Source organism: Erithacus rubecula (genome assembly GCF_903797595.1).
Source record: "Erithacus rubecula genome assembly, chromosome: 5".
NCBI lineage: Eukaryota > Metazoa > Chordata > Aves > Passeriformes > Muscicapidae > Erithacus > Erithacus rubecula.
This window is the reverse complement of record NC_136687.1, coordinates 22,035,783-22,098,300: the sequence shown is the minus strand read 5'-3', so window position 1 is coordinate 22,098,300 and position 62,518 is coordinate 22,035,783. Positions and strand designations below refer to the sequence as shown.

Sequence of the window (62,518 nt, the reverse complement as noted above, 5' to 3'; positions counted from 1 at the left end):
TAAAAGGCTGCATGGAAAAATGGATTTTGACTTTGAGATTGCCCTTTGAAAGTTCTACCACGAGTGAAGAATCATCACTGTCGACTTTCAAATTTAATACCATCTTGGCAATAGCCACAATGCTTTCCAAATGCTTTAGGCATTTTTCAAACACTTCTCACACAGCTCTTCAGCATATTTATTTTGAAGAGAAACTTACAAAATCCCTTTTATATTACATCATTTACACATCATTGCTTTTGTTTTTCTTCTGACTTCAGATTTGAAGCAGCTGATCACAACCTCTAAAGTTTTAAACAGAGTCTAAATTCAGATTACAAAAAACAAATTTATGCTAGATTATGGACCTATATTCCACTATTTTAACAGGTACCTCCTCTCCAGAACAGAACTATGAATACTGGCCATACAAAAGCTTGACTGGGCTTGCTGCTAGTGTAGCACTTATAAAAAGTAATCATGACCTGTTCTTTTAATTGGAGACTTTGATTTACACAGGAAAAAAATGTCCACAAGTGTCCTATGTAACACTGAATATTTTCTGCCTATCTAGTATAATAGGCTATAGTGTCTGTGATATTTAAAAAACATACATCCTTTTCACAGTACATTTTGAATGTTTTACCTCCTTTTCAGAATGTGATTTAATTAGAAATCTTGCTTATCCACAGACATCTCAGCAAATTGAAAAATACAGACTGATGTATTAATCAATGACTACAGTCCACTGCAAGAATTCTGGAAACCTTGGAACAGAGCACTTCTTTTTCCAGAGCACATTCAGTATGGTTCTTCAGTCATCTCCAGTCTTAAAGAATCAATTAATTTTCTCTTTAATTCACTCCAGCTCCCACTTTCACAAATAACATTACTCACCCTCCACTTACCAACACATACCTCACCAACAAAACTGAGATTTCAACATCACCCTTAGCAGTTTTCAGTGGACAAATGCAAGGCTGAACACCATATCAGGACATAGTTAGACAGAGACTCTGATTTTCAGAAAAGGAAAAAAAAAAAAAGATTTTGCTGGGCGAATTACCCAACTGTCAAAATATTGCTAAAAGAAAGAAATCATCATCCTATCTAGCTCTGTGCATTCTAATAAAATATAATTTCTTACTGTTTGTCACTTCTCCTATCATTATTTCTTATTTCTGGACAACTTTTTAGATTATTTTAATCCTTTCCTATTTCCAAACTATTTCAATGTCTTGGGTGTTTTCCTTCCTTGTATTCCTTTCTCTTTATCATATACTTTTAGTTTAATGTCTTCTGTTTCAGCAAAGCCTGACTGACTCCAGTTTCTATAGACCATACATCCAACTAAGGACATACATTTCAAAAATTGAACTACTGTGCTTTAGAGCCTGGATTCCTATTTCTTTTTTTTTTCTAATACAGTGTACTTTTGATCTTAATTATTTGCATCTCACCAACAAGAAAGGAAAAACTACTTAAGCTACACAAACCCTCTATTAAAAAATAATCTTTTTGGTACATCTCAACTTCTCATTTACATTTTGCAGATAAACTGCAAGAGAGATGTTAGTGGCACTCTCTATTCAGAGCCAACAATAAGAATAGAAGCAGCACAATACTTCAGCTAGATGGAAAAAAGCACACTTTTTTTTATGTTCACTGCTGTAAGCCTTTAGGTATGTGCAGAAGGGAAGGTTTTGTACAGGAGTCAATATTCTTCAGTTGTTCCACCATGCCAAAATGCCTCAAGAACATACGACCATAAAAAAAACACTTTGTTTTTAAATCTTAAACAATATGGTGCTCTGGTTTCCTCTACAAGTAAAATATTTATGTCAAATTTAGAAAAAAGATTACTTCATTGACAATTTTCAAAAATTGCCACACTTGGAATAATAACTGTTTGCATGAAGACTGTATTTAATGTACTCATCACTATTAGAGGTACTTCTTTAATTTATTTTTTTCTTTGTTACAGAAAAAAACAGTTAAAATTATTACAAATAAAAAGGACACAGGACTGCAATCAATGTATAATCTAGACAAAACATACCCAGAAACATTTCTGTACTCTCCTTTATCAAAGAGGGGGCAGTAGAAATCCCTCAAAAGCTTAGTCTCCAGATACAGCTGAAAAAGCTGCACCTGACAATCAGAAAACTTGGTTCTGGCAACCATGGTTTGTAGCTTTCAAAACAGTAATCACTATCCTCAGCTATTAATGAACAAGAAGTACAGTACAAAATTTCACAGACCAAGAGTAGAATTTAGCCCTGGTTTTAAAAATATAAGATGGTCATAATAGCTTCTTCCTCTAAAACTAAGAGTCACTTTAAAAAAGCAATAAAATCTGTGTGGGAATTCAAGGAAGGAAAAATACAGTCCAAAAAAGCCTTCATTTCAAGGATGAGTCACAAGGAATAAAGGATGCAAACTGTCCTTAAAAAATGTGCTGTCCCCCACTTCTGGACCAGAACCCAAACAAGCAAACAGTCCCTGTAATACAATAATCCACTGAGGGATTTACTACCACCACTGTATCCTTAATAAATGCTTTAAAAGTGGAGGGGGAAAGGGACACCACATCAAATGCTGAATTCCAGTGTATAATGGAGACAATTTAGACTTGAAGTTCATTGCTGGGGGAAAGAATCACTTCAAAATTTCATCTTTTACAGAAAAAAAAATTCTACAGAAATTTGTGCTTAAAATACATTAAGATCATTCAGTATATTGAAACATTAAGACAAGTTTTCAAACATTGCAAGTTGTACAGAATTATGAGTCACTGCACAGCATGTAAGAAATCTTCCACAAAGCAGAGAGGGCAGCCATACTTTGAACACAATTTGAAAGAAATAGAACCTGCAAGGCCAGTCTACAGAAATAAATTATTGTAAAACACCACACCTTAATTGAAAAAACTCCTAGAATATAACTTTATTGTTAGGCAAATCCTCACTTCTTTTCCTTAAAATCAGTTTAAAAAACTCCATTTTGTAATTGCATTTGTGATAAAGAAAAATTCACTCCTCCACATATGTACAGTTCTTTAAGCTGAGGATTCTATCCTGTAAAAGTAAATGTATTGGTTAATTATTTTCCCCAAAAACAATAAAACAGAAGTAAACTAAGTAGTGGACCCACATTACCTCAAGGTTTTGACTACAAAAACAGTTAAAGACAAAAAAAGCAGTAAAAATGTCATATCTGTTAAAATCAATTTGCAAATTATACAAATTAAAATGTAACAGCTTGGAATTACTGTTCTTTTCCAACCTGGCAGGCTCAAAGAATCAGTAATTCCATCCAACTCCATGACATGTAAACTTACAAGGTTCTGCCAAAACCAGCCTGCCTGCCCTTTTGTAGTACATCACCTTCCAATTCACTTTCAAAAACAGGACTGGGTCCTCAGGCTGGTCAATAGTAATGTACCAAAAACATTCAAATCCTGGCATCTTGAATTTACCATATTGTGATGCTATAATCAGTAAAGTAACTGGGAGACAAGGAACTCAGTTCTGTCTTAGAACATAAAAGGTGTGGATGGGTATTTTTCTGACTCAAATAAGGAAAACTAAGATCAGAATTCAGATAAATTACATCTCCAATGAATAAAAGACCATTTTTATAGGCTTTTGGAGCAGATGTCCTGTAAGAATACAAGCTCATACCTCCTCTTGAAAATTATATAGGAATACTGCTATTGAGATAATTTACACTGAGTAAATTTATATTTACTAATCTTGCAGGGAAAGTTTAGCCCTGCAAAGAGCACACTAACACTACTCATTCACCAATAACTCCAGCATGCAAACCACTTGGATCACACTGGCTGTCTTCACTAACCTCTGCAGGAAGAACATTTTCCCCAGTTTTACTTCTCTTCAGGTTTTTGATTTCTGAAATAACTGGTTTATTAATGTGTTTATTCAAATTCATAATTCATATAAATATTCTAAGGAGAAGAAAACATGTTATGTGTTACCACATTTCAGTAGTCTTCATGAATAAGACTAATACCAGGAGAGTGCATACTGAGATGAGATGAATTTTACATGAAAGGGCAAGGAGAAAGGTAAATTATTTATAATGTGCTAAAATATATCTTATTTATCTGATAATATGGGAGACTTCCAAATTACCTCTAAACTACATTTTAAACTACAGGCTTAAATATACTAACTATTTTTTACAACAGGAGAAAACCAGATAAATTAAGTCTTTTTTAGAATAAACCATATAATAAGGTAATATGCTATAGAGAAGTCACCAATGAATAGGGATTATGGAATCCTTTCACCCACAATTATTGTCCGTGAAACCCCATCTGTAACTTAACTCTGGAATGTTTTTCTGCCTAAAATGACCAGCATGCAAAGTGCCTTGCAGTTGTCAAAAAGGCATGTTATTTTAAATTCTCATTGCTCACTGGTGACACCTAATATGGAAAAAAGAAAAAAAAAAACCTCTAAAATGCTTTTAGTCAAATCCGGACATATTGGTCTCCACAATTACTTGCTGCAATGCTTTTAAAATAATCTTAAACTGATTTTTGAAGACTCATGTTTCACATCAACATTTCTTCTTTCAGCAATTCTGCCATTATTCAGCAACTGAGTTACTAGGATGGTCTTATTACCACCTGTCATCCATGAGCAAATCTTATTTTACATTAAAGTGCATAAACAATTTTCCTCAGTGCTATTTAAATATGGTTATTTAACTTATTTCAACTTGCATATTCAGTACTCATGGCCTTATTAATAAAGGCTGGGTCTCAAAGGATCTGGTACAACTTGAGTACCTACTGCAGAACACCTTGAGACAATTGTACACAGCTGTAGAATTTCACATTTCAAAGCTATAAACTAATCTAACTTAATCTCTGGATTGTTGAGGATCACTGATAGAATTACTCTACTTTCCCTAACAAGCAAGGTGAAGTTATAAAAAAATTCAGAGTAAGTGGCTTTGAATTCAGGTAATATCTAAAGGCAAATAAATTAAAAATACAATGTATTCATTGTTTAATTATAAATAGATCATTTTTTACTATTATATATTCCAGCTACATCTCTCACATCTTCCAGACCATATCTGGCAATAGAGTCTATTAAAATATAAAAAGCCAAAAATGCCAGGTAACTTTTAATAAGCACTACCATAAATATCTCCCAGATTACATCTGAAGATACTTACAAATAAGGAAACAAATGTCAAAGTAGGGGAAAAAGCAAACAAAATTTAAAGAGAGGAAGCGCACCGAAAGTTGTATGCAATAATTTTTCACAGTAATTTAATGTACTCTGGCTAAACCCATACAGCTGGCTCCTCTAAAGTGAAAAGCTTTGTTTACCTGAAGTGCAGTTGTAATTGTAATGGTGACAAAAAGCACATTTCCAGGTCATGGTACTTGAGATAAGGCCAGCGCCCATTTGAAACAATTTATCTCACAAAAAAGAAAAACTGTGAAACAATCACATGAAATATTACAATTTAAGGTTGGCAGGTTCCACTGGAACAAACTCTTCCTATCTAATCTTAATATCTCCCAAGAACCTTTAATGATATCTTGAAAGAAACTAAAGAAGTGCAAACAGACTGCAAAGGGACACAAATGGAAAAACTACATGTGTTGTATCATTTCAGGCAGCTGTATTTGCCTAACTAAACCTCAAGTTTTAAGTTCTGAATCAAAGTAAATATACTTGGACAGACTCTCCTGTGGAATTTAACTCAGGTAGCTCTTTGAAACTGATTTTGCCATGGGTGTTTTTGTCTGCAAGTCTAGCCCTCTTCCAGAAACAGAAGCAGTGCTAACAGTCCAGGAAGCCTACAGCAAAGGAAGCGAGGTATGGTGCTGAGTCACTGCCAGCTCAGGAGCTTTCAGCCCTTTATGTCACTTCTGTCCACAAGGGTAGCAACCTGAAGATTTCTCCTGTTCAAGTCTACAGTATCTCCAAATCCACATGACGAACATCAGGATTTCGTTGCTGAAACAAAATTTAAAAACAATGTATTGAAAATACTCAAATACATTCTGCACATGGTTACAAGTAATGCGTTTATGCTGTGATGCTGTCAACTGGACAGCAAATCCCCTTTCTGGATAACATAAGGAGTATTTTAAAGAAGAGTTTCAATAAACATTGTCCATATTATAAAGTATTTTTGGAAGGCTAAGTCATCTTTTTATTTGAAAAACACTTTTCAATATCATGGACAAATTAGTTCTTATGCTTTACAATTTATGGAGGAACTCCCAATTTTAAAAAGGCTGTAGAGTTTTATATAACAGATACACATATATATACTTATTTCACTTTCTTAAAGTTATAACAGATACTTTTTGAATAATGGGTAAGATTGCCAAAATAACTTGTTCTATGGCACTGAAGCTATTTATAATGATTCATAACACTGTTTCTATTAAGAAATGTGCATTTTCTGATACTACAGAACTATGTTATCACCATTGCACGGATTATATAATCCATGGGAAAGTCATGACTTCAAAAGACACCCAGCATGTGAATCTGACTAGCATTTTTAGTAAAGCACATTCAATACCAGCACAATCACTATATATATACCTATACCAAAAAGTAGTATCTGTGCTTATAAAAAAATTTAGGCATGATCGTGCTCCTCAAAAAACAAGCATCAAGAAATTATTCAGATAGTGCAATCAAAATCAAAAATAGCATTTTGATTCTTAAATAGGACAACCCTAGGCATGGAAACCTAAACTAGAATATTTATGAAATATAACAAGCAAGGACAGACATGCTCTTGAGTAGTGTCTCATGGCCAAAAGAGACAGGGCAGGACTGCATTTATCCAGGGGTCAGTATACTTGGAGTTCTGAATTCATGCCAGGAAAGACTGACAGCCCAAATATACTTAAAAAATTAAAAATGGGAACAAGCCTTTCTTGTATCACCCAGAGGATATTCAAATTGCAGAATGAAAAAAAATTATAAGACAGATGAGCAGCTTTTGTAAAGTAAGAAACACAGTGAGTGAAAGATGTTGAGTAGCAGTCCCATCACCCAGAAATATTCAATGCAATTCTAAGAACCAGTTAAAAAAAAAAAGAAAATTTACTTTTTTTCAGCCAAAACAGAATTCAACAGCCTATAAATACTCTGACATTCTGAGAATAGAGAAAAAAGACACTTTTAGGTGTACTGAATGAAAATTTGTTCTATGTTGGTATAAAATGGAACAAAAGGTGTAACAAATGGATCAGTGTAAAAGTAAGGGTTTGGTGGTGGTCAGAAGTTAGATAATAATACTATAAAAATCTGCATTTGTAATATCAACCCCTTTCCATCTCTCATATTTACAAATGAAATCCCATAAATTAGATGCAGTGATATGGTTTAAAATATATCACAGAATAAGCACTCACTAATAAGCAGTTAAATTTACCTTCAGGTCCTTCTCAAGTCTGTCTACTTCAGCTCCCAGCATGTCAACGATATTCTCACCATGCTTAAGCATAAAGGCTTCTAATTCTTCAAGGGTTTTCACTTGCTGAATTTCCTAGGAAGAAATTAAATTTAAGAGATTGAGATGAGAAAAAGAAAATAAAGGAATAACACTCCAGAGGGGCTTGACATATTTCAAGAGGGAGGAAAAAAAACCTAAACAAAACACTTCAGCTTGTGCCATTTACTCTCAAAACATCATCTGTTCTTGTCTCTCAAAGACACAGAAGAGTTGCATCTATTTGATGAAAACAGCTGGCTCTGTCATTACACCTGCATTTGATACAAAACCTTCCTCTATCTTAAATTGATTTCCTCCTTAACTTTCCAAATAAGTTTAGAGAATTTCATTCATTTTCTAGAAGTTTCTGAGGCATTCCTCACAGCAAGGCAAAGCAGGGTACCCCTGTGTATTCTTTCTCCATTTTCTACATGCTTGCTATTCCATACACTGCCTATCCTGGGCATCACATAACCAACTCATCTGAAAGTCCTTAAGGATTACAACAAATGCTGCTGTAAATGATTCCTCCATAATATCAGAAACTTGAAGACAGGAACTCAGACTAAGAGACAACAGTGTATGAAACTGAAGGGATGAGATTAAGGAAGACACTGTGTTAAACCCCTCCCTCCAAAAATCCACAGACACCAGCAGCACCAAAGCAGATACTACAGTACTGCCACATAATCATACCATGGTTTGAGTCAGAAAGGGCCTTAAAGGTCATCTAGTTGTTCCCCCATTGCCATGGGCAGGGACATTTTCTGCTACACCAGGTTATTCAGGGCCCCATCCAACCTGGCCTTAAACACCTCAAGGGATGGGGCAACCACAGCTTCTCTAGGCAACCTGTTCCACTCTCTCACCACCCTGGCCACCACAGTAAAGAATTATTTTTTGAAATCTACTTTATGTCTATCATCTTTCATTTTAAAGCCATGAACTTTCCTTAGAGGTCTCTCACCAAGCTGTCTGGAAGCCATTTGTCCTGCAGATTATCTCAGCTGCAGAATGTTTAGGATAAATAGGTTAGTGCAAACAGACAAACTGTGAAACAGCTAATTCTTCTTTATACGTACAGGTACATGACAGCAATCTCTTTCCCCTTCTCACTACTCTAAAATTGAAGAGGAATAATATAATTGAGCTTAAAACATATCTCAAGCACAATTACCCAGGACCACAATCACAGCAAGTCTAACAAGAAAAAAACAATGTAATCTAAATGGCAGCATTTCAACAAATATTTCACAACTGTAGAAAGAGTAATATTGACAATAGTGCTGGTTGAATGAGCTGCTTATTTGAAAAAGTACAGGTCAAAAGGCAAGCACACTGTCTGCCTTTGACTTCAGATGGCTGAAGCCTACTGAAAGGAGCCATCTTTCAACGATGGTTTTATAGCTGACATGAGCTTTCTACATGAAACAACAATGATCTGTGTAAGACAGTTGCCAACATAGAATCAAATAGAAGATCTTCCCCAATAATATTCAAGTATTGGAAGAACTAGTGAAGGTTGTATGCAATTGCCAAAGAGAATAGCAGGTAAAGAATAAAAGCTAATAATACTTTTAAAAGAAGACTAGTGTACTAAAAAACTGCAACAGCAAAGCAACTGGCAACATAAAACCAGGCAAACTTGCAGTGTCTCAATAGTACAAAGCTCTTCCTCTCAAAAATGTATGAAGTTGAAATCCAATAGATGAACAGATCAGATATTGCACTATATATACACATACATAATTCTTATTTTGACATTAACATGTCTTCTAAAACTGGGATACTGATTAATAATTTTTAAAATTGCAATGTAAAATTTAAAAGTAAACATAACTCCTAAGTCATGTTTAATGGACAGACAAAAAGCAGACATTCGTGTTTCATTTTGAAAGGGTAGAAAGCAAAGAAATTTTGTACACAAACAAATGTACAAGCAAGGTACTAGAGAAAATAAAAACTCTTGTCTTGTCAAAACATTTCACTCACTTAAAACTCTTCTTTTAATTTAGATAAATAATTATTTTCTCCATATTTCATAGTTCTGCCATATAGAATACAGCAGAGAGCATTTTTATATTGAAAAGATGGTTTAAGAAAAGCCACTCTGAACTATCCCAAAATCAGAGACATTTACTAAAGAATGGCAAATTTTTAAACATCATCAGAATGTTAAGCCATGTGATGTAAGCAATTCACACTGAGTCTGAAAGGCTGAACCTGTAAACCCCAACACTGCATCACCAACACCCAGGGCAAATGGCTCTGCCAAAACAGATGCCTATTTGCAGGTGACACCTTCTAGTTTTAACTGCAGCTCTTGTAAGTCAATAAATGTATTGGATTAAATTATGTTCTCATCACTTCTTTTTTTTTTTTTTAAAGTATCTATTTTCTAACAAAACAATCAAAAATATTCTGAGTTGGAAGGGACACATAAGGGTTATTGATTCCAACACTTATATGAATGGCCCATGCAGGGAGCAAACCCATAACCTTGGCATTTTTAGCACCTGGCTCTGAGCACCTGAGCCAATGACATTCCTCCTTCTCAGGCCAAAACCAGGTCTTTTTCAGCAGCATGTAACACAGTTCTCTAAGTACATTTAAAACCTAACACAAAGTAAGACTGCAATCCTTCAAATGAAGGAGTGAAATGTATCCCTTCTATTTGCAAGTCTTAGGTTTAAAGGTACTTGAAATTGGAAAGTATCAAATATTGAGGGTTAGAAAAGCAAATTTTTACACATACTTGTAGCAGCTGTTCAATGTCTTGTTTTTCCAGGTAAGACCGAGTAACAACACGCCCATCAAAGTCTACTTCTGCCTTGAATCTCACTTTGCTCATTCCCATGTCTGTGGCTTTAACATCATGAATTGCTCTGAAATATATTTTTAAAGAAAATGTAAAACAACATAGAACAAACCATGAGCTAGTTTGACTTCTCATGTCAACAATACTGTCACCACAAAACGATCCTGTAATTTTAAAAGGTCAGTCTTTGACAAAATATCCTCATTTTGCCCACCCACACTTCCATTAAATACTGATTTATGTTTAGCTGGTTATATCACTTCCACAGGTTTCTGCAACACCAACACATCTATAAGATATTTATCTAAAGACAGATAACTAGAAGCATCACAGATTTAGAACTAGACTAACAGTATATTAAAAAAATAATCCACAATTACAAATGTGAGAACTTCTCTATTCTGTGTTAAAAATGTAAGTCCAATTTATTTTCCTCTGCAGTGAAGTTTTTTGTTCATATACACGGCACAAGGAAACATTGTAACTATAGAAGTATAAGTTCCTAAAGTTGGTAGAGCCATGATCTTTTGGAAAATTTTCAAAAATACATTTGCCATAAGAAAAAATTATGGATACTGTGTTTGGAACTCATTTTTGATCCTTCAGAACTAGAGCTTATCAAGATACACCTGTTTGTAAATGCTGAAAATGCATATTTATTTAAAGGTTCCTAAGAAATACTAGAACACGAAAGCTCTGATGTTTATATTTTGGTCTCTTTAAAAATTCTGAGTTTCTGAAGCAGACTTGTGTTCCAGCTTATTGGATAAATTCTAATATATGAAATATAGGTAGTAAACAACAAGCTCAATTTTTCTGGAATAAGAAGCAAACTCAGGACCAAGACTTACTGTGAAGAATTGTTCACATGTTTAAAATTCTTGCTTTTGACATTTTCAAAGTGAAACAAGTATAAAATATTTCAAAGATTTTTAGTTTTATTAACAGAAAAATGCATTCTTGACTATTTGGTAAATTCTAACACAAAATTTAGATTCAGCAATGCAGCTCACTTGACGGAAAGTATGAAACTTCACCTCCGTTTATTTTGCTAAACTGTGCAATTTCACAAAATTTGTAAATTTAGCATGCCCTTTATCTTAAGCAAATTTACTCTTCCCAACTATAAATATTTCTTTGCATCTGATTCTTTATAAATCATAAATAACTTCACAGGCAGTGCAGAAAGAAAGCAGAAGGCATGAATACTGGAAGGAGCCTGTTAGAATGAACAGCCAAAGAAGAGCAGAAGACAGAAACTTAAAGATGAAGAATCACAGGCAATTTTTACAGAATATTTTCTGTTAATACTCATGGTGGAAGAGAGGTAAGTATATTAAAAAAGAAACAGAATACAAACTAAATATAGAAATACCAAAAAATACATCTTAGTAAATATTTAAGCAGATTAAAAGAACTATCAGCTTAGTGGTAGCAATAGACCTTCTAGCTCCATTCCAATTCACACAACTATTCTATGGGAAGTTATCAAAACAGTATTAATTGCAGTAAGCTAGATGGCATCAAACTACCTCATCCCAAAGAGAATATTTAAGATAACAGATGTGATTAGTAAAGAGAATTCGGAGCCATGTGATTCAAAAATGTTGAAGACATATCAAGTACCTATCAGAACTAAGCAAGAAGATAACAAGTGATATTTGAGATTCTCGTTAAGCAGGAGCCTGATAAAATTCAGTGAAATGATGAATATTCTATAAATGTGAAGGAAAAGAGTCTGCATATAATCTGACCAGGAAAGATAAGACAGTGAGTCAGGAGGAGAAAACTCACTAATGATTCAAAAATATAAATGTGTATGCTTAAGCTACAGAGCTTGCTATGGAAGCTTTTGAATGGTTAGTAGACAGTAGACACCATCAATTCTAACTACGGAAAAGAGCAAGTTTCAAATTAATGAAAAATTTGCCAGAGAACGTCAAGTTACTGGTTTTGAGCAATTGCTTGTAATATTTCTGGTTTTTGTTCAAATTAGAATGACAGATTTTCCAGCACAACAGGAACACAACTACACAACAGCTGTTACAATGAAGTAAAATTAAGGATGAAACTGTCACTAAGAATACCTTGTGCCTAGGAATCTGTGATTAAATTCCATGAGAACAGAATCAGGAGAGAGTCTGTACCACAACACATATTTTATTTCATGGTTATGAAAGGCTAATCTCCCACAGTTCAGTTAAGCTGTACACAAGAATGATTTATGCACCAAAGGTGTCAATAAGTGTTAAGCATAAGAGTTAAGAATTGAAAGTTTGTATAGCAAAAATAAATAATTTTCCTGCTGAGAACAACTCTGAAAGTCTATTCAGGATGATGAGTGAAAGATGAGCTACAACTAGAAATTACTGAGAAAAATTAAAAGAAGGGGGAAATAAAGAGCCATGAGCCTAAAAAAGAAATAAGGCCCAAGAAGCTGAAAGGAGAAGCGAAGAAAAAGTCACAGAATGTGAAACAAACCAAATTTTTTTAAGAACATCAGAGCCAAAGGACAGCATGGAAACAAGCTTGCTACTAGACAAATTTAAAACTATTACTTATGAAACAGAATAGAAAAAAATATGTAGTAATTGTCTTCTTGAGCTAAAAAAAGCAAGATTATTGCAAGTACAACAAAGCATTTCCCTACTAATAACAGACAAGCATATTGGATATTTAAATGGAAAAAAATGCTTCTAATCCAATAGGTTCCATAACTTATATTCAATAGTTAAAAGAACTGAGAATAACTGTGAAGGCAAATTAATTTTTCATCTTGCAATATTGATAAGAATTAAAATAAAAGCAAACCAGATTAACAACACAGTGTCAAAATTTAAGAACAGTAGACAGATCCATCCATTTAAGTGAGGACAACTTTACCTGACAATTGAAGGAAAACAGTTAGAAATATGGAGAGAAGAATTATATATTAAGATTTTAGGGGATGTCTTGATGAAAATGTACAGATAGCCTGTTAAAAAAATACTTCATGTTAAAAGGATTCCTCATTTCAGCTGTTACAATTTTTTTCCTTATTTCAGCTTTTGTTTTGTTTGTTTTCAGCTTTTTTCCCAGATTATACCTAGTGAAAAGGAAGGGTAGTTTACATTGTAGAGAATTGAGATTAAGACCAGGTGTCTTATTAGAAGATGTACATTAACAAAGCTAGAGTAATAGGCTTGTTGTAAGAACTTGGGCAAAGACAAACTGGGAACTGAAAGAAATCAAAGCTGATAATAAAATGGATCTAAGAAAGAGATAACTGGAGATACAGTGCATAAAGAGGTACTAAATATGTTTCAGCTTCTAATATCAAAAAAAGAAAAACATGCAGTTTGTCACAAGTCTTTATTTCTTTTATTATTCATGGGTTTTTAAAAATTAAGGTACTTCTTGTTTAAAAAAAAAAAAAAGGTTACAGCAAGAAGAACATGAACTAAGTCTGCTCAATTGAGAAGTTAGTCACCTACAAAATGGAATATCAAATGGTACTTGGCCTAGAAGAAATTTTATTATTTCAGCCTCAGGCAAGCAAAAGCCACCTGTGCACTTCAGAAAAAAAAAAACTACAGAAGTCATGTGAACTCACCTACTCTAACACAGCACTGTTGACACATCCTTCTTCAATCAGACTAACCCAGGGCCACCACAAATAATTTACTGATATGTGAAAATTCTAACAGATTTCTATTCCAAATAGGATTCTTGTTTAGTTTCTGGAATGAAGGGCATGTCATCCAGCCCTCCTGCTTGGAACTGTGATGATGTCAGCACTTAATTTCTTTCAAGTACTCTGGTATTAACTAATGAGCTTCGTGTTTTTCCCTCCACAGCTCAAAAATCAATACAAACAAAAAAAAGCACTATAACATCTCAGCTGATTTACACAGAAATATATTCCTAAATAAAGATTAAAAAGAAAACAAAAAGAAGTTTTCCTCTAAATCAAGGTTAACAGGGTAAAGTTAAAATAGCTCATTGAAAAGCATCTAAGGAAGATATTTTGAATTACAAAAATAAGAGCTATAGGTTTTACTACGAATTGCAGACTTGCTAAGGAGAAATTAGAAATGAGTTAATTTAATAAACATGACACATGAAGATTCTTAACTATTGAATATAAGTTATGGAACCTGTTGGATTAGAAGCAATTTTCCATTACATCATAATGCTACTGCAGCACATCCTGCCAACTGCTACAGAATTCCATACACTGAATACTAACAGTAACATAATTTAAATATTTAAGTGCTAATAAACTATTCAAGCAACACAACAGTACCATTTAAGTGCTTTAATTTCATTAATGTGAAAATAGTTTTAAGTTTGTGATGGCTTTCTCATTAGGTCATTGTCAGTTCCTGTAATTAATGTGACTGTTAGAATGCATCCGCAATGTTATTTTAGCTGTTGAACACCCAAGAGGTACAAGTATTCTTACTCTGAAAACTTTAGCACAGCATCCAAATACAGAATCCTCCACACTAAAAATAATCTTACCAGGCTTCTCTCATTAAATGTTATTTTCTTGCTTTTTGTTGCTGATAGTGAGACTGAGCTGTAAATGTTCTTACCTTACCACAGGATCACTTTCCAGTAACTCGGTGAGGCGCTGCAGCTGCTCAGGTTCAATGGATCGTCCCAGCAGGGCTTCAGTGTTAGTGTAGATTAAAAATGCTGACACAGTTCCTAACAAAGTTCCAACACCTAGAGACCCCACACTGTCATAATATGGGTTTCCTAAACAAGATACATCAAATTAGTTTCACAGAGTATTTCTAGAACATAGCAGAGAATTCCAATTTCACATTGAAAAGAGTGCATAGTTTTGAGAGGTTTCCTGGGTTTTGCTTTTTAGTGGATTTTTTTTTTTTTTGGTTGGTGAGGGTTTTTTTAAGTTGGTCATTTATTTGACTTTTTTTTCTTAATTCAGTGAAATATTTTTCCTACTGAGAACATGAAGAAGCTGGAACAAAACAATTTATCATAAGACAAAGCCTTAAGTCCCTCCTGTCCCTTGAACACTCCTGTCTCCTGCAGGACTACTAAATGAGTAAACTCTTGTCTGTATGTGTTTCTATATTAGCAAAAAAATTTATACTTGGACTTATATACACTGAAACGTAGGTTGCAGCACAAAATCCAGTGCTCTTTTATCACTAACTCAAAAGTTTTCAAGCTTTAACTATTTCTGGAATACAGTACGTAAGTTTTAAACACATTCAGACGTATAGAAATAGTGCTGTGATTTTTAAGCTGATGAAGGAAACTAGAAATGAAATTTTAAAATTCCTTCTATGCAAAAAATGAAACTTGCAATTAAATCATTAGAAGCCAAAAGAAACAAAATTCCAATATTTATTCTCTTAAAACAAACCAATACTTAAAACAGGATGAATAAATAATCCCTTATGAATAATAATCATCTCTCCTTATAAAACTTAACTATGCAGCAAAGATGTACTTTGAACCACTTGGCATACATATCATCTTACCTTTAATAAGAAAATAACTTAGTTTGTATGACAAAATAGCTCAAAATCTGCTTACAAAGTACAGGTATCAGAAATGAAGAGCAGAGATATATTTAAGTCAACCAATATAAACTAAATTCTCTGTGTTCATATCATGCACGGGGAAAAATCCACATTCTGCCTGCCTTGTGCAGAATTTTACCTGTTAGAGAAGTCAGACCCATACAGGTAGCAGCTACAGCCACACTCAGAACTGCTGCAGCATCCTCCAGTAACACCACGTTGGTACTAGGATCACGACTCTGCACAACTGCACATAAAACAAAATAAAAAGTTGCTCTGAAAGCTTAGCTTTACCATGTTATGCATATGATTTAAACTATACTAACAACAGAAATGTTAAAGAACAATTTAAGCAACTATGTAAGTGTAAACTGAACTTTTGCATATGCTCATACTTCCAAAAGCAGTTATACATACACAGAAAAAGTCAAATCGTGGAAGCTTCTCAAAAACATTAGAAAAATTAAAAGGGGCATTTACCCTGAAAAATACATGCACTCAGCCAAGTATTTAAGTAGCACTCTTAAATCAACAGTTCTCACCTAATTTGTAAAATGTTATTTGTTAAGAGAATAGAAAACAGATCAATAAAGGGAAAAGGGAAAGGGAAAACAGAAAATTGTTTCTACCATTATGCAAACTCTAGTGAACAGATTGTGTTTTCAATAACCACATACCTTACTGCTATAATGATACATACCATATTGATAAAATGAAAGACCCTTGGCTCGAGCACTCCTCCGAATTTCATTAATAGCAACAAGCAGGGTAGCTGAAACAACAAAGTTGTTGCTGAAAATTGTGAGAGGCAAAAGGACTTGTTTCCATTTTGAAAAGAGGGAACTTTTTATTATAATATCACAACAACAGACCATCAAGAAAGCTCTGATTATTGGCATTCTTTTCTAAATGCGTGCCCTCCAATACAAATCAGAACAGTTATATTCATTGATAGTTTAATTCCAAAATGGCAATCCATGCCTAAATATATAAAATACATATACAGAAAAGGAAAGTTTTCACATGTTTCTTTTTGGTTGTTTACAAGTATTTGTAACAGAGCTCCAAACTTCACTGTGTAAGCAAGGATCGATCATTACTGTAATTACTGACATTGTAATCTTAAGAGATTACAAATACTTAAATAGAAACTTGAAACTGCATACCTCCTTCAGATACCAATGACCCTGCTAAAATGCAGTATGCCTGTATGGAAAAAAAAATAATCAGATATGATACTATATTATATTATATTCATATTTCTACAGATCTCTTCACCATAGGCTATCCAAACATAGCACTCCAGAACCACATTACCCACTGTGCCATGTAATTGTCCCTAAGCAGAAAGAAACTAATAATAATAGAAACATGCAATATATTCCAAACAGGAAAGGAGAAGCTCTAGGAGGGGGGGATATGAAGGGAAGATGCAGGGTTTAGAGAACAGCTCATTTTGCTGCAAGATTGACTACAGTTTAGAGATTTCTTTTCCTTAAAACACATTTTCATTAAGAATGGTTTGAGTTAATTGTGTTGGGATTCAAACCGACTCAGGAAGTGAATTTCAGACTATGCCACTATTTTTTGTTAAGTTACTGGTGTTAAATACAATACCAAACAAGATCAGCTTACCCAGAGTAGAGATTCTACAGGATGAGGGTGGAGTAAACCTATGATCCCATGATACCAAGAAAGTCCTGCACCCATCATGAAAATGCCTACTCCACTAATCAGGGAGGCAATATAGCGCATATTAGTGAAACCATACCTAGGAGAAAGAAATTTATTTTAGGAATATAAGATTCCACATCTCCACAAACATATCTCAAAGTTTGCCATTAATTTTCACTTGTCCCAAATTATCATCATATGGCTTGGCATCTATTTAAGACAAAGCTGCTAAATCCAATCTAATCCAAGGGGGGGAAAAAACCTACTTGAAAAAGGATACCTAATACATGCAAAGAAATCAAGCATAAATATTTTTCTAACTTGCTTTTAAACAGCTGAATTAGTTCTTGTACCATGACCAAGGATTTTTTTTTACAACTTAAAAGACCCCACAAAATAAATAACATTTGTGTCACTTTTAGATTCCAGTGAAATGCTACTTCTAAATGAGGACTCTAGTTTTGTGAGCAACCATTCTACATAACTCATAAAGCTAATTTAAAGGGAATAAAATGTATACATCTCTCAGTAGTTCAGCTAACTACAGACATTGAACACTTGCAGTTTTTAAGTGCAGTACATATGAGGAATAAAACAGGGTGATACTGAGAAAATATCATGGAAAGTACAGCTTATAACTTTCACAAACTTGTAAGAACTTATCGAGTAATATTCCTGTCACTAGATACAAAGTGCAGTTTATGTCAAACACAACTCCTTATGGTACAATTAACTAGCTTGAGTAAAAGCACTTAGTTGAAAAAAGGAAGAGGACAGAAAGTTTTATTTTGAAAAAAAATCTTGTGATTCACACGCACAGTGTTTAAAAAGTAGATATATTAGCTGGAAGAGACAGAAGAGGTCAGAACAACTTAGAGAAATAATGTCAATTAAAATAAAACATAGCAAAAGTGTTCCACAACAAAACCCGAAAAAAATCAACACACGCACCAAGCCACTGAAACTACAACTCCTGGAGCTTGAAAGAAAACCCCTTTTTTATTTTATCTGTTGTGAAACAAAAGCAATATATTTCAGCAAATTAAAAAGAAAAAGGTGATGCACAAGCAAGAACTCATCTTATTCCTATATATAGTTACAAAATCTTTATTTACTCAAAAAGCTTACGGATGACTAGGGTCAGGTGTCCTTGCAGACTGACTGATGCCCAAAGCTAGCAATGCCTATTTAAGACAAGAGGTTAAAAAATAAAAAATTAGAAACATTTTGAATCAAGTGAATTTGAAAGGTAAAGGAAGATGGCATTTGTTGAACAGCATATATGCTTTGCTACTGATATCTTACTAGAGCTGGAATATAACCCTCAAAATTTGTCATCTAAACCTACCACTCCCAAAAAATTGTTAGTTATATCTACATATATAAAATATATGCAATTATATGGTGTGTGTATATATAATTACTGTTAATTATAATTTTAAAATCACAACTGAAAATGAACATTACATGCAATCACAAGTGCCGTTGCTGTGCTTCAGCGTAAAGGAATGAAGTTGCTCAGGGAACAAGGCTATTTAAATAAATCCCTCTCTGAAGAGAAATTATACTGAGACTGGTGTAGTATGGCAATGACAATATTTAAAGCAGTAACTTTACACTGCATATTTTAAATCATAACTTTCCAGCATATTTTGAAGGAAGAAATCATCTCTTGCTATCTAAATTGTCTATTTGTGATACATTTAATTAGGTATGTATTAAATTGTTGATGCAGTAAGTTATAAATCTAGACCCGAATTCTGCAAAGCATGATTTTTGTTGAACACTAAGATAATGAAACATAGTAACAAGTACTAAAACCAAATACTTTAGTCTTAGCGACAGCAAGTTGCTCTGAGACAGCAAAGTTTCTCCTGTATTTTTCCCAAACCCACATACTCAATCATTTGAAAAAACAAAACAAACCCTCCACATTTCAGTGGAACGCCCAATTTTGATATTTAAGAAACAAAATAGCTCTTCAATGTATATAATACCACTATCAAACTTGGTTCACCTATATATTAACACATTTGGCCAAGTCAAAAATCACACTTTAAGGCTGGCATCTCCATAAATTTAAGTATATCAGTTGAATTAGGAGCACCCTCCATTTATATTTGGAACAGCTGAAAGGTTGTGTGAAACCATCAAACAAAATGCGAGTTGTCAGCTCAGTCTTTCTGGACAGAGAAGCACAATGGGTCCAACTCAAGCAAAAAGTTTGCACAACTGTGATAATAGACTTTTTGAGATGCTCAGTCTGATCTAAGTTTCCACAGATTCCTCAAATTTGGAGGAGCATAAGACTGTTGCATTTTATGGGTTATTTACAAGCTACCCAAGGACTCCTCTTGCTTGAGCTGCAGGAGCCTTTTCTCCAACCCTTTCTTTAAGGGTTGATATATTTTCCCCCTGAAGCCTTGCAATGTCATTTCAAGGTCTCACAACATATGCTTCAAGCACACTATAGAAAACAGTGGAAAAAACAATATTAATTTTATCCCTGTATATTAGTATTACATGTTTAATTCCAAGCCTGCCACTCCACTTCTCTACTACTACTACTTGTGCTGTGAGAGGCTGATAGGCAATCTAGGAATAGAAAAAGAAAACAAAATGCTCAAATTCTCATCATTATTCTACCTAATGATGAGCAAGTAACAAAGTCTGTCATCATATTACAATAACTGACAGGAGAAGCATTTCAAGTTAACATTTAACCAAAATATTAACCAAAATCATTTTAGTTTCAAGTACCACTCATAAACCATGAAGTAGCTGAGCACAGTTCTTACTGCAACTCCCCTCCTCCAATTTATTTCTAAAAATCTTCAAAACCTACATTTTGACTTCTCATTATTACATTAATACAAATTAAGAAGCATACAATTTTTTTTGCACTAAAACTGCTGGAAGTATGTGTCTTTATTCCCCATTTTACTGCAAGTACTAACTTTAGTAGAATGGAAAAATACACTCACCTGGTTACATGTGTCTGCTAAAGAGTGTATGGCTTCTGAAAACATACTTGCAGAGCCCGTGTAGACCCAAGCAAGTAGCTTAAAGAAAAAATTCAATCCATTTCTGAAAACAAAGAGAAGAAATAACAATAATTGATGTTTAATATTTTCAGCAAAACCAGAAGTGGTCTACAGTCATACATTATCTGCCAGAAAGAAGTAAACTCAAATATCAGTTTAATAATTAGAGAGCTGTACAGACATAATTCATAGAGATTTTCAGCATGGTTTCTGTGAAAAAAGTCCTTTCAGCTGACCTTGATAAAGATGCACAATTTATTTTTCAGAAATCATTAACTTCTAAGCAGTCCCAAATAAGTTACACTTCCTGAAAACTACAATCACACTCACTACGCAGAACTGATTTCCTACCAGAGGAGAATATAACTCTTAACAACTTCCTTTTCTATTTTTTCAATCCTTTGCCCCCTACACATCCTCTCCCAATACTACAGTGCAAGGTTCCCTACTTCATCTTCAGTCTGAGCCATTGTCAGTGGGATACAAATGTGAGACAACAGACAGGAAGACAAGGCTGTCACGAGATTACACTGTAAAATTATCTATGGAACTTCTCCATTAAGATGTTCAGTGTGAATTGTGAAGATATTTTTACAAGTACAGGTTTACTCTAGTAAACATTATCTTATTTTGCACAAAGGTAACTATTAACACCAAAGTCCAAGTCCCACTTCAAACATTACCAGAATCAGAAGGTTAGTTGCTACAAACATATGGCACAGAAAATCAGACTAGAGAATTATAACATCCACCTCCATCTTTTTTAACATGAGTTTCATTTATTGCCAATTTTTTACGTATCTAAATAAATTGTTATAAGAAACTACTAAAGTGGCATATTTTAACATGTGCCAGAAATTATATCCAAGTTAAAGGAAGCAAACCCATCTGAGAAGGCAGCTAAAATGCTCTGATTTGGTTGCAAACAGAGTTATATTTTACATCAGTGACCAGCACCTCAGAAAGTATTTCCTCTATTGTACTGGACTGACTAATTTAGCTACTTTATTTCTACCTACATGGACCTGAATATAGGAGATCTTAACAGAACACAAAACAAAGCTATTAAAAGTATTCCAGTGCAGCTGGTCCATACCCTCACACACAGATCCATAGAACAACTCTGCTTTTGACTGAAGCACATTTCATCCTCATGGGGCAAGCCTGAAGTTTATTAAAAGTCTACCAAATAATTCCAACTTGACCAGTTAAGACAGATTAATCCTTCTTGACACAAAGCCAAAAACTATTAAAAAGACCACAAACAAAGGAGCACTGATAATGGCCTTGACTTTAATCTCTGAAAAATCATCAGATATATGAGTTCCAAGAGTAGTTTGAACTTTTGGAACAGCCCCACAAAAGGATGACTGAGCACCATAACCATCTGTAGTTTGTGTCTACAAACTTCTCCTGGCTACCAGGCATTCATGTATAAAAATACTCAATAATCAAAAGGTATTCATTAAAGGAATGCAATGTTTACAGCTATGCTCTATCTATAAAGCAGGAGGAAAGGTCTACTTTCTCTGTAGGAGTGTAAGAAACAGGAGGTAGAAATGACAACACCTCCAGTCTTCTTTTTTCCACTAGAAACATCCATGCTAAAAATTCTTACATGTTTTAAACTTAGAAGGCTCTGAACAGATAGTAGTAGAATAGTCAGTAAAGACACAGATTTTCAGTCAAATGAGCTTTGTATTTTTCTTCCCCAAATAAAAGAACATAGTTTTGCAGAAGCTCGAAGAGTTACTTCCTGCTCCAAACGTTTTTGTTTCCTGGGCCAAAAAAAGTATTTTCCCCTTTCTATTATGCTCAGTTATATCAATAGTGTCTTAAAAATAAACAGCTTTTATAAAAGAAAATGCATTTAAAAACTGCTAGGTTTCATGGCAAATAAGTTTTAGCCTTCATTTCCCAAAAGAAACTTAACACAATTCCTCCTACTTCATGTCAGATAGTCTCTGTGATAATTTGCTTTACATTAGGATCATTAACTTGTTTCATTCAAACTTGTAAAACATGTGAAAGGTAAAAACCTCCAAAAACATCCCCTTTTCAATTAGAAAGGAAATAACAGCATAAAGAGAAAAGTGAATTATTTTCTATTCGTTTTATGGAAAATTCTTTAAAACGTATGAAAAGCTTCCTCTCAAGAAGGAGCAAGAAAAGGGGACAACTTAAAATACCTGCTTCTTCAAAATTTTAGTTTTTACTTTAAGAAACTGTATGGTCTGATCAACTTCAAAAAAATTGTTCTTCTCTCATCAGAGATATAGCCAATACCTGATGCCTACGTATTGATCAATGTATTCACATAAACTCTCTCCTGTCAACAATAAACAGATAACTCTATTAACTTTAGTTACAGACACAGGTATCTTTATCTTAAATACACACACTGTTCCTATTTCCAGGATAATATAAATAAATTGCTTATTACTTGCATAAACAATTTTTTTTTTTTTTTTTACTTACATGCAAATAGCTACCATTACCACCTTCCCTGGTCCCTTGAAAAACATAGCTGCTGTGCTGGAGCGTGGCTACATAAAGAAATAAAGATTATTTAATAACTCAATCTTGATCTCACCAGACACCTACCATATAAATTATTAAATAAAAAACTTTTCCACTGCCCAGTGTTGTGAAAGTTCTTAAAGGCAATTAATTTACTACTGAATGTTCAGCCAAACTGCAGTTGGTCTTACGTATTTCTACAGATGGCTGGCTATTAAAAAGACAAACATCCAATGAAGTCTCCAGCAGAGGTCACTGCAGTCATAAGGCCCAGAGCCTGCTAAGGAATCATTCTATACACCCAAGCATCTGGATTTAGGGTGTGTGTCTGCTTAAGCAAAGAGGAAGGGCCAGCAGTGCTTGGACAAAAGCATTCCTCTTCTGGGGTCTTTTTCTTTAAGAAACTTAGATTTTGTTTTTTAATTAACAATATATTTACAACACATAGTAATAGATTATACTTTAAATAAAGACTACAGCTGCATTTTTATAAGAAGGCAACTGAAAAATACCCTCTTAGTGGTGGATTACAGTTACTGTATGAACCCATTAAAGTTGTCATCTTAACATTTACTACTGCATAACAATCAGATATAGATCTAGTATATTACACTGCAAAAAAACCATTCCAGTAATATTCAGTTACACAAATTTTCCTTCAAAAGGCATCATAACACATTTCACAACACTTTTCTAGTCACACTTGAAAATGTCCTTACCTTAGTATTTCCAAAGAACTCCTTGTATTCCCACAACAGCCTTTGGTTTCTAAACAGATCTGTAGTACAAGATTCACATCATGAATATGCACTAGTAACCAGCAGTTTCAGGGATTGAAGTCTTTTTTTTTATGCAGCAGCCAACTCCTAATAAGAGCTAGATGATCTATCTGTGAAAGAATTCCTCTCTTGATGTTGTTCATCAGAAACACACGATGTTATACACTTATACAAAATACAATCTGTTATGATCCTATACATTGTTACACTTCTACCAACAAATGATAACACACAGAGGGAAAAACTCAAAATACACTTCTACAAATTCAGGCATTTTATTTATACCCAAAAATTATTCTTCAGGTCAATAAAAATTTTTAGGCTTCTGACTGCACTTTCAGTACATGTACAGATACCTTAACAGCTGTCTGCAGTTCTAGCATTTTTTGACAGAAGGGTGTTCTAGTGGCCCAACTGTTTCAGAAAACAAAAAATTACCTCTCACTTTAAGGTACACAACAGGACTAAGTATCTTGAAGGAGTATTGCCTCTTTTGTCATTCTGACTAGACAGATCCAAATACATTACCAACTACTGATTTGGCTGTACAAGTTATTGATAATACCAGCAAGGACAACAAAAATAACATTACACACACAAAAAAAATACTATTTGGGGGTACTTCTCCTCTTCTGAAACACAAAGGCAAGCTGAATTCTTTTCAGAGAAAAAAAATGAGTAGGGGCATGGTATAAAGATTTGGATCAGTTCTAACTCTTTTCAAAATTCTCCATTAAAAAAAAAACCCGCAAAAACATTGAAAATGTAAGTTATCATCTAAAAACTGAAAGCTGCCCCAAGAGTATGACTATAGAGCTCCAGTGAGTGTATGGTCTTGCTGTGCCACAAAGATGATAAATTGCAAGATAGTAACAGACTGTATCTGCATAAATAGCAACATTTTACCCTAAGATTATGCCATAAAACCTAGTCAGCAATTGCTAGTTCCAAATTTACATGTTTTCAATTTAGTAACACTATTTTGTAGATTTCTAACAATCCTACTTTCTTGCTACATTTGGAATTTGAAAATTCTATACTCACTTTCTCTGTACTTGATCTCTGCCTCCTTGCGTCGCTTTCTTTCTCTGGCAAGAGCCTCTGGACTACCCCAAACTTCAAGAGACCTGCATGAAGTAAAAGTAACTTAAAAATGTTTCTACTCATGCAACTTTTTTATCAAGCATAAAACCATACTGTCCAATTTTAGATACACAATGTAATTATAATAATCAGGACATAAAATGTGTTCAGATAGGAAATGGGAAACATTATTGCCCTTTCATATTGCAAACCTGAATTTAAAACTTTTCCCTCTCTCATGCAATCCTTTTAAAATGTGCTTACTTTGCCTCTACATCCGACCTCAGGTACACCGTGAAAGTCTCAGTGTCATCGTGGGGACTTCGTCGTTTAATTTTTCTCAGCTGGTCTAAATCACTAAGGAAAGTGGACAAAGAGTTTAGTTGTAACAAAAGGATCATGTTGTTCTCATTTGACTTTTATGTCTGGGTGATGATCCACAATTCTGATATTACTAATGTGTTGCACAAAAAAAGGGAAGTTTTCTAATTCAAACAGACCAGACAGACAACATGAAGCAAGTGATCTCTAGCAGGCTTTTGAAAAGTACTGGCTGTTTTTCACACCCAGAAGTCCAAATCATGTCTACCATGAAATACTACACGCTGAAGACAAAGTATTAAAAGACTAAATAGTAAAACATCCAATGAATGATCTTCATGTAACTGATAATGTGTGCAGATGCTAAACAAGAGGCTATATGAATTAGCCTTCCTAAATGGAAATCAGAAGTCATGTGACAAGAAAATTTAAATTTAATCCCAAAATTTGACTCCCAGCACAAGTTACAAAAGGCTGAAGATAACAAAGCTACTTGGTGAAACACAAAATTTCCTGTGCTGAGCTGCACTTCAGGGTATCTACACCATTATGTGAACATGGGAGGAATGGACGTGCCTCCCCCAGCTAGATTGATGGCCTCATAAATAGATAAACTACTTTAAGAAGCAAGTACTAAAAAATTAAGTGCAAGCTCCTAGTCCACTGTAAAACTAAGCAAGAACTAACTTCAGCCACTTACACTTAGGTACACCACAAAAGCATTTAGAAAAAGCTGTCGTGCAAAATCACTCTACAATCACAATTACTTCTCATGCAAACATGAACAAATTAAAAAAATACAAAAAAAAAAAAAGGTCAGAATTTAAATCTCAACTCAAACCCATCATACCTGGATTTAAGACAAAATTCATTTATTGCTCTGACTCCAGTGATGAAGTTATTCTGTGTGTATTTTGGTCCATACTCTCTTTTCTTAAGGACTGCTTTCACTTAAAAAAAAGATACACAAATTAAGTTACTCATAGAGACTACAGCAGAAATTTCACAAAGTAGTTCAATCTAGTGTCATGCTGCAATATCTCTTAGTGGAAACCTGAAAAACAATGCTTGTCAATGATACAGAAAATTGATAATGAAGAGAAAAGTATCTTCCTCATTGTGGAAATTAGTAAGGGTAGAATAATTTGCATCCAAAAATGCTACTTAGTAAGCTGCAATTCAGGGTTCTCAAACCTAACTGCCACAGTCAGCTACTTCAACTTTGATGTCAGAGATGGTGGTTGGCTACATAAATAGCATTCAAATATGGCCATTTGGAAACCCTTGGTCTGACAACTGAAATAGCAACAGACTGCTTAATCTCTATTTTTTCCAATAATCAAGTCCACTTTCTCCAGATAAGACTTTTGACTTTTGCAGAGCATACAGAGAAATGAGACAGACTGTATATGTAATTTTTCTTAACAATTACATTCAAAATTAGTACTCTTCACATTAAGCATTTATAAAAATTAAATTAATTAACATACATTTACTAAGCTTAGAACTAAGGTTAGGCTGAAATTTTTAAACACTTCCCATCTTTTATTTAAAATAAACCTACACCCAAATCGTATTAACCTTACTGAAAAACAACTTATAGATTTATCAAACCCTTACTAATTCCTCTTTCAGAAATACAGGTAAATTTCACTAAAATAAAACATATATTGTACATTGTATATATTGTACTGCAGTTGTATATTGCACATTATTTCAACAATCCTACCCCTAGTTCAAGTAACTGTATAAAACTGTAGTAAATGTGGAGAAAAAAAAACTTATTTGGTGTTTCCAAGAGAAAGATGAACTCAACAAAAGATGATGTAAATAAAACACTTCAAAAAACACATTTTTAAGATTAGTGAGCCTTTACATATGTTACTCCCTTTGTTATACTTAGTAATACTTGGATCAGTAAGTTTCTAAGTCAGAGCAGCATTTTAAGATTAAGATTCCACTTCCTAGACACAAACAAAATCCTTAACATAAGCATTTCTCCTTGCACATCTTTAATCAAGAGAGGGAAAACTCTTGCTGAAATATGTATCTATTTTCACAATTATTTCCCAGAAATGTCTCCTAGCTACCTTGTATTTTCTCCCTGCACATATACACTAAAGAAATTTACATCCCCCTGCACCATTGAGGATGAGAAAGTAAAGAAAAGCAGAATATTAAGCCTTGGAAGAAGTGAAGGGTTAGAGGAAGGTGTTTTAAAATTTAGTTTTTATTTCTCAGTACTGTAGTCTGATTTGATTGGCAATAAAATAAATTATTTTCCCCAAGTCCAATCTGTTTTGCCCACGATAGTAATCAGTGAATAATCTCTCCCTGTCCTTATCTCAACTCACAAGCCTTTCATTACATTTCTGTACCCTATCCAACTAAGGAGGGCAGTGATACCCCAGCTTGGGTGGGCACCTGGTGTCCAGCCAGTGTCAAGCCCACCACATTACTACACACAAATGGGAATTTTGCAGAACTCAGATTAGGCAGTTCATGTGGTCAAAATATATTTAGAAACAGGACTGATTAGATTAACTCAGTAATAACAAAGAACAGAGGAAGACTTAGTACAGGGAATGGGGAAAACCAAGTATTGAGCTTAGCCACAGTAGGTCTGAGAGGGGGAATGGACATGCCTAAAAACACACAAGGAGGACAGACTGTAAAAACACATGAAAAAACAAATCAGTCTTTTCATGATGAACTCTGCAGCTTAAATGAAAATGATAAACACAGAAGAATGAATAATTAGAAGGAATACTGCTATGTTTGATTTTTTTTCAGAGTCACTTTCAAGCAAACAGTACCAAACAAAGCTGGCACATAAGTGTGTTTTAAAATGTTATTCACAAACTTGCTTACACTATGGTAGAGGAATCACAGTTTCCTTACACTTTTTTTTTAACTACTAGCAAACAGCATTAAAGTTCCAATACACTAAGTATTTCTTTACCTTTTACTTGGATTGGCTGTTTGGGTGAAGACTGCTTTTGGCCTGCATTAGTTGTATCTTGTCCTGTAAAATAAAATTAAAGCTCAATGTAAATATGGAAGCATCAATTTTTCTTTTCAGTAAAGAGTTTGAGTGACATAACATTAGGATATATCTTAATATTGCATTGCACCCTGACAATTAGAAAATGTATTTGCCAGACTTCCAACATTAAAACTCTCAGAACATTGAAACAAACAAACCAAAAGAAAGTAAATATTTAATATAGCATTGATCAATAAACTCCTAGCAGCTTGTAGAAGAACACCAATTTTCAACATATTTCTGAAAGCACTCCAAGTTTTAAAATACATATTTTAACTTGTGTTTGGGACAAGTTTTATGCAAAATTTTAGGTTAGTAAATATAATTAATAATAAATATGGCTTATGGCTGCTATGTATCAGAGTGTTTCAGAGCTTCCAAGCTGAGATTCAATCTTAAGGGATGGAAGCTTCTTTGTTTACAAAAAGTTAGTTCCTTAAAACACAGAATATTTAAACTGAAATCCACAACTCATGTAACAAGATGGAGCTAGAATGAAAACAAAGCCTTTCAGCTGATTTTGAAACTTGAGGATATGATTCTACTAAAAAAACAAGCAAAATATAATTCACAATAGTGAAATGAGCCTTAATATTTGGAAAACAATAAATTCCAGTAATTTTAGTGAGCTTTCTACTTAGAAACCAGAAGTAATGCTTAGAAATTCAAACAAATATTGCATCCTTGTCTCATACATCTCAACATAGCTTTCAGAATAAAAACCTTATAGTTCTAGCATGTCAAACCAACATATCCACTCTTTTGTGCCCTATCACTCTATAACATTGGAGGTTTGCTACACATTCATATTCATTCACAAAACTAAAAATTACCTCCTTGAAAGTGATATATTAAAGAAATGAAGATTTTTTAAGCAGGTTAGTGTTAAGTAATGAGGTACTCCCAGCCTAACATGGTACCTAAATTATTTAAAGATCAGATTCTTCTGAAGCTTGGACTACATAACTATGTTTCAATGAGGCAATTAGTTAATGCCCTAAAGCAACTGAGAACTACAGCTAATACCAATTCAAGGATATTTTCTTGGAAAAATAACCTTTATAAATTAATTTTGATCTTACTACACAGCAAAAATAAGCACCATAACTAACTAGCATTCCTTAAACATTCATCTATCCCTTTCTCTTGAAAACAAAAGAAACAAAACCCCTTGGTTGTTCCTCTCTTTTCTTACCTGGTTTGAAATACCATGTGGCTGATCTATTAATACTCATGACAAAAACCTACCACTAAGAGTGCTTTGCAAAAACTGAGTAGCATTTCTTTTCAAGAAATATGTACAACCATTTATATCATCAAAATAAATATCACAAACACTATTTAACAAAAGATTGCATCACAAGACCTGGGGGGGAGACAAAAATACTAAGATTATATCCATGCACAGAGATCTCTGTACATCAAGTACCCTGTCAAATTTTACTACCTCGGCTTAGAGTCAGAACAAAATCACAATGCACCATTGAGGAAAAAGGATACAGAATACCTCCATTCACAGCCACTGTACGTCAGACTAAGTAGAAGTTGATATGGTAACTTTCAATACTGAACAATGCCTATGAATCACTTTTGTACTTCCAAACATCAGAATGTAATCCTCTTAGTTGGTTACAGTAAATAGCTTTTAAAGACTGTTGCAAGCTCCAGGAATTTACAAGTTACTAAAGAAGGAACAAATATCTGCTATCCCGATGAGGAAAAGGAAATTTTCTTCAGAAGACTACTCCATTATAGACAAAAGCAGAAAGAAAGAAAGAGACCTTTCATTTCAAAAAGTGTCTGTTATCTCTTAAGCACAGTCTTCCAAACCTGCATCTCTGTGGTGCCACAGTTACTAAAGCATCAAAAATAGAGGATGTTACAATGAAGCAAGGACAAGACAGTTCTGAATTTCACAAGCACCTAACAAGCACAAGATCCACAATCGAACAGCAGGGAGGGTCAGGTTATGCACACTGTATCAAATGTTTAATGCGAATGCTGCAGTTCTAACAACTGTCAGATTAGAAAGCTCCAGCAGATGAAAGAGCTCAGCCTTATTTACCAGTCATTTATAGCCTGGCCGTGAGATGCCATAATGCTCAATAGTGGCACTCATTCTATCTTTATCATTAATTCCTTTGACACAGACCAGAAATACTACCAAAAAATTCTAACAAACTAGCAAAGTGGTGACAGATGAGTAATGCATTCAATTTCTTATCCCTTAAATTACTTAATCCCTTTCAACATCCACATTTTTCCATCACCACTTCAAATGTGATTACATTTAAACTCTTAAAATACCAGAATGACTGAGAGAAATAAATTTCAGCAATCCTTCCTCCCTGCTTATGCATTTGAATTTCCTATATAGATGTCCACAACAAAAAATACTAAGAATTCTGTAGTATCATACAATAGAAAAAAAAAAACAAACCAAAAAACAAAACACCATTATCAGTAAATATATTAAGCTTTTACATTTTTATAAATACTCTCTATTGTAGCTTAGTACTACCTGTTTCAGCTTTATGCAGGGTTTCTCCACGAGCTGATCCATTTGCATCTTCTGATCCAAGATCTTTCTTCTGACCATTGGAGGTATAAACTCTCACTTGACTCATCAACTGCACAGGCAGGCGATTACATGGTAGAATATAAGACAGACTCCCACTTTTCATTGAAACTTGCCATCCTAACACAGGGAAGAAAAAAAGCTGTTTCAGGCAGCTATTTTGGAAGGAAAAAGAAGAGAACATGGTCCTGGTCTGGCAGCATAAGTTACAGAAAGTCAGCTTGTAAGCACTGACCCGTGGTTACTTTACCCATGCTTATGAACTACAAAATGAAAGCACATAGCACACTTTCTCTTTCTCTTCAATCATCCACTTTTAAATTTCATTCTAACATTAGGGGGTTCTTCCCACACTCCAGTATGCATTTTTCCCAGACCTCTGGATGATCTTAAGGATTTAAACAAAAAAACAAAAAAACAAAAAAACAAAAAAAACCCCACAAGAAACAAAACCAAAGCTATTTGACAAGATTGGCTTTCTGATATACTAAGTCTCATTCTATCCATACTGTCTCAAAGTCTCTAAAAAAAATATATTGATAAAAGAACAAATATAGACCATTACAAAACTATTAGCCAGTGTTACCATTTCATTTCACTCCGTGCACATCACAGCTTACCAATGAGGAAAAACTGAACTGTGTACAAATTATACAGTTGCTACAGAAATCACGTAGAAAAGCACACAACACTGTACAAAACCCTTTATAGGGAAGTGTCTTAAATTTTACAGCATTCACAACAGACAAATTACAAGATCAATATGCAAAAAGTCCTCTGAGAAATCACCTTGGGTAGGCAATCTTCCATTTCAAAAGATTAGCCAAAAGCAGAGTTGCAGTACAGACCAACCTGTATCAGCAATCAGTTTTTTTTCGGGAACATTTTGGTAGAGAGGGTAAATAACACCTCCAACCAGAAATGCAGCATGGAAACTGGCTGCTTTGGAAAGCACTCACTAAAAAATAAATACATTTTTAAAAATATTTAAGAGGTGACAGTAAATAAAGTCATATCAAGCAGGACTACTTAAATATGAATAACACAGCTCCCACCAAAAAAAAAAAAAAAAAAAAAAAAAAAAAAAAAAAAAAAAAAAGATAATATCGCAGTTCACTGAACTTACTGATTACTAATTAATAAAACACTACAGTAAATACGTGGCACAAGATGAGCAGTGTTGTTTCCTAAGCTCTGGTGACACTGGGGCAGTTGAAAAGGGAAAACTTAATCAGCACATTTAGAGGGCATTTTTCCGACTAATGCGCGCACACACAAGAGACACAGAAAAAAAAGCATTTGCTGCAATTTAACCGTGACTACACGAAAAGGGGCAAAACTGCTCAGAATTTAAATTCCATGAGATCTGTGGCCTACAGGAAAAGCCAGGGTTCGCTCCTCGGACCAACACAAACCCTGCATTGACCACGCTACGTTTATGTAATTCCTGCAAACTTCGGCCCCGGAACGGGCATGACGCGCCTGCCCCACGTCAGACGGGGCTGGCACAGCCCGGCCGAGGACTCCCCGGCCCCGCAAAACACTTGCACGTTTTCCTTCTTTTCACAGCCCCTCAGAAAGCACCGAGCGCTCCCCGGCCCGCGGGCGCCCGCAGCCGGGAGCGGCGCCCCCGCCTCGGGGGGACCCCGGCTGCCGCCACCGCCGCCACTCGCTGCGCCCCCGGCAAACGCGGAGCCCCGTCACAGCTCCCAAGAGCGCCGGCCCGGCCCCGCAGGACTCACCGTGGCAGGCGCGGGGCCGCGGCGCCGCCTGGCACCGCAGGTACAGGCGGTAGAGGCCGCGGCAGCCCCGCCGCTGGGCGGCCAGGGCCGGCATCATGGCGGCGGCCGCTCGGCAGCGGCCGGCGGGCGGGCGGCGATTCGCATCGGCGGAGGCCGGCGCGGCGGCGGCGGAGCCCCTGGCCCCGGGCGGCGGCGGTGGCCGGAGGCCGGCGGTGGGCGGCGCCGCGGCACCCGGATGTGCGGGGGCACGGCGGGACCGCCGCTGACTCACCCGCCCCGCGCGCCGCGCCTGCGCCGGGCCCGCCGGGAGGCGGCTGGGCCCGGGAACCGGCCCGGCCCCGGCAGCAGGAGAGAACCGCCCCGCTCTGTTACTGGGCCCGGTGTAGCCTTAGTACGCGCGGGTACGGGTAACAGACGTACGTGCATTAAATTTATTAGAACAGGTGAAAACATATTAGTCAATTTTTTACCAGGTCACTTGACAAGACCTCCGAGATCACCAAGTTCCACCTATGACCGAACACCACCTCGACTAGACCATGGCGCTAAGAGGCACAGACAGTCTTTTCATGCACACCGCCAGAGACGGTGGCTCCACCACCTCTGTGGTGTTCCAATGTCCAATGACCCATTCTATGAAGAAATTCTTCCTGATGTCCAATCCAAGCTTCCCCTGGTGCAGTTTCAGACTGTCTTCTCGTTCTGTCGCTGGTTACCTGGGGGAAGAGGCCGATCCCCACCTGGCTATGATACCGAAATAATGAGAAAAAGGACTAATGTAGATATAGTAGTAGTCATGCTAAGGCTTAGAAAACTGCAGTTTTCGGACAGGCCCTGAGAACCTACCTTGTGAAACAATAGTGAAAAGAATTAGTAGAGCATATAGAACATTTAGAACTGTGAAAACAATAATCAAAGGATTTAGTAGAGCATATAGGACATCTAGAAACTTTCAAGATAAGGCTAAAGTATAATAATAATAAATAAGGGTTCTGGTGATGGGCAAACATACAAGGGGGATTAAGGGGGGTAGCCTATAGTTCTAAGTAGACAAGCATGCAGAATTTATAACTTTTAGGAATGATACCTGCAAGATTTATGTATCTGTATTGTTTTGAAGAATGTGTATTTCTGCACGTAGACCACTTTGTAAAAAGGTATAAAAACCTGATGGAAAAAGGGAGCTGTGGGATCCTGACTTTGGACGCTAGTCCGCAGGTTCCCCGGGCCCTGAATAAAGCACCGCATAAACTAACTCTGTTAGTTTGTGTTCTGTTTGGGGCATCGGGCAACAGCTACAGCCTCCTTTCAGGCTGTGGTAGAGAATGATGAGGTCTCCCCTGAGCCTCCTTTCCTCCACGATAAATACCCCCAGCTTCCTCAAAAACTCTGCATAACACTTGTGGTCCAGACCCTCAACAGCTTTATTGCCTTTCTGTGGACATAAATAACACACCTCCTGCCCAGCTCAGGACCATGCCTGTAATCAGTCCCACTGGTACTGCATTAAACTCTTTTTTTTATAAAACGTTGGGGTTTTTTCAATATAGCTTTGATACTGGTTGGTTCGCATGACTGAGAAAATGTCTCAGCCTGCCTTGTCTGCATTTGCACACTAGGAGCAACATGGGAGCTCAGCAGAAGTTAGCTTGACAGGGAATTTGGATAATTAATGTACTTGATAATCCACAAAGCATTAGATCACTGGGGAGAGTTATTACGGTGCCTGTCTTTAACATACACAATTAGATTTTAAAACAAAGTTTGCTGGCACATCTTCACCAGCTGCCTAGCGAGCAGAATTGCCAAAACAAGTTTTCCTAGAAGCCCTGGGGAGGCAAATTGAAGTAAAATACTTCCACAGAATAATTAACACTCATCTTCCCACTAATACAACTGCAGCCATACCAAATGAATCAGGAGTATTGCAACAGATGCTGTATCATTAAGTACCAGATGTACAGCACTGGAGTTAAATACTAAATTGACTGCAAGTTGTAAAATAGCACAAGTGAGGTCAATTCACCAATTTCAGTTGGAGTCTAACATGCACCTGATACATGTTTTGCTATCTGCTTATTTTGGCAAGAGCCTAACAGTAAAAAACAAAAAGGAAGATGTTAAGAGTTCCCTATTTTTATCAGCTACATAAAGATGTTTGAAAGCATATAGAAATTTTTGAAACATTTGTACCTGAAGAGTCACTGCTATACTGTAGAAGAGATGCAAAGTTTAGGTTTATTGTTTCCTCTCTAAAATCAAATTGAACTACTATTGCATATTCTTTTATCCATCTGAGTAATTGAATTTGTTTTGTCTGGTTTTGGCATTCTAAATGTGAAACAGGAAAGAAAATAATAAAACTGGAATATCATAAATTAATAGATACTAACAGTGTGGTGGTCAACCAGGATTTACACAATCAGCTGCTGTGCATGACCCTTTATATTGGCATACACTGAAAATTGATGGAGACAAAGAGCAAGTAAAAGAGCATCAATAACAGCCTATTCTGCAAGGGATAGCCAAGTAAATAAAGCAATTGATAATGAATTACCAAAACTCCTGGTATGCAGCTGCTGCAGCAGCAGCATCCTAAGAAAATTCTAAGTTTTTATAATTCTAAATTATATGGTATTTCAGGACATCCAAACTTGCTACTTTAAGACTGTATTTCATAAAATAAAGCTAGTAAAAAAAAATGTAGAGTCTCATTCACATTCAAGTTACTAAATGTGAAACTGATAAAAAAATATTGTTTCAATATACCATGGGCTTTTGTGCCATCTGAACCTCTGCCTAGGAGACCAATTGTGTGAAGATCATGGTATGTTGCTCATAAGAGGGGGGAGACCAGCTACCATATAAATCATTTATTCAAGCTTCCTTTAGCAAAAACTGCAGGACTGTTTTTTATACAGCATATTACCTTGCCTACAAAAAATTATAAGGTTAAGTTGCATTACCAGGTCTTCAGGAAGAACAAGGACCTTTTAAGACTTAGAACCTATTTTATGGAGACACTTGAAAAGTTTACATAGAACAGCTTGCAGACCAAGAAAATCAGGTGACTGGTTTGAAATATAGGCCTTTGAAAACTTTTGTCATTCCTGTTTATTTAAAATAACTCAGTAACTGACTGTGTTACTTGAGCTACAACAGTCCATCATGATTAAATTCTCCAGGATTACTGTCTAGCAAGAAATATGGGATATGTAAAGGCTAATAAGAAATGAAGGATTTTAGTGTTCCTTGTATGAAAAATGAAGTAATATAAAGCCAATTTGAATATTTTAAAATCTGAAATTCATTAAATATTTCAATTTCAAACAGTGGAGAGAGACTTGCAATGTCCCCAGATCCACCAGAAGAGCTGATGGTATTGACTTAATATAGTTTAAATGACTGTTCAGGATTCCCATCATATCCTGCCTTGTGAGTCTCTCATACAGCATAGCAAGGGGAAAAAAAGGGAAAAGGGAAAGACTTTCAATTTTGTACCTTTTATAATCCTACAGTTAACACAAAGCACCTACATACCAATACCAAAAGTACAAAAAACGTGTGAATACATAAAGTGCCCAGTGACCCCAGACAGCCTTTAATTTTTTCAGGCAAACCATTTAATTCACAGAAAATGAGACAATATTTTGTGGCAGGCAGGTGCATGAGAGGAATGACTCTTGGTGAATCTTCAGAAGTTTGCATAACAGCACTCTGAGTCATGCAGGTCTGTAAAGCTATTTCATGGTCATTGGGTCAAAGACCTACATAAACTAAAAGTAAATATTTTCATTTCCAGCACATGGATAAGTGTTTTCAGTTATTCACATGCAGTTCATTCACCTGAACATCAGCATGATCTGCAGTTTCTTAAACTGGGGGCAGCATCCAGTGACTGCCAAAGGAAAGTAAATTGTGAAGACACGTTATTCTCCTGAGAAATTTAAATGGAAAATTATTTTCCTGTAGCAAATAGACTCAGGAGGAGCACATTACATTACTAACATTTTTAGCTTCATAGTTGCAAACCAGCCACCAGAGGTCAGTGGTTTGGAATAAAATTAGCACATGGAGGAAGAATTCAACTTCATTTCAAATGGACAAATCATATAATCAAAATTTCTAGACTCTAAGGAAAAAGAACTCTTAAAGTTAGCAGCACTTACCTTCATCCAAAAGCAAGAAAGCTAGCTTAAAATTCTTAAAAACAATACTAGGTATATAATACATAAAGCTGAAACAACTACTCATTCTCTACAGTAACATGCAGACATGCATAAGAGCATAGGACTGGAGGAAGCTTCTTGCATCACCAGCTCCAGTCTCTTGCTACTCCACTTGTCCTAAAATTTCTTACATGAACCAAGCACAGACCAGCTTAAAAGCAGCTTGATTCTTTTGCTCATAATGAAAAAATGAAAAATAATTACAAGCATGTGAAATAAGCTCAATTAGTACTTTTGAAGTGCATAAAGGCAGTATATTAGAAATACCTGTGCAGTGCAAGAATCTTCTTTTACAACTATTTCCCTTTCAAATGTGCAACACTCTGCAAAGAGAGAAGGCTGACAGAGGATGGGAAGAGGCTGTTTCATCATGAAGTGCAAAGTGTATTACCATTTCCAAAAAGGGGGAAAAAACCCTCAAATTATTACATTTTATTTGGTCATTTATCTACTCCTGTAAGTATATATAGATATCATCCATTCACAGTACATACATATTAATGCAACTGAACATCTTACCTCTGCCCCAGAGTGATGTTAAAAAATTTGAGATAATTAGAAATGAGAATAGAGCCATTGAATGCTCAAACACATGCATGCTGAACATGATGCTTGTTGTTGTACCTGCAGTTTAAGACTTCAATATTTCTCTATATTATACAGTTACACAACTATGAGTTCATCTCATAAAAAAAAGCCACTAGACACATGAAAATTTAGAAAGCCAACCTCAGATTTTCATCTACCATTACAAAAAACTTTTCATTCATGTCTGATTTAAACTTTATCACTGAAAGCATTCACAATTCTTTTTGTTGTGCTTTAATGAGAACCTAACTGAAGTTGTTACAGCAGAAAGTATGTTGAAAGGGATTGTAGTATGGAGACATCTGTTTGGCCAGATTTTCTAGATTAAAAAAAATAAATCCAAAATTATTAAAATACTAAGTTACAAATATAATGTTCTATGCAAACATACATCAGGACAAAACCTCATGAGTTGCACATACAAAGTCTTCCCCCAGATGGCCAAGAAAAACACATAGCAAAGCAACATGGAATGAGAAAAGTCAAAGAAAAAAAAAAGGCAAGTCAAGAAGCCCAGATTATTTCTTCCTTTACTTTTTCACTGCAAAACATTCAAACACAATAGAGAAGAATACATAATTCCACTGCAACTGTTTTCCATTTTAAGTAAACCAAGATTAGACTGTCAGCTCCTGTACAGCGGGGCTATTTCAATAGTTTTTAATGGAGAATAAATTATACATAATTTACAGCTTGAAAATTTAATAACTCTCTAGAGGATACTGATGGCATGAAACCATGAATGGTGAAATGGAGTTTGTGAAAGCAACAGAGCACCCAGCAGGATTTCCAGACATCTTGGTACCACAGAACTGGTGTGACTCTTGGAGTGTCCTGCGTAGGGCCAGGAGCTGGACTTGCTGATCCTGATTGGTCCCTCCCAATTGAGTATATTCTGTAATTTTGTGATTTTCTGCATTCCCCTGATTTTTCTCCCCATTCTTCTACCTTCTTTTTCTATTGCATTTCTACCTTCATGAAAACTATAGTTGATGTTGCTTTAACTCCTACAGATAATCTAGACCTGCACCTTTTATAATTTCTGATTTTTAGCTTCATTTTCCTGTGAAATATCTGAACTGATGCATCATCTTCATCTAACATACTTTTAACACTGCTTTTAACACTGGCAGAGGAACATGAGTGAATATTCATAGGGACACATATAACAAATGAAAATACATGATCTGCACTTCTGCAAAGTAGTTTCCTCATGCCAGGCAGGAGTCTGGACTGTTATAACACTCATGTCACCAGCAAGTTTTCGTAGTCAGATGCATGGAAACTGTGATAGAGATGAACTCAAATTAAGAACAAAGTTTTTCATGGCTTCTCAAAATACAATCCACACTACTGTTTTTACAAAACCCCAGCTGCATGGTGGTAGCCTGGTGTGGTAGAACAAAGCCCATCTGGCTGGCATTTGGGTTGAACAGAAGGCAGCTACTAACTGTGCCTTCACCAATGAGCTAAGCCTAGCCCACAAGAAAGGGAAATCATAGGGTCACATTATTAAAAACACTGGTTCACAATTTTGCTTAGGATTTGCAAAACAAATTATTATTATTATCCTGACAAAAATCCCAAGTAATTCAGCAGTAATCATGATTCATTCTCAGTTCAGCAGTGGCATCTACTTAGGTAGTAGGATGTAATCATAGTCACAAAGTAACTTATTTTAAAATTAAAAGGACAGGAAGGACTTTTGCCAAAACACAGGTGTACAGCTTTCTCTGCTAACACCTGCACTGAAAATACAGCAGTAAACTGGGCACATAGACAGATTTTTTCCACAAGATTTGATATTATCTATGCCAGATATAAGGTAGAATAGTTCCAATGAATTAAAGGTAGGGATCAGCTCTTTTTCTTTTGATATACACCTTAATCTTCCTGTTTCTTTAGAAAATGTAAATGAGGTGCTGCAGCTCACTGCATTCTGCACTATTCTAAACACATACACAAAAAAAACCAACACCCAACATGCACCTGGAACACTTAACACGAAGCTGTTGGTCAGTAACTCAAACTTACTCAGAGATTTGAACTTAAATAAGCGCTGTTTTGCAACACACACTGGTAATATTTAAAATCCAGAAAATATACATAATTTGATTTCAAGAACATCAACAAAACAATAGGTATCAATACAGAAAACTATTTAATTTGTTTCAAAATAAATACTTGACGTACAAAGCACATACAGTGAAAAAGGATCACAATAAATTACAAATGGAGATACTTGCTCATTCACTGACAGAAGCCCTTGGTATTTCCAATTTCATACCATCAAATTTATCATTCTTGCTGATTTAAGCACAGCACTGAACAAATATGGATCCCAGTGCTTTCTTTCACAGGTACTGGTATGGATAATTTACTGCAGTGATCCAATTTGAAAATCAGTAGGGACCAGTAAATCGCTGCATAAAAGAAAGAGCGAATGAGGTGCTTTTTCCTTGGTGTCAGCAGCCTGCGATTATTATGTTTATTAGATTTTCTTGAAAGGGCTTCACATTTTCTCAAATATGCAGGAGAACTATATTTCCCCTCTGAGTCCTTACATTAGCATTTTGTGCCTCAGTCCTTGAATACAAGTAAAAGATGAATTTTTCAATTAATTTTAAAAGTTTATACCATCTGGATGGCACAGAACTAAGCAATGAAACTCCCTTACCTGCACAACATCTGCCATTATCACAGAGCTAGCTTGGGCAGAGAAGTTAAAAAGTAATGCTGAGATTTTTATGAAAAAGATTTCTGAATCCAAATTCTATTACATTATCCATACTGCTATCTTTCCATCTTTGAAATAAAGAATTGTTTAAGGTTCTGTCCTTAAAAGGTGATTTGAAACAGCAAGGCCTGACTGTTCCTGTGACTTTAAGAAAATTATAGCACAATAAAGGTCACAATACAAAGACACACTAACCAATTTCAGTGCATATATAGTTTAACCACAAACAGGTGTACCACAGCAATTAAAAATTGTAGACAATGAAAACAGATTAGCATACCCTACTAGTATGTTGGGATCTTACTTTGTTGCATTATTTTTTGTCAGAGATGATGATACAAGGGCCACACCTAGCATTGCAATGAAAATCAATTTCTGACACCACTTTAAAAAAGAACATGTTGTTTTAGCAGTGTCTTCTTTACCCTTAATCTGAGCACTGTAAGGTACAGCACATTTATCTAAGCAATGTAAGGAACAGTATTTTTAAAGTACTTAAGACCACAGTTACAATAATTTTAGGAGCACGGCTAACAAGTCATATGTAGAGTAGAAACAAATCATTTTCATCTGGGCACTTATACAATTCTTTTTCTCTATTTCCTGCTCTGCCAGAACTCTTACATCCACCCAGGCAAATGCTCTTTCCTTCCATGTCTCCATTCCTGTCTTTAAAATGGGTAAGAACTTCCTGAATAAACACAGCATGTGTACAGCAAATGTTGCAGTACAGGTGCCTAACAATAAAAGGGTCCAACACAGACTGTACAAAATCATTGGTAACATTATTTGTTTGGACAGTACCATCACATACACAGTTAACAGCTCCAAAACTGTTGGAAGAAATAGAGGCTCCTAATTGTAATAATTTTTATTTAAATCCTTAAAACATTAACAGATATTGCTCCACTTAAACAGACATCAAAGAAGGGAGCAAAACATAAAAGTGACAGCACAGAAATGACAATATATGTATAAAATTAAATAAAAGGCAAGGAAGGAGAGGATGAATGTATTGGTGAGTTACTTTGTGTGTAAGAAATCCTAACTGGCATTAGTTACTCCAACAGACCCAATGGCTCCTGATACTTCATCTACAGATGAAAACAAACAAGGGTTTAACTGGAGCATCACTTCTACAGAAAGCTTGTAGAGAGCAAGGCATTTGTCTACCCACAGGATCTATGCAACAGCACTTAATTTACAAAAGTTAAGACAACAACAAACTATGAGCAGTATGATTTATACCAGTGGAAACAGTTACCACATAAGATAGGAAACATTCCAGTAATACAAAAACTCTTCTGCTTCATTTTGGGATTGGCAGGCACTTTATGGTCAGTTGCAATATTTCTCTACAATCACAGGCTTTTGTCACAGCCTCTGCATGAGAGCCAGCTGTTGACAGCACAGCAAAATGTATATACAGCTCTCTTCACCAAAAAAACCCCTCAAGCTATCAGGATACAACCAGCATTTTATATTTACTTTAATCATTAGAAGAGACACAGTCACAAACTGTGGAGGAAGCAGGCTCAAGGATAGAATGTTATTCCATGGAGGAAACTCAATGTTATCACTTAGGCAGCTGGAGGGCTACAGTAAAATATCCAAGATGATGCAGAGCACAGGTCAGGTGCCCTATTTATTTGGCTTGAACATTATGATAACAACATTGTTCCATGTTTTCTCAACACATCAGAGAAGTATGTTTTACCAGGCCACAAGCTGCTCTCGTTTGCCAAGCAAAGCCAAGAATATGCTACTGGCCAAACCAAATCAAATCCATTTTATGAAATTTCCTCCACTTGGTCCGTTTTCAAGACTTAGCAGAAAGAGATAAATTCAGTATCCACATTTAAGTTCTACTTCACAGCACTGTCTTCCAACTCTTTACTCACAGCATTGTCATTCACTTATTCCTTCTAATCCTTCTCCTGCATGCATTGAGTTGGATCTCTACTTAGCATCCCTCAGTTACAGACTCATCTCTAATTTAGTAACTAATTTATTCTCTAATCATATAATTAAGGAACAGTAGAATGCACCCGTAGCAGCAGTCAGACCACAAAAATTTGCTCAGATGTAACATGTTATTTTGCTTACAGTAATTACAGATTTTATTTGCCTTCCACCCCCAGTATGGGGGATCAACTTAGATGACCAAATTAATTTTTAAATTGCAGTGGTGCAAACAACTGAATAGAATCTGATGTCATCATTCAAAAGACACATCATGCAACATGACAGAGGGTCTAGAACCATGCTGAGGAACAGAAGCAGTAATAAGTAGGTCTGGATTCTTCTCTCTGATTAGATACCATTGTTGCAGTGCTCATTCTTGAATTAGATTTTGAAGGAAAGGGACATAAATTTTTGCACTTTAGAAGGCAAAAATTCCCTATAAAGTAATTTAGAAGTGCACAAGACATTATATCCCATTCAGAAGCAGCAGTGGGAATATAAGAACATGCACACATACACACAGGACAGCATTCTGCTCAACTTCCAGGTTCAAGCATCAGTAAGTTGGGTTAGAGAGAAAATGAGCCTGAAGAGCCTAGCAAGTTACATTTAACACTCCTTTTATTGCAGTAGAAATTTTAGTTTTTATAAAATCCTCAAATTATAGGATACATAATCAATCATTATAGGACATATAATCAATCTCATTCCAAGTCTTTAGCAGCTGTTGAGCATTAACTGCATGCAGTTGCTTCTGCAGTGTGCGAGTATTCTATAAATAGGTAACCATGTTCAGAGAGCAAGACAAGTAGTCAAAGAATATCATATTCAATTACAAACTGGTTCATCAGTACCAAGAGGTTGAGCAAAAAAATGAAGTAAGTTTATAAATACATGGCTCTGATCTAAAAACTAATACAACTGTAATGTCAGAATGATATCCATATCACAAACAAGTTAACTCAACAGTTACAGGAAAATAAAATACTTTGCTTCAAGACTATTTTTGAAAGCTCTTCTCATAAGATTTCTCTGACCATGGAAGAATAGTTAAGTTCAGTGCTACAGAAGTTTACAAAAGGTCAATGAAAGTCCTTTAACTTTATGCAATTAGAATACTAATGCTAACTACAGAAAATTCAGCAAATATTTTGCCTTGAATTTCTGGAAAGAAGTTGTGATCAGACAGTATTATTTTTCCATGATCTACCATTCAGCTGCTGGGTGAATGCATAATCAGTGTAATTAATTTATAACTTAATTTAATATTAATTCCTGTAGTCATGACACTGGCTTCAGATCAGTCATCAGCTGGATGACCACACCCATTTGTTTCAGAAGCTGCCTAAACAGGTGCAATTCTTTATGTAAATTTCCCATCACAATGAGGGTCTCAGAAACTGGAATAACAATTTATATAGAGCTACCTACAGATTAACTTTTTAAAAAGCTAACATGCTTGAATTACTGCAGTCTCACATTTGTGTGGACACAAGAACAAATCTGCAATGACTCTGCAAAAGTTACTTCACTAACATTAATTAGTTCATTTCAGACATGGTTAAAAGTTTAAGCATTACATCTTAGTCAGAAAATCCTACAGGTCAGCAGTTTGGCTTGGTAAAACAACTTGTTATGACAAGAAAACTGCACAGAGTTTTCTGTGATCAGTCTTGGTATGTCTTCCAACAGAATAATATAAGATTATGTCACAAGGTAGAAACATGGGAGAATTCTTGTTATGCATTATTAATAAAAATAGCCTTTCCTTCAGAAAGGAGTGTTATCTCTGTCAGCCTGATAGATTTTAATCCCTTGTGTTAACTTCAAAGTGGGCCATATTTATACTATAAGTATAATAAATTGGACAAAACAATTCTACATATACATTTAGTAAGCAGAAGAATACTGTCCAAAGTGTACTGCATAGGTATGTGTATCAACTGCTATCCACTGGAGACATCCTAAAGTAGCTATAGTTCCAACTAACATAAACCTAGTGAGCACAGATCCTTTATAATAAGTTTCAATCAATCTCAAACAATTCTTGATTCTAAAAAACAAAACAAAACAACAAACCTGTATGATAGGCCATGTTTTAGGTAGGATGCATCAAATTTCTTCATCAATTAACAACAGAGCACAATTAATTTAAGTTTCTATTATTTGTTTTTTGATATGCTAAATTTCATATTATCTCCAAGAAAAGCATGTATGTATTTTTACACAGCCCAGAGCAAGATCAGTGTAAAACCAGGAATTTCCAATCATCAGCAGAAGTGCCAGCTGCTCATAATGTTCACAAAACAGGAGTGCCTGAATTTGGCTATGCAACATTTGGTGCCAATCTGCTTATAAAGGAAATGCCACTGAGGCATAGTCTTCTTACAAAAACAGGGCACGAGGGCTTCATTATTAAGTGTTCAACAACAATCCTGAGCTCGGTGAAGAGAGTCCTGAAAAATCAGATTTAAAGACACTTTTAAAACCCTACAGCATATATCATATATCACATACCATATATCTTTTACATCCACTTATTTTCTCAGTATCACACTCACACAGACATTTTAAGTTAAATTCTTTAGGCCAACTCAGTGCTGCTTCCAAGAGCCTCAGAATTCTTGACTTTTAAACATTAACTTTTTAACTAACTCTATATCCATCCTCAGTTGGAAGTTACTGAACTAGAGAGCAGAAAAACTCCAACTTCCAGCAGAAAAAAAGCAAATGAAAAAAATAAATACTACAGAGGCTATAGAAGCACAATAAAAAAAGAGAAAAAAGAGTAATGCTTTATCACAAACAGTGTAAGGAGCTGGGAAGCTATTGTGTTTGTGCTACTTATTGGAAATATGCAAGAACCCTGCACTGCAATAGAATAGAAGCAGCTATTAGAACACAGACCTGAGAAATAAAACCCTCATCACTAATTTCCCTTAAAACTACAAAATTGCCTGCAGAATATTTTGGATAAATTAGTTTTACCAAATGTCAATTTTAGTATTGCACAGGTTAAATTGTGTTTAGATACCAAAGTAGTAAAGCAACTTCACAGATGTTGATTTTGTTAAAAATAAATACATGCAGCAGGATGGAACAACTGATTTCTTATACAGATATGGAATAGAAGACAATTAAGCTTGTGATTCTTACACCTGTCTTTGCATATCATGGCATCCAAAGCCACCCTTTTGGCACTCTAACATGCCATTTTCTGATCAATTAGACTGGAAAGTCTGTTCACAAAATCTTAAGCTATGCAATGGTGTTAAAAAAAACTTCTAAAAGGCACTCATCTGAGAAAACGCTCATAGGAATATTTATGATTTCAAAGTCTAAAGCAATAACATTGGCTTGACCAACTTTCAAGATCAATAAGGTTCTATTTCAAATACAATTAGCCTTATTTATGAATTTAACTAAAGGCAATGAACATGTTTAAGATCATCCACAGGATTTTCTTTCAATTACACAAGTTTTTAAGTGTCAGCCTCAGATGTACTACAATCTAAAAATAAGGCTATGTCTCTGATAAGAAAGACCTTCTTCTCCCAAAGTAGTTTTAATTGCAAAAGCATGTTCTGAAAGCTCCCATTCAAGAATGGCAGAACATTTCTGATCCCTTACATGAAATAACTCTAACCTTTAACAGCCACAGTTTTATTTAGCATCCAGGTGTATTTAAAATTCTACAATTGCTATTTGCAGATGTAGTGTGATGAGCTCTGCATTCATTCTAGAATGAAAGGTTTCTGAATGCCCAAGCACTATGCAGTTACCATCCAAAAATCAATGCAGTGCTTACCGACAGTACGGATTTCGCCGAGAGGAGTAGCGTAATGTAAGAAACCTATAGTAAATGAACGGCTGCAGCAGACTCCCTTGTCCACTGAAAGAGAACAGGTCAGCAGAGCTTACTAGAGACAAAAGAAAACCCAGAACAAAGCACCAAAACAAGGAATTTTTCTAAGAAAAGCAAGCAAACTACTTGGGTTCAAAAGAAGGCTAGATTTGGGTCACATTGGATCAGAAAATCTAGATCTGACAAGAAAAAGTACATAATTATACACTTAGACATGCAGAAACATTATAGAATAAAAGTGCTCAATGAAGTAGTTAAAGAAGTGCTGTTCTTGTATAGATTTTATATTTATGAAGTGTTTTTATATGCCTCATTTCTGGTGGTGTGCAAAGAATCATAGCAATGACGTTGAACACTTAGTTAATAGCAAGAAAACCTGTGCTGCTCAAGCCCAGAAACTGGCTGACATAAGTAGTCCAATTACATTGACCCTGTTCAATCTAATTGCAGCACTTTGAATATCTGGACCATATTTCTAGTATCTTTTGCAAAACTTCTCAGAACACACTGCAAACAATTACACAAGTATAATGAGACTTTAATGCCAAGCTAACACCCATTTATTTCAGTTACAGTGAAATGAGGCCTTGGTATTTCACAAAATTGCTGTTTGACATGGCTGTGCTGTGAAATAGTGGAAACATTACACACAAACCATACACAACAAAGCAACAGAAATGCCCTAAGTTCTACTGACTGAAGCCACTTTAAATAACACATTATTTAAAAAACTGTTTGAATTTAAACATGATAGTAAGTAAGTTCCAGTAAGTAGAACTCCTTCAAGTATTAGAAGCATCTTTTCCCAGAAGAAAAATACAAAGTGAAAGTGAGGTACAGGAGGGAAGAAAGATGAAATCTTGAAATCTGTACAATATTGACAATTTAATATGCTACAACATTTAAAGAACAAAATTTCACAATAGCTGCATTTAGCAATTAAATTATTTTAAAGTTTGGCATATGACCTTTTACAAGCTCTAATATCTACCAGATGACATATCAAGTAGCAACATTTCACAACTAGATTCTTCCACAGAGAGGCAAAAGGAAAAAAAAATCTATACTAAGTTCAGAGCACTCGAAAGTTTCTGATACTGGATAGAGTGAATCTATCAGCTGGTAAGTGGTCTCAGATGGAATGCAATCCTTGAGGGCTGAAGCATTGAAATGTTCAGCTGATATATCAAAAGATAAAGACAAATTATCCATCCCATCCAAGAAGGTAAAGTCTCCCTTCTACTGCTTATGAGATGACTCAAGACAAATGTTCCCACTATCCTATAACTTGTACAGAACAAAGGCTGTGTTCCCCTCTAAATATTAAAAGGCAATGACCTAAACTTCTGTGTCTGGCAGGTCATTATGCCAACACGTTCAATATCCCTAAAATAACTTCAACAGGCTGCACAGCAGGCAGAATCAAATGGAACAAAAACCCAGAAGGGTCACTGCTCACAAGCAGCATAGGAGAGAATGCAACCTACTCCCTCTTGCACACTTTTTGCATAATGAAACTTTGCCATTTAAATTTCAGGAATCTATTTGTCAAAAATAAGCTGAAGATCTTAATATTCTACTAAACTAACCAAAATTAAACTTACTTATCAATTTCTGATAGAAATGTGGGCGAATTCAAGTTTCAAGCCTGAAAAACTCCCATGTGACTCATCACCCACACTATGAAAGGGAAGGTTTTTTGATGCTCAGTTACATAATAGTGAATGCCTTTTGATGTCAGGATGCACAAATTTAAGAAGCCTGAAAGTCACTCAAATTTTATTTGAAGTTCAAGTCTTGGTCAGCCAGAACCATACAAACAGAGTAATATGATCCATAGAGAACTCATTTGCAAAAGGCAGTCATGTGTAGCAGTTTCTAATTATTTAAATATTTATCATAATTCTTACCTGAAGAGCATGAAAACTGTAGCAGGCATCAGGAAAATTTCATTGCAAGCAATGAATTTTAGAATATTCTGTTGATTAGCATTCAGTTTCTCTAGGAAATTTCTCAAAAAGGGCACACTGTTTGAACTTCGTGCCTTTAAAGAAGAAGAAATTATTTACAGCATACATAAGTTACACCTATCTTCATTAGCACAGAGAAAACAAAATGCAAACAATTGCTATTTACCACCCATTTCAACATTTTAAGACTTCATTAGTTTTGAGATTAATATTCTACAGAAAACTACTGCAGGCTCGGAACACCATCATTTACAGAGTTCAACTAATGCCATCAGATGTTGCAATTCCCTCATCCACCAATTTTAGGTTCAACTGCACAGAGACAGCCACCAGCCTTGTTCAGTCCACTAGGAGAAGTGCCCATGGCAGCAAGACAGCCCAGTTTAGGAGCACCAAAGTCTGGAGTTATGTTAGGATGCATATGGCAGTGCATTGAGCAGCAAGAGCAACTGGCAAGTATTTTGCTTGCTGGTCTCACTCTGTAGTTTGTTACTTTACTACTGAAACAGAATAAAATTCACAGGCTATGGTTTAGCCCGAAAAATACACATCTTAGGTTTCAACTTAACCTTTCCACAGATTTCGTTTCCTTCAAAATAAAGCATTTAAAGAAAAATAATTAGCAACAACTCTAACATATCATCCCACGAAAGGGGAAAAAATAAAAAAACAAACCACTAAACCCAACCAACCCAAAAAAGTCTTCTCAAATTCTCTGTGCTGAAATTCCATACCACAGTTTCACTCTAATTCCTCTAGTGCAGCCAGAGAAAACCAAACCAGAGCTGCAACTTAAACCTGTCTATAAACCTCAAGAATATAAAATGTATTAATTGTAACATATACACATAATACTTACATCAAGAACCTTCTTTGTGTATGTTGCAGCATGAAGCAAAGAGAACAGCAGAACTGGAAAAATACTCACTGAAGCAAGCCATAAGGAAAATCACAGGTTGTGCTAGTGCCTCATTTCTCCATGATGTTATACTACACCAGTCATAGCTTGATAGCTCTTTGCAAAACTTTGGCTGGAATGACCTATACTGGATGAAGATATGTATAAGTCTAAGACCTATATTTACAGCTCTTCCTTTTGCTTCTTACACCTCTTTGCTATGCATTTTTATTAACTTCAAAATATGGGTATGCAAAAGTATAACACACACCATTAGACGCCAGTGAGCTTCTACTGAAATATGTTCTCTCTACAGAAGGCACATGTGAGCTTACTACTCAAAACCTCTTAAATAAATGTTGTTGTATTTTTTGTTAAAAGATGCTGCAAAATTAATTTCTTTACCAAAGAACATGCAGTTGCCAGCCATTCTGATTTTACAGAGCAAGAAGGTAGACATTTCTCTGCCAGAATGATTTTAAGAGTAGGACATTCAGTGTACATAGTGTGACATAAAGTCAGCTCTGACATGTCACCTTTGACAATCCACAGGAGCAAACTGCAGACTTTATCAGTTTAACAACTTATCTGAGAGAGCTACTACTGAATAATTCTCTCTCTACATCATGAATGTCTATTACAGTGAGAACTGTATAAGCTCTGTATTGGCAATAAATTAAAATTACCAACTTCTCCAAATATCACTGGAGGCTGGTTATAAAAATCCCACCAAACTTAAGCCTCAAAAAGAGAAAATCTAAATAGCCAGAGAATGCAGTGCACTAATTACAGGGCTGATTAAACTGAATATGGATCAATCAACATAAGCCTCCCATATTTTACACAGAGTATGTTCTATAAATAGCAAACACATCAAACTAGTTCAAACTAGTTTTTCAAACCATGGCAAAGGTGATGAAAAGAATCATGTTTTCAATATATTTAAAAACATTTCACAGGATGACACAAGAAAAGGATACTTGTAACAGGGTAGGAATTCACAAAGATAAGGGAGTACAACAGGTAATGGCAGCTGTCCTCCAGCAAAGCCTGGGCCAGAAAGGCCCTGCTAAGCTGGAAGTGTGGTAGCCTTTGGTGTAGTCGGAGGGCACTGGTGAGAGCATTTGCCAGCAAGGCACGCTGATAAAAGCTTGCTGCTTCATGCAACCTGCAAATCATCAGAGGAGATGTTACCATGTGAACCAAGCTCAGAAGTCTTCTACCCTCGAGGATTGCATCACAACTGAACAATACCTGAAGTATTTATATTTATTTCTATTATTGTACATAAGCACTATTCCCAAAAAATAACTCAGAAACTGTTTAATACTGACTTTACTGCAGTTGCCTAAGACAACTCAATATAATACTCCATTTACACACAAAAACATGCATTTACCACTACATTACATTTGTTCAATACATTTTCCAAACACATCTGTGTTTTAAACCAATCTACAATCTGTAAACTATTCTGACAAAAAGCATCCAAGTCAGCTGAATAACAACCATTCACCTGACATGAAAAAAACAACTATATGCAAAGAGAATCTAGTTTGTTTGTAAATTTTTAATGCTATTTTACATTATTATGGTACATACCCTAGAAGAGGCAGGACAAATAAAGCTGAGCAGTAAACCGTGAACAAGCGGGAAATCCACATTGCTGTATCCAACTTATTAGCCATCAGAAATTGCTACATTGGAAAAGACAAAAAAAAAAAAGAAAAAGAAAAAAAAAAGACCAGCCTCAACAGAAGCCAGTATCTTAATACTTGTGTACAATGAACACTCTTCCCAATTCTATTAAATTGCAAGTCTTTCCTCAACATCAGTATAAGCAAATTATAGCTTGAAGCAGAAAGCTTTTTTTTTGTTCTGTGATACTTGGCTCATATGATGTTACTACCCAGATGAAAAATAGCTCGGCTTCCCCAGAACGAAGAGACTCCTTTGCACATTACAATCAAATACAGTGGTAAGAACTTCTAGAGAAGCAGTTTTTCTATCCAAACACACCTCACTAAACAGTCAGCTTCACAAATGCTATCATGTAGGGTCGCTAGACCTGACTGACTTTTGCTTCAAGGTTTCTTTTAGAATATACTGCACACACCTGGGGCTAAATCTCCACAATTCTTAGCGAGGGAGGAAAAATATAGGGTGAGGTAAAGCTGGCATAACTACATTATAAGGAAAGTGGCATCCTTTTGGTTCACATATTCCTGGCCTTGAAAAAGCAGAAAACTTTTCACAGCAATCCTGACCTCTCCTCTTTTTGGGCTCTTCCTAACCACAGCCCTGCTCAATCTTGATATAGCCAAAGTGCCAGAAGGCTCTAATGAAACACAGAATGCTTTTGGCTATATGTGTATCCGAGTCAAAACAACGCTTCACTCCATCTGAAAGAGTCCATTTTTTCCCCATATTTGGACCAGCTTTTGAAGATTACTCTTTTCCTTTATATTCCTAGTGCATCACCATGGAAATGACCAGAAACCTACAAGCATCTTCGCAATACGATTTTGTATCTTACTTGCACAATATAACTACAGAAATAGCATGAAGCTGTGTCAAGGCTGGGTTAGATTATCAGAATAAGGTTTTTCACCCAGAGGGAGGGTAGGCACTGGAACTGGCTCCCAGCACTGGGTCACAGCACCAGCCTGACAGAGTTCCATCGTTTGGACAATGCTCTCAGGCACACAGTGTGACTTCGGGGGTGTCCTGTGCAGGGCCACGAGTTGGACTCGAGGACTCCTGTGGGTCCCTTTCAACTCAGCATATTCTACGATTCTGTGCAATACAGGTGCTACCACACTGAACTACGTCCAATTCAGCCATTTTCAAGAGCGGCGGCACCCCAGGAGCACGCTTTCAATCGGCAAGCGAAAGCCGCTCTCCCCCGCCCGCAGCGGGGCGAGCAGTGCCCCGCTGCGCTTGCAGCAGCCCCGCCGCCGGCGCAGCCCCGCGCCCGGCCCGGCCCAGGCCCGGCAGCTCCTTACCACGGCCCCGCCGCCGGCCGCGCCTGGCATGGGCCCGTTCTGCGTGGAGTCCGCCATGGCCGCACCTGCGGGGAGAGAAGCGCCTCAGTTCGCGGGACACGCGACCGCAATCGCCACCCCCGAGCTCCCGCTCCCGGCCCGGCCGCGACCCACCGCAAGCGCCAGACCGGGCACGGAACACGCTCCGGCGGATCCGCGCTCCCGGATGCGGCGGACGCCACTTCCCGGCCGCGGGCTGCCGGGCAATGTAGGCGGCGACTGGGATGCTCCCGGCGGCGTCACGGGACGGGGCTGGGCGGCAGCGCGGGCACCGCGGCGGGGTCGCGGCTGCGGCTGCGGGGTGAGCCCGCTGGGCAGGACGCTGGCCCCTGGCCCGCTGTCCACAGCAGCCGGGACACAGGTGCTCAGCTCCGTCTGTAGGGGTGTTTGGGGGCACTCGGATGTCGTGGCAGCAGCAGCTTCGGCCCGGTGCGGGGAGTGTGTGCTCGCTGAGGGCTGACTGGGCTTCCAGGGCTCCGGGTTCCCACAGCAGCCTGCGAGGCTCGGAGCTGTGCATCGCAATACAAATGGGAATCGCAGGGTCGCAGGACGCGTGCGGGGCCCTCCGCAGTTCCCGGTGCTGCGGTGCAAGGTTGTGCCCCTGTGTTTTTGTGTCTTTGGTTCCCTAGAATGTTGAAAGGGTGGTGGAAACCACAAAAACGCATCTCCTCAAAGCCAGGTGGACCTAAAGTCAGTCAGGGCTATTACGTTAAAGAGCTGGAATTTTGAAACAAGTTTCTGAAATCTGTGGTAATCAGTAATCATCAAACCATAAAGTTAGGGAGCTTTACTCGAGTACAGGTGTATCAGCAACCTCTGACAGGAGCGTGGCACAAAGCAGAGGTAACTTTCTGTTCACTCTCTGACATGTAGCATATGTAATTTCCCTTTCCAGGGAATGTTTAATCTTCCCTTCATTAATCTTCCCTTTGCCCTTAATTTTTTTATTATTATTATTTTTGCTGGATAGCTATGTGAACATGTTTTTGTTCTCAGCTGGAAGTGTGCAACTCGTCTGAAGTGGCATCAAAGCGAAAGGCAACAAAACGTGGGGCCTCGTGACCGACACCTTTGACTTTCGGCTGCTGTGGCTTCATGCAGTTGTGCTTCTGGCTTCCTCCAAAGCATGTGCAGCAGGTTCCCCCTCCTGGCAGCACGGCTCTCAGGACAGCAAGCCGTCTGCTCCAGCTTCTAATCGTTCCCAGAGGCTTTCAATTCAATTACTTTCCAACAGCAAGAAAGACATATTCCTGTGAGCAAGGATATTGGAATCAGCATCGGCAATCAGCCTCATTTCTGGCTTGTGGTGATTAAACTTGAAGATAGGTTGGAAGACACTAAGGAAGAATGTATAATGAAGTATGTTGACAAAAAAGCCGGCTGATAGGGATTCTAATACCATAACAATTATAAATAAGCAATCTTAGGCTAGTTAACACTTTTAAATTGAAGATGATTTCCCGCTTCTCTCCCAACCATCCATCTCTCATTTAGGTGACTGAGAAGTGGGCATGAGAGCTACCTCCTACTTTGAGATGTTTTTTTGTGGGGGGAGGAGACTCTACTGAGCAGAAGTGGAGAATTAGGACTCTCAGTGTGTCTACTGGGCTTCTCAGGTGTGTAAAAAAACTGACAAACATTTATGCTAAACCAAAATAAAGACTTCAAATATAGCCCAGTAAAGTCAAGTTGAACTATTACCAAATACTATATTTCAAAATTAAATATTGATACATCCAGGAGATTTGTTTAGATGCAACTGAAACATGAAAACCACTGAATGTTTAACTGAAATGTCACAAAAGAAAAAAACCTGGCCCATGTTCAAGATTACATGTATTTCTTAAATGAACCCAGAATGACAACTCCATGTCTTTAGCAAGAGTGCTTTTTCATTTCGTAGCACTTGTAATTTAGGAAGGACTCAATGTATTTTTATGCATAGCATTCATTTCCAGATTCTAGTTTGGTCTCTTGGTCAAAACAGCAAGAGTTGTCTTTCACCATTTTGCCTTAATTTCATTTAAATAGTGTTAAGCCATTATTTATTTGCAACGGTAATGGATTTAAAAAATGTCGTACTTTGGAAAATTTAATAAGAAAAGTCCCTCTTTGCCCTTTGCAACTAATCCCCTTTTTCTTCATACCAGTCCTTGTTTTCCTGACTTTCCACCTTTGTTCTGCACCTGCTGTTGCTTCTTGTTCAATGTAGTCTCTTCTGTTGAGCACTTCAGACCATATTACTGCTTAATTTAACTTGAAGGAAGACATTAAATAATATTTTTAGAAATCAAGTGTCAGCTATTGGCTTCTCCTTTTCACAGTTCTCCTCTGCTATGACATTACTGAGCCAAGAGGAGGAGCAGAAATTGATCTGTCTGTTACTAATGATTTTGTTTCCAACAGCTGTAAGAGGACTCTTCCATACTATCAAGGCACCCATTTGCTTTAAGAGTATCATTGCAATTGATGAGGACTCACCTACCTCATTAGCAGTACAGTCCCATTTTTCCACTGTGGCAGTCCAACACAATCAGCACAGACCCAGCTGAAATTGTAACTAACACTTCCATGTTTTCCTCCCCAAAATTTATACACCTGTCAGAGAATTACTGACAGTGATGACAATGATACCTGGGATCAGCTTGCTCTTAATTTAAAAAGTTATGGATGCAAAGGGGTATATTTTGACCTTTTATGCCCAGATATATACACCTACTTCCATTTGATGTCTCCTGGGAAAAAAATAAAGCACCTTAGTATGTCTGCAAAATAAGTCACACATTTTAAAATTATATGGAAGAAAATATGAGTGCAATGCTTTACATTTGTTTAGCAAGGCTGAGACTTTGTTTAGAAAGGCTGAGACTCTCCAGAGGCAGTGAAACTTTGCTAAGGCTCACAACATCACCATTATTTAGATGAAGTTCAGTGAAGACTTTAGGTCAAAAAGATTAGTAATTTACTTGTAGGCACACAAGCAGCAGCATATGGGTAGAAATGGAATATATAACTCCAAAGCCAGCATTTCCAGTTTTCTTCTTAGTCGCTATGTGTTTTCAGATTAAATCATATGCAAAACTCCATAGACAATTTGAAGCCAGTGTGAATATCCAAAGAAGGCTGTGATGGTGTTTCAAATTACTGAGAACCTCATTACAGACATTATGGAAATAATTTATAAACAGTAATTCTTTACCAATGCATTTTGACAGCTGTAATAAATACTTTATAGAATCTGTATTTTGCATTAAAGGTTGTTTTAAATTTGATTTTTTTATTGTCTCTTTAATAACATCACCATCACAAGCATGCAATCTTTTGTGGTCTCCAGTGGCATCAGTTCTCAATCATTTTAACAGACAATGGTGTGGCATTGTTTAGGTGGTGTTCATCACCTTGCAGCAAGGGGCATTTGAGGTTCAGATAATGATTTATCTCTTTTGTCCTTCTTGATTTGAAAGAAGGTACTGTTGCTAACATCTGTAGCAGTTTTCATTTATTTCAAACAAAAGAGAGAACATTCCTCCAAGATTGATAGGATTGCAGTTCCTCATAGCCAAACCAGCTCCATTATTTGTATCAGTAGAGTATAACGCAAAGATAAAATAAGTTTTTATGCAAAGTTCTAATGAACAATTTGGTTCTTGTTTGTGGTTATCTCAAGCTGGCTATCCAAATCTCAAGAAACAATAAAGGACATTGGGTAAATGCCTGTTACATTTTTCAGAAAAAGAAACAGAAGTCTTCTGTCTCTACCAGATTGCGTTGTGATTTTTTGCTGGATGGTCTGTAGCAATATCAAATATGTTCTTCTTTCTTTTCCTTCGCAGCTGAAGTTTCCATTTATTCACCCTTCCTGGAAGAATTACCCTTTCAATCACTGAGTGTGTGCTAAAGCAGTGAAAAAGAGAAACCACAAAATTCTTGAAGATGTGTGAAATAGATGTGCAAAATTCCTTCCAGCTGCTTTCTGTGTCAGCATTTTCATGACTCTTGGCATTTTGTTATAATCTTATGCTATTAAAATAAGTGACACAGAAAAAGCATGTGTAGCTTAAGACTATATAAAAAATATGATAACTTTATATATGTCTTTTGTAGGATTCAAGGTATGGAACAAGGATTGTCATGTGATTGAATCAGAGAGCAGCCTTACCATGTATTTTATTTGCAATGTCCTACCCATTAAGAACATAAAAAATATTGAAAACTTTAGGATGGAAAGAATGATGGGCAAATGTTCTTTTAAAAATTAATTAAAGAAAGATTAGGAAGATTTTAGAAATCTGCAGCAAGAGACCATATCAACAAATGGTGGAACACAGTGAATTATGGATGTAAACTTTCGACTAGCTGTAGTGCTTGATTATAAATACCAGAGCAGGAGAGATTGATAAACATCATCTAGCAAGCTCAGAGAAATATCTGAAAGTGTATTGATCAATGCTGGACTCAGTACTGGGTTGCTGGTAAATGGCTTCCTTATCTCTTACTGATCACAGGCTACAATGAAGGAATCAAAAGAGGACAAAGGACAAAACCCAAACCTATGAGCTTTCCCAAGAAGTTCTGTTACCATGCAAAGAATGTTAGCTCTAGGTATGCAGAAAAATGTGAAAGGAAATATCCACTTTTTAAAATACTGTCTGTTATATGATCTGAGTGAAACCTCATAAAGATTGATGACAGTAACACTTAACATGGTTCTGCAATAATAACTAAAAACTAATAACATGATAATCTGTTGTCCTGTTTTCTTCAGCAGAGATATTATTATTACATTCTGTCACTCATTCAGTGAAAGCAGAATTTTGCAGATAAATAATTAGGGTTGCAAGCTGTATAAACTGAATAAAAATGAACCATTGAGAGATTTTTTTTGCCTTTATCTGAAGGTGACACAAGCTGAAGACTCTTGACATAAGTGTCCCAGCCAGTGTGTCAGGAATCCCATCCTATTCACATACAAAACTTTTCTCACAATCTCAACAAATGCAGGGGCTGCACATGTTTTGTTCTTTGCACCCACAGAGCCGCCTCTGGTTTCATTTACAAGCATCTTTAGACCTTTGATCGTGTCTGTCTGCATCATCTTACCATCATTATGTCCTAGGCAGTAAAGGTGTACAGGTGTTTATAGAAGACCTTATTGAAATTAAAGGAGGATTCAGAGAAAAGCTTTAGGTTTTGGACATTTTTTTACACAATCTGGTATGTTTTCCTAACCAGGGTAGGTTTAAGTGGTCTTATGTATTATATTGCATAATTTGTTCTTCATCTTTTAATACATACTCCAAGTGCTGAATTTTCAAAATTCACTTTGCAGTACAGATAAACTCAGAAATCAGTAACTTTCTGCATTCTTTGTGAGATCCCATTCAGAAATTCAGTCTCAGAAAACTGGCTGGGTGATTGCATGTTAGGAATATATGGAAATATTTTTCACATTTGATATTGGATATTAAATTTTAAGCACAACCAACTGACATGTCCACTGACATGTTCCACTTGGAACTGGGAATGTTTTAATTCATTGGTGTTTATTCACTCACAGCATATCCAATTCCAGATATAGCAGGCAAGTGTTCCAATTTATAAAATTATTCCCTCTGTTTTTTATTTTATTGTATATAATTTAGTTAGATTAATTTAAGTTTATAATCATTGCCAAAAAAAGGTACAGGCATTTTTTATCCAACTGTTTTTTGTAGCCACCGATAATCAGTAACAGCTTAAAACTTAGAAAAGATAAAGAATACATGGAAAGACAATCAGGTTAATTAGATTTGTCCTTCCAAACACTCATAGGTAAAGTCCATCCATTTAAATCTGATTTAATCATGTGCTGAAGTGGCATGAAATTGAATGAAATCAAGCTGTCCATAGCCCAGAAAATGTTCTTACTGAGATAAAAAATCCTCAAGGATACCGATTAATCAGATAGCCTGCTTGATAAGTCAAGGATAAGTTTCTTGCTCAGTCACAAAGCTTCTGATTTATGTATTGACCAGAATGACTGGTAATGGAAGGATATTCTTTGAGGCACATAACTTTTTATTGAATTCTGTGCTGTGACTTTTGCAGAAATGACTTGTCTCACACTTCTTCTTTAGCAATTTTTGCTTGTTTATGTAGAGTCAGTAGTAATTACTTCATTAGGAAGGTAAAATACAGGGAGGTTCAGGTTCAAGGCAAATATTTGGCATTTACACAAAGGGAATTGTAAGCAATCTAGAGAGTGGCACAAGTAAAATGAAGAGTTAAACAAAGAGCAGGATTATTGACATGTATGACAGGTTCTGAAATTTAATAGTTAATGTATTATCAGTCAGTGACCTGGGAAGGGAAACACAAGGAATTCAGAGTATGGCTATAGAAAATTCACTTTTAGCTTCTTCACTGAATAAATAATTCTGACATAGCATCTTTGTTTTGATCTTCATGGATGACATTAAGAAGAAGGTCTTTATTAAAAACCTTGAAATACTAAAAACTCTGGCAAGTTCATCATGTTTCCTTCAGAGTCTTTTATGTGCTGCAAGAAACAATGTGCAGATGTAACATTTAAAATAATTCTGACAGAAGCTGGAAAAAATATTCTGGAAGTTCACCTGATGTGACAAAATTCAATGACTTCATGGATAATATACCTGGAAAGATGCTCAAAGCAGAAGAAATCCAGACAGTTCTCGGTATAATTCTCTGTCAGCCCACTGGGGAGGCAGAATCTATGAGAAAATATCTTCAGCAGGTAAATTCATGATGAGTGAGGTAGGAAAGATAGGGGAAGATGTTTGGCCACTAGGAGTTATTTATTGTAAGGATTTTGAGCAGCATTCTAGGATTAAGACTGACAATGTGGAAAAAAAAGAGGGGAGAAGAAGATGTAAAGGGAAAAGTTTAATTTGAATACTAATTTTTAGCACAATTTTAAAAAATCCTCTAAAAACAGAAAAATTGAGGTATTAAAATAGCCAAAGAAACATCAGTCTGGAGAAGGCTGAATTGTAAGAAGAGAGCTGTAGCAGGCTTAGTGACAGGAATGTGCTTGACAAATGAGAGATTAACAATAAGAAATGAGAGAATAATTTACATGAAGCAGGATATGAATCTGTATCCTTGAAGATTTTCAAGATTCAGCTATAGTGCTACTTCAAGGGGGAGTCAGACCACCTAGTCCCTGGGATCTCTTCCAATCAATATTTGTTTGGTTTTGTGCAAAGTGAGACTCTTAAACAGCAATAATGAAGAAACTGGAACAATTAGTGATGGGTTTGGCACCCACTATTGTCAGAGTAATAAATACCTCATGGAGTTGAGACATATTGCTAAGAGGTACAGAAGGATAAGGAGTTTTAAAGATTCATAGGAATTAAAGTGATGAGTAATAGTGAAGGGTCAAAACAGAACAGGTGTTTTGATGAATTCCATCATTATGGGAAGTGTTGATTTCTAAGGTACAGGCACAAGAATACAGGTTATTTGTATCCATACAGTGCAGCTATTCTGAATTGCTACAGCTCACAAATTTCCTCATCAATACTGTATCAAAAAGCTGAGCTGCTACACCAATCTTGGGTTTGGAAATAAAATTATTTTGATTATAACTATCTGTTGAAAATAACACTGGACTAAATAATTGCAAACTGACATGGTCCAAAATAAATTGGACAAACAAAATGTATTTATCTAAGGGTTTTATATTTTACAAGAATATCCATCAATAAATTAAGTAAATTACTAGTGAGATCATCCATTTAGAGAAATTCAAGTAAAAGTAAAATAAGATAAGAAAAAGTTATATATGCCAAAGCAGAATGTCTGTAATCCTTTCTCCAGTCTCTTAAAATGGCCAGGAGGAAAAAAAAAAAAAATCTCAGTATTAGGGAGTGTAGGCTGATGACATGAATTTAAAAATGAGGAACTGAACCAGATTATAAAGATTTATATTCTTCAGAAGTGTAGCAGATTTTATGAGAGGACAGTAGAAGAGAATTGCTCTGTGTTAGGTAATGGTAGGACACACACACAATTAGTTAGGTTTAAGTTGATATAAAAATAAAGAAGTATAAATTGCTGATCATGTATTTAGAGCAGAAACAAGAAGAATCTGTAAGATCCTTACTGTGAAAGTGGTGGAATTAAAACATCTAAATACTTTTAAAATGAAGTTTAGTAAATTTATACAGGTTGAAAACTCAGATGATTCCTTGTGGGTTGCTAAAAAGAAAGTCTCTGAATCATTCATAGAGGGTTTGAGTTAATTGTACCTGGTCATTGGGAAGCATGAAACAGCATCAGACATAATTGTTTTTACTGTTTTGTTTTAAAGTTTGTAACTATGAGCAAACCCACAAAATTAAGAGGATTTCAGTGGTTAATGCATCCTTTGAGAACTGCTACTGCTAGTTCTGCCACACTAAAATTCGAAATTACTTTTAATTTTTCATAGCAAGTGTTTCTCCATCATGCATATTTATTCTTTTGTGAATTTATTTTAGTAATCTCAGAAATGTTGCAATTCTGCAATTTCTGAGAGAGAACAATTTTGCAAGGTATCTGTAAAAAAAGCATCTCTGAGGTTCTGTGACTAAAATGAGATGCCATAGTGGATTCTACAGTCAAACAATTAAAATGTCCCTAAAATTTGCCCCCTGCTTTCAAGCTGGAGACAAAATTCTCTTAGAAGTGTCTAAAAGACAATTCACAAGGCACAAGAACAATCTGTCAATGCTATCTCCAAGCACAAGGTGAAATCTTGACTTTCATCTGAGTTTCCAAACATCAGTCTCTCAAATTACAATGTTTTCTAGTGTGTCTGTTTTTATGAAGACCTCGACTCAAAGGAAACATCTAAAGATGTTTCTCCAGAAAAATTATAAATATTGATAACATTTGCTAGTCTGATGACCTTAGTATGCCATAGAGGCAGTGTATGCTTCTAACTTTTAAATATGAGCTGTATTTTACAACAGTTTTATACCAGAGGTGCCTCAGGCATAAACCATAAAATTTAATTATATTCACCTGTGAGCATCAGCTCATGCAACAAAATAAAACTTGTGTCAATCAAATATATATTTGTCTTGGCTTTACTTATGCTTATCAGGGGATTTATCATGTAGCAGTAGAACTGGAAAATAGTAATTCAGAAGTAAAATATAGATGAGTAAAAAAAGAATATGGATAAGAGTATTGGAGATCTAACTGTGACTTTTGATTAATGTTGAAATTATGAGTGAATCTTCAGGTTAGTACATTTCTATTCCTAAAATGTTTTTACCTTTAATCAGAATATAATTTAAAATAGCCTTGTGATACATGAAAAAAATAATTGTAAGAAAATATATAGATTGTTATCCTCTTTACTTGGTCAAATTCATGACCATCATGAGGAAACAAATGTCTTTTAGATACTCCTGTCAGGATGATATTCTGTGTAGTAGTGCATGGCTTAGAGAAGAGATGAAATGCTGTAAAACTAGTAAAAATAAGAATGGAGGACCAAATAACAGGTAAAGATAAAGGCATGGTTAGTGGTCAAATATATTATTTTATGAAAAAAGAATAAGCTGGTTTTCATATCTCTTCTGAAGATGCCACATCTTGCACAACAAGAGATAACAGGGCCAGAAGACAGATCTGTTTTCATTATGTCCCTGTCAGTGCTGGAAAACCTCACAATTGATTCTATTGTGATAACAACATCATATCAGATGTAATTCAAATCTTCCTCTCTAAACTCCTCTGAATGAACCTCAGTAACATAGTAAATCAGTGGTAACCTCAGTTTTGAAATATGTTTTGTTATTCTGGAGCTAATAAGAACTCTTTCATAGTAAATGGGTGATGAGCATGGGTCAATTTCCTGTTTCTCCAGTTTTCTCAGGGTTCAGTTTGATGGAGATTTAAAGCATTATGATCTGACAGTTTGTATTCTATGTGTACTGAAAATTTAAACTCTTACCATGATTTTCAAGTAAGGTCATTTATGATATTCCAGATGTCTAATTAACCAGAAATTGGATTGCATCTACTCATTGTTTTTGAAATGTAAGTACATTTGCACTTTTTCAGTAAGAGCAAAGAGGTGCCCTTACCTTGGTGGATATGACCCCACCTACTTCAGTCAGGGCTTCAGACTGCAAAAGCCCAGGAATGAAAAGAAAACACCAAGATTTCTTTTAATCTGAGCAAGTGCAGCATTCAACAAATTTTCATTTGAGGCCCTTAGAGGTGGTGATTACAAAAGCAATAAAACACAGAACAATGATGACTGCAACTAGTACGTTCATAATTTGTTGTACAATTATGTCATAAAATTTCACTGGAGATCCTCACACTAAGATTCTTTTTGTTTAAAGTATATAACAATCTAACACTGCTAAAAAGGTCACTAGAAATGAATAGTGAATAATATTTATTACAAGAAGGATAGTTAGAAGACATATTTTATATATTGAAGGACTTTTTCAGTGGTGTTGGCATCCCAGTATTTCTGGCATCTGCAGATGTAGAATTGCATGATATCTTGTAGGAATGGTATTTCTCAAAGAACAGCAAAGTTTGCTAGGAACCAGAAATAGTGT

General features: G+C 36.0%; 2 protein-coding genes and 1 long non-coding RNA gene across 3 annotated transcripts; 1 reads left to right on the top strand and 2 right to left on the bottom strand.

Moving 5' to 3' along the window:
• Positions 1-2,751: 2,751 nt before the first annotated feature.
• Positions 2,752-32,900, bottom strand: SLC30A9 (solute carrier family 30 member 9). Its single transcript, XM_079306917.1, has 18 exons — positions 32,631-32,900; positions 30,832-31,008; positions 28,227-28,289; positions 26,115-26,214; positions 25,208-25,300; positions 24,905-24,987; positions 23,801-23,859; positions 23,040-23,107; positions 20,502-20,604; positions 18,646-18,701; positions 17,479-17,614; positions 17,010-17,049; positions 16,544-16,615; positions 15,983-16,090; positions 14,881-15,046; positions 10,241-10,370; positions 7,426-7,539; positions 2,752-5,984 (listed from the first exon to the last, which is right to left on the bottom strand). The coding sequence occupies exons 1-18, from the start codon at positions 32,725-32,727 to the stop codon at positions 5,940-5,942; spliced, it is 1,710 nt and encodes a 569-aa protein (XP_079163043.1). The 5' UTR covers positions 32,728-32,900; the 3' UTR covers positions 2,752-5,939.
• An 8,137-nt stretch (positions 32,901-41,037) lies between these two features.
• TMEM33 (transmembrane protein 33) lies at positions 41,038-52,118 on the bottom strand. The gene is made up of 8 exons (XM_079305752.1): positions 52,041-52,118; positions 51,888-51,952; positions 50,485-50,579; positions 49,863-50,050; positions 48,844-48,911; positions 47,925-48,058; positions 45,958-46,041; positions 41,038-44,605 (listed from the first exon to the last, which is right to left on the bottom strand). Exons 2-8 carry the CDS (start codon positions 51,942-51,944, stop codon positions 44,476-44,478), a joined length of 756 nt encoding a protein of 251 aa, XP_079161878.1. The 5' UTR covers positions 51,945-51,952; positions 52,041-52,118; the 3' UTR covers positions 41,038-44,475.
• Positions 52,119-52,445: 327 nt separating this feature from the next.
• Positions 52,446-53,873, top strand: LOC306802526. The gene is made up of 2 exons (XR_013774391.1): positions 52,446-52,518; positions 52,923-53,873. It is a non-coding gene; the product is annotated as an uncharacterized lncRNA (long non-coding RNA).
• Positions 53,874-62,518: the final 8,645 nt, after the last annotated feature.

What these genes read in the sequence shown, in the direction of transcription:
- TMEM33 (XM_079305752.1), bottom strand. Translation starts at nt 51,944, where the DNA reads ATGGCGGACTCCACGCAGAACGGGCCCATGCCAGGCGCGGCCGGCGGC. An exon ending in TTTGTCCTGCCTCTTCTAGG is followed by an intron (nt 50,051 to 50,484) that starts GTATGTACCATA and finishes GATGATTTGCAG; the next exon opens with GTTGCATGAAGCAGCAAGCT. An exon ending in GAATTCCTACCCTGTTACAA is followed by an intron (nt 48,912 to 49,862) that starts GTATCCTTTTCT and finishes GGCTTGCTTCAG; the next exon opens with TGAGTATTTTTCCAGTTCTG.
- SLC30A9 (XM_079306917.1), bottom strand. Translation starts at nt 32,727, where the DNA reads ATGATGCCGGCCCTGGCCGCCCAGCGGCGGGGCTGCCGCGGCCTCTAC. An exon ending in GCGGCCCCGCGCCTGCCACG is followed by an intron (nt 31,009 to 32,630) that starts GTGAGTCCTGCG and finishes TCCCTGTGTTAG; the next exon opens with GATGGCAAGTTTCAATGAAA. An exon ending in AGAGATCAAGTACAGAGAAA is followed by an intron (nt 23,860 to 24,904) that starts GTGAGTATAGAA and finishes CTTGTACTACAG; the next exon opens with ATCTGTTTAGAAACCAAAGG.